Below are 63,261 nucleotides of genomic sequence, written 5' to 3'. Positions count from 1 at the left end.
ACTTTGTTCTTAGGACTGCCTTCATCATACTCCCATAGGTTTCCGTATGTTGTACTTTCATTTTTATTCAAGCCTAAGCAATTTAAAATTTTCCTTCTTGATATCTTTCTTGACCCTAATTATCATTTACCATTCTGCAGTTTAGTTCCCAAGAGCTTGTGTATATTCTGTAGCATCTATTGCTGTTGATGCCCAGCTGAACTCCATTGTGGTCAGACAGAATGCAGATTATGTTGTCAATTTCCCTTGCTTGGTGTCCTAGTATGTGGTCAGTTTTTATAGAAAGTCCCATGGGCTTCTGAGAAGGATGTGTATTATTTAGTGTTTCGTGTAATATTCTGTAGATATCCATTTGATTAATGATATTGCTGAACTCCAGAGTTTCTGTTTAGTTTTTTTTTCCTAAGCTAACCTGTCTATTGGTGAAGTGGGATATTGAAATTACCCATGATTGCTGTGTTGAAGTAAATCTGTGGTTTGCTGCTGGCCGCAGGAATATCATAAGAATTCAGCTGGTTATGGCAAAGTCACTACCTGGAGGAATCAGGGAATTCCTCCAGAGGAAGCCAAATCCCAAGGAGTTTTTGGTGTTACTTGGCTTGTTATATATCAGCTGTATTCTGTTATGAAAATCATGTGTGCCTTCATAGATTTTCCAATTGACTTTTCCCTAAGAAAGGCTAACAGTGTGGACTGATCACTCTCTGGACATACACATTCCAGGTATTTGGAGAATAGCCTCAGGAAAGGCTTTCTCTGGAATTAGATTATCTCCCTTGGCTACTTTCAAGGACTAGCAGTAATAACAGTCCACATGTAAGTCTCCTGGTTTAAGATAAATTCCCCAAGGAGACACCGCCTAGGTCAGGTGGATGTTAAGTAATAGCTTTACACAATTCAGCTCGGACCCTCCTTTCTTACAGCCTTACCAACTTTATAGACCGTTAACTCCTTACCTAACCACTTCTAGGAATATTTAGATAACCTTCTGCGCTGACAGCTATGCTCAGCCAGAACTCCAGTTCAAGCCTCCCTGTAATTATCATTAGCAGCATCCGGCCAGGTCCATCCCCAGATGGAGGAAAGTACTTTATCAGAGATACCTCTGTACTCTCTAAGAACAGACTTAAGCATCCGGGCTACCTGTTTGAGAAGGCCTGGCGGATGTGCCAATTAAGCCTTACTTCCTCCTTTCCCAAACCTTACCTCTAGTTCCAGATCTCCCTTTAACTGTCACCAGAGGCATCTAGCTGTACACAGGTTGCCTATCAACTGAGCACACTTTCCCCCACCCTGCAGAAAAATGGCAGATAGCTTGGACAGATAGGAGCTACAGAAAAAAAGAAGACAGTTTTATTTTCTCCCATTGACCTAGCAACTTATAGATTCTTAACACTTTCTACCAACCACGTTTAAGATTATAGTTGAGCACATAAGAGCCCTCTTCTTAGATATTACCTTAATTTAGCCTTTACTTAATTCATTTCCCCATTGGTCACTTCCCCTTGGGGTTGCAAGTGATAATTAATGGTTATTGCCTCCCTGTGTGATTCTTATCACCTCTCCATTTGACCCTGGAAGCCTGGGTTTGCCCTGCTAAGGGAATACTGCTTGTAAGTGTATATATGCCAGGACTTCCAGGGCACGACAGGACAGAGAAGAGAAAAGAGAATGGAAGAACTAGATGGGTAAGAACTTGAGAGGAACAAACTGAGATGGGGAAGAAGTAGATTGAAGGGCTACAAGAAGAGTACTAGAGGAATGAGATGGAAGAGGAGGAAGAGCCAGATGGGGAAGAACAAGATGAGGTAGAATAAGAGGAGAGAGGAGATGGGAGAGGAGATGATATGGGAAGGAACAAGATGGATGAGAACCTAGAAGGGATCGCAGACAAGTGTAGAGAGAAATCAGGCTAAAGATGACCTAAATATGAGAGCAGAATATAAGCTTGTAACTGACACGGAATAATAAAGTGTATGGACTAAGGAGTTTTGTGTACATAAATTCATTTCTTCTCATCAAAGATTAATTATCAGCTGGTTGTAGATTCTTCCCGAACCCTGGGAGGGGACTATCGAGGGGCTGGACCCCCATAGTCCTCGACAGTGGTTTTAGATTTCAGCATGCTTCTTTCATGAAACTGGGTACCATGTAAAATATTAATGAAATCATGAGTAAAATTCCCCAAATCTAGGGAAATAGAAGTCTAATCAGATACAAGAGGCACATAGGACATCAAACAGAGAAGGCAAGGAAAAAAAAAAAACACCTCACAGTATTGTATTACAGTCAAAATAATAAATTTACAGTGTAGTTGGTTTTTTTTTTTTTCCTACTCTTTGGAGGCCTGCCACCCAGCTGCCAAATAAATACATGCAGACTTATTATTATTTCTGAATGCCCAGCCTTAGCTTGGCTTGTTTCTAGCTAGCTTTTCTAACTTAAATTATCTCATTTCTCTTTAACTACGTTTTACCTCTGGGCTTTTTACCTCTTTTTATTCTAGATATCTTTCTTTCCCTCTTACTCCGTGGCTGGCTGTGTGGCTGGGTGACTGGCCCCTGGTGTTCCTCTCCTCCTTTTCTCGATCCTCTCTTGCTTTTTTTCAAGATTTCTTCTCCAATTTATTCTCTCTGCCTGGCAGCCCCACCTGTCCCTCTCTCCTGCCTAAGTACTGATTGTTCAGCTCTTTATTAGACCAATCAGGTATTTTAGACAGGCAAAATAACACTGTCTTATAGAGTTAAACCAATGCAACAGAAAAGAATGCAACACATCTTTGTATCATTAAGCAAATATTCCACAGCATAAACAAATGTAACACTGTGGGGACTCACAGAGGCTTCCTAGTAAGGCCTTACTCAAGGTCAGAAAGTCTGAGCTTGCTTTATCCAGAAGGGCTGCATAATGGGATGATTTGGTCAAGGGCATGGTTACCAGGTGTTTTGAAGGGTTTACACTTGTTGGTACTTTATACCTCGACCTTGAAACGGGGAAGTCTTTTGCGCCTTCCCTTGCTGATGTATAAAAAGCCCATCATGATTAAACTTGGGGGGGGGAGGGGGAGCTGGATATTGACCCAGAGCCCTCCCGAAGCTATCCTGTGTCTCTGTCTTTCTTGTTGGCTCTGTCTATATATCTATCTATTACTTCCCCATTCTTCTCTTCTCCTTCCAAGAACCCTTCAACAGGCTGGAGCTGGCCTCTGACATAACACATCTTAAACTAATATTCCATGACAGGACAGAACAAAAAAAAGTATGTAACTGAAAAACTTTGAAAGAGAAGGGCCAAGGCAATACAAAGACAGGCCCATCAAAATAACTGCTGACTTTTCAGTCTAAACTATGAAAGCAAGACCAGTGTTTTTCAAATTCTAAAAAAAAAAAAAAAAAAAAAAAAAAATTACCACCCCAGGCTAATTAATATACCAAGCAAACTTAATTGATGGAAAAGAGAAGAACTTTCCATGATATACGCAGGTTAAATGAATTCATGAGCAAAGCAGCACTACCAAGGACACTGGAAGGAATATTTCCATCTGAAGAGAGAAATAAACACACCAAAGAGACCACAGGAGGGGGAAAATCAATGATGCTCCTCATTAAATAAAAGAAAATCAAGAAACTCCCAGATACTACAAACCCAACAAAATGGCAGGGAATGTGATAGTTTAATTTCAATGTCAACTTGCTACCATTTAGATCATCTAAGTAGGATTCCTCAACTGGAGAATTGTCTTAACTAACTTAATTGATGTGGGAAGACCTATTCCAAATGTGGGAGCACCTTCTGGTAATATCCCAGATAAAAAGGGAAGGGGTAGAAGGGAAATTATTCACTTTTTGCTCATTCGGTCTTCTCTCTGGCCACCAAGCTAATTTATCTTGTTGGCTGCTGCTGATTCCTCTGCTGACTTCAGAGCCAGCATAAGCAGGCTTTCATCAATGACAGAGGACCAGTGACTCTCCAGTAACTCCCCATATCTTCAGTGCCAGGTTTGGGCTGTGAGGCACCCAGCCCTATGGTCTGAGTAACTATCAGGTTCTCAGATGTGCTTTAAGCAGTGAATACTTGCTTGACAGATAGACAAGTTGTATCCCCCCCCCCTTTGGATAAATTCTATTAACTAACAGAGTGAACCGCCAATGAATGAACATGACACAGTGTTACCAAGTTCTCTTACATAGGGCATGAATGTATTGAACTGTGCCTATACTACACAAAAGGTACAATTTCCTGCCCAAGTATGCAATCTCACTAGTAGTTTGCCTGTGATGATGTCTTTCCCAGTGTGGTTTAAGGCTCATAAGAAGATAAAGTCCTCCCTGTTTCCCTCTGTTTTTACATTTGTGGATATTTTGAGATGTTATTTAAAGTGCCAACAGTATCAATCTAATCACGTCCCATAACTTTATTACCCTCTCTCTCTCCGTGACCCCTTCCCACGTGCTTTCCCACCGTAGGCCAGCATTGCACCTTTCTCACGGCACGGATCTGCCTGGAGACGGGAGCGAGGTAACCGAAAATGCTGGTGGGCGCGGGGAACCACCACTCCCAGAATCCTCCGCGCTCCCAGTGCCCACGGTTTCCTCTTCCGGTCCGGCGGCCGAGGAAACTGTAACAGCTATGCTGGGGACGCGGCGTGGAGTTTGATTCACCTTCACCTGCGCGGAGCACCCGCTGACCCCGGGCTTCCGCCCGGAGAGCTGTCCGACATGAACGGACGGGTGGATTATTTTGTCACGGAGGAAGAGATCAACCTGACGAGAGGACCCTCGGGTAGGCGCGGGACTCGGAGGGAGGAATTGCTGAGCTGGTTGGTTGGTTTTTGGAGCCGGGTTTACCTGGCTGGAGAGCAGGCCGGCCCGACCGACCGAGCGGCGTCCGAGAACGCTATCGGGCACGAGTCCATTTTTTTTTTTTTTTCCCTAGCTAGTTAACGGACCCTGGGACTCCGCTTCACGACCCAGTCGAATTATCACAGGCGTTTATGGCCAGGAAAGGTTTCTTCCTGCTGGTAGTAATCGAAAAGTCTAGAAAAACGCCCGCTGTTTAGTCAGCCTGTCGTAGACGCCGCATCCGTTATTCAGGTCCCCCTCATCATTCCTCTTTCTACGTGGGCCCGTTCAGGTAAAAAGGAGAGCAATCAACGGTGTGGTTTTCTGGGTGCATGGCAATTTCCCTGGTGCTAGGGACCCTGTCTACATTTCTGGGAAATGAATTTACAGTTTCAGCTGGAATGCTGAAGCAGGAGGATAACTATTACAGAAGTTTCCAGACCTAGCGCCACCCCAGAATTATTTGGACTTTTTTTTTTTTTTTTTTGCTTTTACTTTTCTTTAATAAACAAATTAAAATGAAAATGCTGTTTTTCTAGTCCCATCATTAGGGATTTGGATTCAGTATGGATTAAACAATTCTTTAAGCACTTCATGTTATTCTGACAGGAAAGTTCCCTTCCCACTCAGCCCTGCGGTGCGGTCTTCCTCATTGATGCTCGTGGTTGGGCTGGCCTTTTGACATTACTACGAGTGCTACTGTCTGTCTCCCTTGATCTTTGTTGTTTTCTTTATGGCTTTAACAGTTTAGGTAAAGGGTTAGCCACTTACGGCCAAGTTTTTGATCTAACATTTGATCAGTTTTTTGTTTGTCTTGTTGGTTTTAATGTATTGGCAGAGTAATTTAATTGATGTATGCTATAGTTTCTTCTCTGTAGAATGGAGATGGTTATGAAATGCATAGTGTTTCACATATAGTGTTAGGGTGAAGCCAGTTACTCCCTGGGAAATATTTAGAACATTGTCTTAACATATGGCAAGCAGTGTTTATTTGCTACTATTGTTATCATTAGTGAATGAATGTCTAGATTGACCTTAGTAAGTTCTGCTAAATACTGAATGAGAAGAGTTGAATAAATCACTGGTTGCTGTGAATTTCTATTCTACTTAGAATACTCTGTCAACTTTTCTCATCTACAAGTTTGCAATAGCTTAATCACTACTGATAGATTATTCTGTATAAAGCACAACTTTCAGAATTAGTCATACTTTTTGTCTTCCTGCTATGAGAAAATTGAAAGTTGGTCTTTGTTGGGCCCTGGCCCCCGTTTTTTGGGGAGCTGTTGCCTTGCTTGCTGACCTTGATCAGATGTCTTCCCTATGCTAATTCCCTGCTGGTTTCCTTCCTCCTAAACAGCTTACCGAAGGTGAATGCTAGAATGTAAAACATCTGTAGTTTATTTTTGCCCTCCCAGGTTCTTCCACTGTGCTGTAAGTCTGTATTTAAGGCTTCCTCCCTCCTTCAATAAAGGGCATTTTACTGAGTCGAATGACCCTCTGTCTTGTCTCTCTTTTCAATCCTCAGCCCCTGGCTCGGACATGGTGAATGGGTAGTAACGCGGGCGTTGCTACAGGTCCTATTTATGGGAGTAACTCACTGCTAATCTTTGTGGTTTATATAGAAGCTCTGTCCTGGTTGGGTGTTTTTTTTGTTTTTTGTTTTTTTTTTTTGTCAGCTTGGCAGAAGCTAGAATTATCTGGGAAGAGAAACTTCAATTGAGAAAATACCTGGCAAGCCTGTGGGGGCATTTTCTTGATTGATGATTGATGTGGGAGGATCCAGCTCACTGTGGGCGGTGAGTGCTACCCTGAGCAGGCAGTCCTGGATTGTAAGAAAGCAGGCTGAGTAAGTCATGAGGAGCAAGCCAGTAAGCGGCACCCCTCCAGTTCCTGTCTCCGGGCTCCTGCCTTGAGTTCCTGCCCTGACTTCTCTTCATGATAGACTGTTACTTGAAAGTGTAAGATTAAATAAGTCCTTTCATTCCGTAGTTGCTTGTGTCTTGGTGTTTTGTCATAGCAGCAAAAACCTAAGATAAGCTCAGAAACTAGTTCAGAGGCTTTTCAGTATGCCCAAGTGTCTTGAATTTTCTTATTTCATACAATTCTTCTCTCAGTATCAGTGACTTTTAAGGTTAACATGGTAGAAATGGATTTTATTATATTTATTTAGTTATTTGTGTGTGGGGCTGTTGCACCCAAAGTCTGATGTCCCCAAAGACCACTAAGAAACTGATCTGAAGCAAAGAGTCTTCTCATTCACGAGTTCAAACCTGGGCCCCTCGTTGGTTCTAGCGGTGGAGTGAGAGGGACCCCACGCAGTAACAGGATAGGACTTTTATAGTGGTTAGGGTCGGGGGGGGGGTGTCTAGGGGAGTTCCAGCTCTATAGAGTTACAGGCTCAGGACTGGTGCTTACTTCAGGTTGGTGGTTCTTGGTTTGAACTGATTGGAGAGTTGGCAGCTGCAAGGAAACTGCCCTGTCTTCTAGCAGTTTATGTCATCATATCTATATCATTAGCAGGTCCACTTTCTCTGACAACTAGACATCCCATTTCTTATCTGTAGGAAACAGCTATGGTATATAATCTATCATATCCTTTAGGTTATGGCAGGAAATGTCTGGAATTCATTTTTTATGTGGCTCTTAATTGTCTGGGTCTAGGGGGCAGCACATCCTCTGATGAGTTTCCCAGGGCCTGCTGCCCCCAGTCTGACCCTTCTCTAAGATGGCTGCAACTCTGTCATCCTCTCAGGGCAAAGGGGCTTGTAGAGCTCAGAGGACAACTTTTAGGAGTCAGTTTTCCCCTGGTGGCAAGTACTTCTACCACTGAGTCATCTAACCCCCCAGCCTCAGATCTTTAAATAAAAGTCTATTTTTATGTACTTTTCATCTTTTGATACTTCTTTTTCTTAGGATCTAATTGCTTTACAAGTCCATAGGCATCAAGTTCTTTAACCTAAATAGCCTACCATGATACTACTTTTTATGATGTTCGAGGTTTTTTTTCGTGCCTTCAGGCAAGAACCTAATGTACTTTGATATAGTCTCTTTGCAGTAGTATCACAGTATTTCCAGGGTCTTCCAATGAGAGCAGATTTCTGATATTATTTTTGCTTTAAGCACTTAATTCAACATAATATCACTGTTTGAACTTTTGGACATTTAAATGGGCATTGCCTAAATTCTAAGCATTGATCTTACAGATATAAAGTTTCTAGTTTTAGTATTTCCTTCAAACATTTAGAGGTAGGGAAAGCTCCAAGAGACTATTAAATAGAGGAATAATTATATCTAGGTAACATGTTTTTACACAAAAGCAATTTAATTTCTGTGTTGTATAGTTATTTGTTTAAAAATAATGTATTTATCCATTGAGTGGCTTCTGGAATTCATAATTATTTCCAAATATTAGTCATTGTTATTAGTCAGGGTTCTCTAGAGGAATAGAATCAATAGAATGAATATGTATATTAAAAGGGAGATTTATTAGATGGTCGTACTTGATAAGGTCTGAGTAGTCCAACAGTGCTTGTTTTCCCAGTGAAGAGGTTTAAAACCTGGTAGCTACTCAGTCCATGAGGCTGGATGCCTCAGCAGATCCAATCTGGTGCTGAAGATCTGGAGGATTCCTGGGGAGCCACTGACCTTTAATCCATCCTAGAAGCCCAAAGACACTGGATTCTGATAGCAGGGAAGAAATGTAGCAGCAGCAGAGGCAACAGCAGTAGGGGAGATGGTCTCAACCAACAGGGTGATTAAACTCACCAGGGAAGTGTGAAGGGAATAAGGCTTTAAAAGGAAGCTTTTTCCCTTGGACTGCATATCTGGTTGACATTAGAAGGTACTTCCTACACTTGAAAATCACTTACTGTTCGTTCGTGGTTAATCTCCTAGTTGATTCGAGATCTAGTAAAATTGAAAACCAAGATTAACCATTATATTGATGTAAATCATAGCACTTTCTAAGAAAAAGTAATTACACATTTAGAATTGAACTTGCTAAAAACAATCATTGGATGTTTGTTGGTTCAGTAAACAAGGAAAGGTTTCAAGTTCCTGCTTGTGGAACTAGTTCCTGGTCTGTTGGCACTGCTGGTCTCAGAATCTTCATGGTGACATCATGAAGACACACAGGGAAGAAGTCAGTAATTACCACTAAAAACTGTGTAATTTTGATAGTGCTATGGGAGTCTTTCTACAGGAGAAATATGAGAAGCCTCTGATTCTACGTATACAGTTCTGTTTATAGGCAGCATTGTCTGGTTTTACTGGGTGAAGGTGTGTATGATTGATTACCTCTTTGTGCCAGAATGATGTCAGACAAGAATCTTGGATATTTGCAGTTTTGTAAGGCAAATGAACCTACTGAAAAAACAGACAAACAAATCCACAATCACGGGAAAATGACAAGAATGAAATGAGTGTCTAAGTAGTGAGAGGGAAATGGCATGTAGTGTGGTCTTTGTCCTGCGCTTACTTCCTCAGCATTGTAAGAAAGGTCTTGGCAGTCTTTGATTCAGAAGGCTGTTCTGCTTTTTGTTCTTGGGCTCATTCCTCTTGTTATTTTAATTAATTAGTCATTAAAAAAAAGATTTACAAGCCGGGCGGTGGTGGCGCATGCCTTTAATCCGAGCACTCAGGAGGCAGAGGCAGGTGGATCTTTGTGAGTTTGAAGCCAGCCTGGGCTACCAAGTGAGTTCCAGGAAAGGCGCAAAGCTACACAGAGAAACCCTGTCTCGAAGAAAAAAAAAAAGATTTACAAATGTTTTAATCTGTATGAGTGTTTTGCCTGCATTAGTATGTTCACCATGTGTGTGCCTGGTGCTCACAGAAGCCAGAAGAGGGTGATAAAACCCCAAAACTGGAATTATAGGTGGTTGTGAGCTATATGGGTGGGTTCTGGGAACTGAACCCAGGTCCTCTGCAAGAGCAGCAAATGCTCTTAACTGCTGCGCTGCTATCTCTCTAGTCCCCAGGTTCTGCCAGTTTTCTATTAGCTGGTGATCTAAAGAATTGTTAAAGGCAGTAGTCATAATACCAAATGCTTTCAAAGGTTGAACAGTACATCTTTTATCCTTTATGAACAAGTTCAGCTTGGTTGTACTTGAAAACTCACTTTTTCCTATATCAAATTTAGAGATCTTAAAGTTGTAAAGACTCATTACTCTAAGCAATATGACAAGACTAACTTATTCTTTCTACCAGAGATTGAGCACAAAGACAGTTCTACTGCAACTGAGTAATATTAGGATTCCAATATTCAGACATAAGGGATCAGTGTGTTTCAGCAAGTTACTCCCAGACTGCCGTCTTTAGAAAGGGAAGAAGAAACACTCCATTTCCCTATAGTCTTTAGAGGCCTTTCAAAGGAAGGGATAGTTAACATAATACTTTCATAAAGAATAATTAAGGAAGTATCTTTCTGGAAGTGTATTAATTACTGTATATTTTGTACTTGTATTTTATATTTTGTCCTGGCAAAATGAGTCTCTGTTTATAGTCACATAGGCTTATTTAGTTCTTATGGAACTCTTAAGTAGTAGGTATTTAATCTGCACTATCAGATTAAGACATTATCTTAGGGAAGTTAAAGACTTTCCCAAGATCTAAGGCCAGTAAGAATCAGAAGATTCTACTCTAGGTCTGTTGATCCTCTTGTACCAGGTATTTCCTCCCAACACCTAAGAAATTGCTGACCTTTCCCCTGGCTTTGATTTTGTTACGGCATGCCTTATATCCTCCAGGGATTTGATGCATGCAAAAAGACTGGAAAAATCCATTGTGGAGGAAGTTTGTAGGTTTTGACGTTGGTAGAGCTGCAGGCACATGAGGGTGAGGACCTGAAAACAGAACATTACATCAAAGTACTTAGGATTTTTCAGTCATGTGTGTCACCTAACCACTAACTGCAGTTATTGCTAACAGTTTTCTGATTTGTTCCTTCCTGCATCTCTTAAATAGACTGGAGACTAGAGTGCTATACGTTTGCTCTGTTTTCTCTGACTGTAGGAAATTTAGCCCTGTATGGAATTTACAGTACAATAGAGATATAGTGTTCACATGCAGAGGGTTAAATCTCATTGCCTATACTCATGTGATTAAGGACTGTGAGGGGTATGTATGTAGCAGGAAAGCAAATGAAGAGGGATGCATGGAAGAGCATGCCAGTCTGACCCTGTATTGTTTTTCTCATCACTATAGCAAAATATCGACAACAATGGTTTAGGGAAGGGAGGGTATATTTTGTTTTATAGTTTGAGGGCAACATCCATCATGCCAGGAAAGGCCCAAGAGCAGGAACTTGAGGTGGCTGGTAATATTCCCCCCACAGTTAGGAGGGAGAGAGAAGAATGCTGGCATTCTGCTCACTGTTTTCCTTTTCATTCAGAGTTTATCCCAGGCCATAGAGTGGCTCCACCTTCATTCAGGACAAGCCCTCCTTTCTGTTAAGGTTTCCAGGCACACTCTCACAAATATAGCCAGAAGTTTGCTTCCTAGGTGATTTTAAATACAATCAACAATAAAGATAAACCATCCCAGACTTCATACTGGAAAAGAGCTGTGGGCCCTTTTGGTAGTTTAAAGAAGATTGAACTTAGTGGCTTTATAGTAGGGACAGGTTTTAGTGCCAGGGTCGGGGGTGATAATAGCTTTAGCCATAATAACAAGAAGAAAATTAGAAAAATGTATTTCTAAGAGATCAGTGAATACATAAATCTGAATATAGGAGAACTTTAGGAGATTCAAGAGAGAAATTGCTGAGGTAAATAGAGATTGAATTGTGGAGAATATGCAGTGTAACTGTGGAATCAATTTTTCCCTTAGATTCCATCTTCCTCCTCCTCTTCAATGGTTAAGACTGAGCTTAAGAATCATTTCTGGAAGTTGTCTTTACCCAGGCTAAAAGCCGCCTTATTATCAATGTCATATATGAATTGTAGATTACCTTCCGTGTATTGCCAAAGGCCCCCCCGCCCCCCAGTAAGGAACAGGTAGAATGGTTATCTCCATTTTACAAATGAAGAAACATTGAATTCTATTGTCACATAGCTCTCTGAGGCAGAATTGGACTGTGTGGAATTAAAATCCAGACTAAATACTGTAGGTTTGGTCATTATTATTTGCTTTTTTGCTTGTATCTTGTCTCTGTACTTCACTTTGAAGCATTCTTTTTTTTTTTTTTTTTTTTTTTTTTTTAAGGAACATATATTTCACTAGGAATGGTAGTGCATGCCTTTAATTCCAACACTTGGGAGGCAAAGGCAGAGGCAGGCAAGTCTCTGTGAGTTCAAATCCTGCCTCGTCTACATTGCTAGTCAGTGTAATGTAGTGAGACCTTGTCTACACAACACAACTGTTAGAAAAAGAACATATATTTTATTTTTGTTTTCCTAGTGCTTTAGTTTGTGACACAAAGTGGTCAGTAAGTGCAATTACCAAACTGATAGATGTAGAATATTATAATGGGATACTTTTAAGAGAACTAATAATGCCACTGTCCAGCTTTCAAAGTCAAACAGTGGTCTTCACTAGATGCAGTTAAGAAACACTGAAAGGTTGGACATAAGCTGTTATTACTATAGCTAAGAAACAGCTAAGGTGTCATAAACAAGAGGAAGGAATGGCTGGAGAGCCCTGCAAAAGAGAGAAATATATAATTGTGTTTTGAGATTATGTTAAGGATCAGATCTAAGAAGAAATTCTTAAGAAAAAATGTTAAAGTAATATATGTAGGCATTATTTGGGATAAATAGAAAAGCAAGCTCTTTGGCACTAAACTATAGAAACATTTTACTAAGCAGAAAAGTAGCCAGTGATTATATTTGATTAAATGCAATATCAAAGGAAATTGAACCAGAATTGTTGCTTTCACAGGATTAGAAAAATAAAGTAAAACTGTGTTCAATATGTACCTACATTATGATTTGGAATTGCAAATACTATAATATAGAACGAGAAATCATCTCTGGTTCTAATAGTTTTGCAGTACAATAGGAGAATGCCTTAGCTTTCTACAACTATGACAAAAATTCCTGATATCAATAATTTACATGGAAGGAAGGTTCATTTTGGTTCATGGTTTCAGCCTTTGTAAGCTCTGTTGCTTTTAGTCTTATAATGAGTATATAAGAAAGTTGTTCATTTCATGGAAGCTAAGAGGCAGAGAAAGGGCATTCCCCTTCAGTGACATAACTTTATCATTAGGTTCTATCTCTCTATCACTTCTCACAAATGGCACAGTCTGGCAACTGAGCCTGTGGTACGTGAGTCCTTGGTGGAAAACACACCTAGACCATGACCGAGAGTAATGATGGACATGTGCTAAAAGTACCCCCTCCTAAGAAAAGGAATGTAAGACCTGTGAATTTTCATAAGGTATGTTCTGTTTCTTATAGATTCAGATTCAGTGGTACACTGTGGGGGTGGAGGGTACCAATAACTAGAGGTGCCTTTCACAGGTGTTTTGGAAAGAAGTTAGATAATGTTACTCTCCCCTTGTACCTCAAACTATGGTTTCATGCCCCTACATATAAAGTTTACTATGTGTTGAGTAAGAAGTAGTAGAAAAAGATTGAAAAGATATTAGTTCCACAGTTAAAGAAAAAGAGGCCATGGATTTGAGAGGTAGGGAGGTGTACATGGAAGGGTTGGAGGGAGGAGAGGAAAGTAGGGAGTGTTGTGATTATATTTTAATTTAAAACATGAAGAAAGGCAGTCGTAGTAAAATGGGTCTGGATTGTTATAGGAGGCAAAACTAAAGAGATTACATAATTTCATTGTGGAAAATAAGAGAGCCAGGGGGAAACATGGTCTAATAGATGAAATGCATAAATTCAGTACCTAGTCAGTTGTTTATTACGAAGTAAGAGGAATAATTATGTTTACCGAGATAGTTGAAAAACAAGCTTTCAGAACCATGGAAAGAGTTTATACTGCATATTTGGAAAGATAGTACCTTCAAACATCTTTGCTAGGCTGTACTTTTTTTAGCCCATCAGATGAGATACCAGGAAGATAGGATACAGAAGGACCAATTGTGTGTAATGCTTTTTAATGGTTGCATCATCTTTCTGTTCTCTGAGGTTAAAGGTTTCCTTTATTTGTCAGTGCATTCATTACTATAATTCTAAGTGATAATCCCAACAGCGAGAATAAGACCACTACCACAATTTGAGCCAAATTTGAAGCAAACTTGATTTTTTTATTGGGGTGTACCCAAGAGCTGGCGGGTGACTGCTTCCTAAGTCAGGTTGAAGAGAGCAGCCCTGAATCCATTTCTTGGGCCCCTTTTAAGGAGTAAAATCATGAGTAGTTTTACAGAAGAGAGACAATGGGGGCAATAAGGAAATACAGAAAAAGCTCACAAACAAAAACCAAACTATCATGTAGTCACCATGTGATTAGGGAAGGTTCAGGCATGGTCAGGAAGGGTAAAGGTATCACAAAAACAAGTCAAGGTCATGAGTTGGGCAAGGTCAGGTTCCAGGAAACAAAGAGCAACTTAGTAAATAGAAACTTATTTTTAACAACACAGCACAATGGCTCCTGCCTTCAAAATGGAGTCCGGCAGGTTCCTCAATAAGTAACAAACAAGAGACATTTTATATTAGGAACAGAGTTTCTCTAAAGAATGTAATTGTTGGGATTTAAAATGCCTTAATTGTTTAACCTCCTGAATTGCTCATGTGAGCCATCTATTTTCTATTCATTTATATTTATTGAGCAGCTACTGTGGAGACAAGTTTCTGTACTAGTCACAGAGAACTGAGTGTCAAAATAGAAGAATATAGTATTTAAAAATCAGAGTGAATCTTTGCATACTCTCATTTATTTAGTCTACTGTCAGTCTTGACCGTGATATCACTGTATTAATCTGTACTATCATTTTGCCCCAGATATTATCTTGCTCCTTTGGTGGAAGAAAGAATAAGAATGACTGAATGCCGATTAAGCTTAACCATGTAATAACGAGACTTGGTACAAGTTACTTCTCTTTATGTGTCTATTCCAAGTATTATTAGAACTTAATTACATACTTGAAGATTATATATTTTTACTGTTTTATATCTTTATAATGTTAATACTGCACCAGGTATTTCTAAGCACTTTACCAATATAATAATAATAATAATAATAATAATAATAAAAATGAAAATAAAATAATATTATTTAAAGTGCTTAAATAGTGCCTGCCCTTACAACTGCTCTGTCTAGAATAGACTTTAGTGGGGCAAGAGCTGCTTGCATGTAACCTTAGAAATGAGGCCTTGAACACTGGAAACAGAAAAGGGGAGTGATATTCAGGGGATCCTGGGAGGTTCCATGAGTGTGGCTTCCCAGTTGTATTTAGAAGAAGCAACCTCACAGCAGACTTACTGGTTTTCTGCCTCTTACAGTTTTTATGCCCCTTCTTTTGAAATATTCCCCAAGCCTTAGTTGTAAGGGTTGGGTTGCCGATGTATCAATAGGGGCTAGGTAGCCCGTAGTCAATTGTTTGCATTTTAACCAGTGACACCCGTTGACCTGCCAGTGTGACTGGGGAAATCTTATGGAACTCCACCCTTACCTGAAGAGCCACAGGCAATTTGATAACTGCTGAGAGAGGGAGAATTAGTCATTCCCAGGGATGAGGCTCTTGATTGGTTATTCAGTAGCGGGTGGTCAGCCCTAGAAACATTATACATGCGGACAACACTGAACAGACTCAGCAAGTTATATTTGTTAGTTTAGATGTATATGTAATAACAATGGTTAAAGAAGGGGAGGCCACATGGACTTTTGAGGCAGTGAGGTGAGGGGTACATGGGAGGAGGGAAGGGAGAAAAAGAAGGGGGAAATGATGTAATTATAGTTTAATAAAATAAAACTATTCATCTGTAAAATACCAAATAATACTTAATGTGTTTGGTAAGAAGATTAAATGAGACAGTGGGCATGTAGAATGTGTAAGCATTGCAGCTTGAATGGAAATGTATCCTGGCAGCTGGAAGCCAAGGAATACCACAAAGTCGCACCACACAACAAACCTCACACATGAGATTTATTGAGAGGGAAAAAACCAGGAGGGTGGCTGCCTTTCCTCAAGCAAGAAACAGCAGCAAACTGAACAGGATAGAGAGCTTATATAGAGCTTCTTGGGAAGGGGGTGGACATTTTCAGGGTGGAGTTTTCCAGGGTGGAGATGGTGGGATTTCATGTTCAGAGATTGGGCTTTTTGCTCTGTAGGGTGGGGCCAGCGTCCAGCAGTTAGGGCAGTTAGAATATTCTGTAGGTGGAACTTGGCAGTTAGAGGTCCTAGGGGAAGGGGCCTGGCCATTCCTGTGCAGGGTGGGGGCAGGGTCCAGCAGTTAGGAAAGTTACTCTGTGGGTGGAACCTGGGCCACTCAAGTGGCTTGAGGGGCTTACATCCCCCCCCCTTTTTTGTATTTTATTAATAAACAATCGGGTCACAGGAAAGGGGGTGATGTTATCATTAGACTACTTCCTGCTAAATCAGGGCATCGAGGTTCTTTGGGCAATCTTGATCTTCATCATCAGGATGTAACCAGGTGCTGCAAGTCTCTGACTCCATAGCTAGGGACTGGTAATCTTGTAATAGTAACTGGTTAAAAGTCTGGTTAGACATCTCTTGGATCTGTGTTGAAGAAATCTAGACAAGAATTTTATAAGGCAGGGTGCAACTAGTAGTATTAAGAAAAGAAGGAAAGGAGAGGTGAGAAGGGCAGCATCCAGTTTGATATTGGACCATCAGTGATCCACTGGCCAGAGGCATCAAGCTGTTTCTTAGGGTTTGAAGGTCTGTCTGAAGGTGTCGGATATTATCTTTTATAGGTCTGCTAAGGACAGCCTACATCTGGCCAATGTCGACAGTCATCTCTAGTTTGATCACAGAGAAAGAAGGAATAGAGGACCAGTGTTATTAGAAGTTGATTTGGGTGTCACAGGGTGTCACTATCTCCTTTTGGCAACCTGCTGGTGAGCAGTCTCCAGACCCCACTGTACAAGTGGTCTGGTTGAACCATTAAGTATAGATTTAACAATAGTATAGAGGGGAAAGAAAACTGAAACATTTTCCATCATCCTAAGTCCCTTTCTTATACTTTCAGAACTTTCACGAACTGCCTTAAATCAATTTCTTATAACTCCAGAACTTTCATGTACATGCCTTAAATAATTTTCTTATACCTCCAGAACTTTCATTTACATGACACTTTAAAATACTTAATTATACTTTCAGAACTTTCATTTACATAACACCTTCTTATACCTTTAAAACTTACTTAAGCTTTCACATTCTAAGATCTTTATAATATTTGTATGTTCCTATATGAGTACATGAAGGTACAGTATTAATACCTTATTAAACAAGTACTGTTGTTTTTTTTTTTAATTCTGTCATAAACCTTGTTTTTATGATTTTTGTTTTCAGGACTGGAATTATCATACAAGAATAGAGAAAATATGCATAGGTGATAAGCCCCAGTGAAGGAGAGATGGATAGGGGAATTATAAGGGACTGAATCAGCCTTTGACAGCCTGATATAGTGTAACCCTATAGGACAGGCTGTTGATTATAGGTGAGGGTCTCTTGAATGATAAACATCCATATGTAAGAGCTGCCCCAGATAGGTGTAGATAAGAAGAAATAGAGAAGAAGCAAGTTTAGATATAGGAGAATTTTGGATTATTTATTTATGCAGTGGCAGAAGTTGTCATCATTGAAAATTGAGAATGCCAGTTTTGGCTGTTTGAACTGTACTAAGGCTAATGAGAGGCTTTCATAAAATTAGAGTCCATGGAGGAAGAGGGGAAGGGTCACAAAGTGAACTCCGGAGTTTCTATAAGACCCAAGTGGGAGCGGGGAGACAGGAGGGACTAGGTCACAGAGGTCCAGATGGGCTTCAGGAAACTGTGGGGGCTTAGCAGGCAGCTCCTAGAGGGAGGCAGCCAGAAAACAGGGATGGTCCAATAGTTGCCCACATGGGAGGTCCTGGAGGGTGTAGCAGGCTCCAGGAGCCAGTGAGAGGACGTTTACCAAGTAGGTGAGGAGAGATGGATGGTCAGAGCAGGTGGAGGAAGAAGCAGCTGAAGAATTTGGAACCAAATATGATGGATAGCAGAAGCCAGCAGAAACAAATGGTCTGCACACATCTTAAGGCTCCAGTCAGCATCCATTGAGTCATTTTGAAATGTTAAGACATGGGTGTGGTGATATATTGTGCACCCCAATATATTATGTACCCTAATAGTGTACCCTAATAAACTTACCTGGGGATCAGAGGACAGAGCCAGCCACTAGATTAGACACAGAGGCCAGGCAGTGTTAGTACATACACCTTTAAATCCTATCATTCAGTAGGCAAAGATCCATCTGGATCTCTGTGAGTTCAAAGCCACACTGGGAACAGAGCCAGGTGTGGTGGCACGCACCTTTAATCCCAGCACTTGAGATCTCATGTCTTTGCTTGGGAAGGACACACGCCTTTAATCCCAGGAAGTGATGGCAGGAAGCAGAAAGGTATATAAGACCAGGCACTAGAGGCTTTTTAGCAGCAGTTTAACTAAGACCCATTCCAGTGAGGACTCAGGTTTTCAGTCTGAGGACACAAGATCAGCTGAGAAGTTGGCAAGATGAGATTGGCAGTGGCTTGTTCTGTTTCTCTGATCTCTCAGTTTTCACCCCAATATCTGGCTCTGGGTTTTTTTTTTTTTTTTTTTTTTTTTTTTTTTTTTTTTTTTTTTTTTTTTTTTTTTTTTATTAAGAAGACCATTTAGCGATTCGCATTTCACGTGGGCAGTACAGGCTGAAGAGAAACTACTGTTGAGTTGGTAAGTCAGAGATCCTGAACCAAGTGGTAGGTTCCATTGGTTTTTATAACTTCAAGTATAGGGGTTTTAAAGGGAGAAGTGGGGGGGCAGAAGATTCTTTCTTAGGTCAGAGATGAGAGGCTTAAGTCCCCTGAGGCTTTGGAAAGAAAGTGGGTATTGAGCCTGGGTTATGTATTTGGTGGGGTTTTGTAGTTGAATAATAAGGGCTGTGATGTTTGGCTATAGAGGGGTTTTAGGTGTCCCATACCTAGGGATCTACCCGAGAGGTTGGAAGAGAAGAGGTGTGTCAGATCGTATGGTTTGGAGGAGGAGGAGGAAGGGAATGGCTGGTGAGCCTGGGGTCAAGAGGATGGGGGGAGCAAAAGAAATAGAGGCTCCTGTAGCATGAATCTTAAAAGTTCTTATTAATAAAATCAAACCTGAGGCCAGTTATTGGGGTCCATGCTGGTTGATCAGAGAGACAGAATAAGCCACAGCTATCTCACCTCGCCGGATCCTCAGCTGGTCCTGTTTCCTCAGACTGGAAGCTTCTGTGTCCTCATCCAGAATGGGTCTCCGCTGAATTGCTGCTTGAAAGCCTGAATGCTTAACCAGCCAAAACCTTCTAGTTTCTGGTCCTCACGCCTTATATATCTTTCTGCTTTCTACCACCACTCCCTGAGATTAAAGGCTGTCTTTCTGAGATTAAAGGCGTGTGTTACCATGCTTGGCTATTTCCAATGTGGCCTTGAACTCACAGAGATCCAGAGGGATTTCTATCTCTGGAATGCTAGGATTAAAGGTGTGAGTGCCACCATTTTCTAGCCTTTGTATCTAGTGGGTGTCTGTTCTCTGACCCCAGATAAATTTATTAGAGTACACAATATTTTGGGGAACACAATACCACCACAGGCTCCCACATTGCCTAGGAGGTTCTTTTCCATCAGGAGGATGGGTACATGTTGGCACCATTAGGAAGGAATTGGTAGGGGAAATACCCCTCAAGATACCGCTAAGTGCTGGGGTTTCGTGAGCCTGGTAAGGCTGTCTTCTTACTCTAAAAATAGAAGAATGAGAAGGAGAGGTGGGTCGTCAGAACTTTGTCAGGACCAAAGAAGTGGGCCCAGTGTCCATAAGGAAGGAGATGAATTGCCCTGATACTGTGGTAACTACTTGAGGCTCCCTGTCAGAAATGGTAGTGGTCAGGCCAAGGGAGTCTGGGCCCCCCGAGTCATTCATGGCTAGACCAAGGAGGTCAGATGAAGGTTGATCTGGGCTTGATGTCCCCATGCCGCAAGGGACATGGGGGCAATAAAGACCCCAATGCCCTTCTGGATGGCACCTTGCACATGGTCTGGGTGGTTTATGAGGGTTCGGACAGGCCCAGGTCCAGTGACCCTCCTGACTACATTTGAAACAAGGATACAGAGGTTCTCGGGCTTTAGGAGACCAGGGAGCCTGGGCTTTGGACAGCTGAGAGGCCTAAGCTGTCATTAGGTGTTTTTGTTTTGGGGGCTTTTTCATCTCTCCCATGGTAAACCTTGAAGGCCACAGTGAAGACGTCTGCCTGTGGAGTCAGGGGTCCTCTCCCTAGACGTTTGAGTTTGGCCCTAGTATCAGGGAAATTCTGGGAGAAGTAGGTCATAAGGAGCTGTTTCCCATCTGGGGTCTCAAGATCCAGATTAGGATATAGCAAGAGGGCCTTTGTAAAGTGGTCTAGAAATTGAGGTAGGTAGGTAGGTTTTTGTGCTTTTCCTGGATGACTCCTTGGACTTTTTCATAATTTACCACCTTAAGGGCGGCCTTGTGGATGCTGGCCAGGAGGCAAATTATAAATTGATTCCTAGCTAGGATGCCTCCTGGGGTATTGTAATCCCATTCAGGGTCTTCATCGGGGACTGCCATAGCCTGGTCCCAGACTTGCCTATGCTCCTCTTGAAGAAGATTGTTAGCAAGAATCATATAAACAACATGGAAAGTGAGGTTGTAATACTCAGTAATATATTGAATATACAGTCCGTTTTCATAGAGCAAGGCCTTACATGATAGTGGAGTACTCTGCTTTAATGCCACATACTCAGCCCTGACTGGGTGGGCAACCTGTTGCTGAGGAGGAAGAAAGGGAAACTATAAAGAAAGAGAAGGGACTACTGGTTGAGGCTGATAAGGGAAGGTTCACTAGTGTGATAGAAAATAGTGGAGGAATTATTTGGTTTGGGCTTCATTGCTAGGAGTTGTTTCCTCCTTGGTTGGTTTATCTTAAAATGGCATCATACCACATGGTTCCTTTAAGATTACCTAAGTATGGATTTTTAACTATTAGCCCCAGTGTTACAGGTTTTTCAGACTTGTAACTTTACCCAGTATGCTTACAGATCTTTGAGGCAAGATTTATACCTTAGCAAAAGTTTTAGAGAACAAAATCAAAGTTTATGAGATGAGTAGCAATAGTCCCCACTGGGAATAGTCTGTCCCTTTATCTTGTTTTGCTTTCCTTTCTGTCACATAGCAGGTGGCTTGCATGATATGGGACAGAGATTTTGGAGGAAACCTTTTAAACAAGCATGCTTGGGTCTAGAGGAGCCATACCCTAACTGTAGAGCCAGCTTTTAATTGAAGTGGGACAGTATAAAACAATAGTCTAATGCCACTCATACCTAAATGACACCTGAATCCCAGTTAGAACTGAATCCAGTAAGCTAACAAAGAAGGCTTAAGATGGGAATTTTTGAACCCTGGACACAGACAGCAGACACTGCAGGAAGGAGCTGAGTGAGAGATGCACCAGCCAGGGAGGAGTGTGTGCGTGCTGCAGCTGGCCTGCTCCTGTGCTTTCTCCCCCTTCTGCTGGGTCTGGCCCCTAGCTCCCACTTTGCAACAAACTTGCAGATCTGTCTATGGTAACTTAAAAGACAGGGCATTTACACAGTGTGTGTGTGTGTGGGAGGGGAGAGACACTAGACAAAAACAAACAGGACTTGGAGCAGAGAAATAAGGAATGGGGAAATCTCTGTTTCCCCGATCACTCACAGTATATGTAAAGGTCCCAAATAATAATAGGATCTAAGGTGCCATTAGGTGGCCCTTTGGATTGATTATCTAAGGGGTACTGAAGCCAAATTTGATTGCAAAAGCGAGTATTTAGTATCCTTCACGTCGGGTGTCAGGTGGAGAGGCTGGAGGTTTTCTAAGAGGCATCCCAAGGGGGAATGGGAGGGTATGGAGTGCTGAGTTCCCATGGATGAGAGAGATGAGGGGAAAGGTCACTACTGCCTGTAGTCATGGGCATTCTTCCCTGGACTCAGGGAGGACCTAATGAGTGAGGACCAAGCCATTTCAGAGGGTCATCACCCAACTCAATGGGGGTCAAGTATAGCAAGCTTAGCCTGGCTAAGCCAGTGGAGAGACTAGGTGCCTGGTACCAGGGCTTCCACAGAGGTGAGAAGGCGAGAGAAAACCGAGCTCCAGGGGGCAGAGTCTTTCCAGTGGAAAGGACTGGAAAAAGGAAACTTGTGGCTCCTTTTTGTGGAGCAGAGTAGCACAGGAAGGGATGCTATAACCCAGTTAGGCCCAAGGAAACTGCTGGATTGCAGTTCCATGGGTGGAGGAGTGTGGTCAGGTGAAGAAGGCCAGCCATAGCTTTAAAGACAGCGCCTGGGGGTACCTCCACTTCCAAGAGTACTAGAGGGGCGCCAGACACTCAACAGTCACTTCCTTAGACTCAGAGAATCATTTAAACCGACCAAAGGGAAAACTTAACCTAATTGATTCTGGTGGATGGGGTGCTGAGCGATTGGTTAGACAGAAGGTGAGTCTGTTGCTAATGGACTGCAGATGAGGGATAGGGTCCCAGTGAAGCTTACACCATGAGAGGAAATGCAGGCGCTAGGAGAGCCTGAGTCATGGCACCAAATGAAAGCATTGCGGCTCGGATGGAAAGGTATCCTGGCAGCTGGAAGCTAAGGAATACCACAAAGTCACACCTCACAACAAACCTCACACAAGAGATTTATTGAGAGGGAAAAAACCAGGAGGGTGGCTGCCTTTGCTCAAGCAAGAAACAGCAGCAAACTTAACAGGATAGAAAGCTTATATAGAGCTTCTTGGGAAGGGGGTGGACCTTTTCAGGGTGGAGTTTTCCAGGGTGGAGATTGGTGGGATTTCATGTTCAGAGATTGGGCTTTTTACTCCGCAGGGTGGGGTCAGGGTCCAGCAGTTAGGGCAGTTAGAGTGTTCTGTGGGTGGATCCTGGTGGGTAGAGGTCCTCAGGGGAAGGGTCTGGCCACTGGAGTGGCTTGAGGGGCTTACAGAATGTATACCATATTATTTAGTACATATTAAGTATTCAATCAATATAAGCTACTGCTATTGCTATTGCTCTTAATGGTAAACTGGGTCCAGACCTAGAGTCAAGAAGGCATGTCTTATTTAGCTTTCCAAGACTCTTCAATTGGACACATTTTATCTCCCTGCCACTCCTATACTGTTAGCATTCTTTTTTAAGAGTCTGTTTTATTCTATGTGTATGAATGTTTGCCTGCATGTGTGTCTGTCCGCCACATGGATGCTTGATGCCCCTGGAGGCCAGAGGAGGGCATTGGATCCCCTGAAGTAAAGTTACAGATGGGTATGAGCTCCTGTATGCTGCTGGGAACTGAACCCAGCTCCTCTGCGAGGATAGCAAGTGATCTTAACCAGTGAGCCATTTGTCATTTTTAGATTTTTTTTTATTAAAATGACATATATGTCATTTTATATTTTTATATTTTTGTGTTTTTAGACTGCTCATATAAGATAATTAAAGACTTATTTTAATTTTGCCATTAAAGAAAACCAGTTAAGTTGCATTCTTATTCCTTTTCTCTTTGCCTATAACTTATTTGGGACCTCAGGTACTGAGACTGAATTACTTATACTCTTTGGCTTCGGAGGATACTGGCAAAGAACGTCCCTTTCTGGTTTTAGTCTTTCAATGTAATGGCACAGTGTATCCTCTCCTAGGTATCCACTGCAGTGTATCTTTACACATCCTTAAATATGTGTGCCTTTTTGTAAATAGGTAATACAATTTTGTATGTGTGTGTGTTCTTATTTATCTAAATAACACTTCAGAATTTTATTCATGTTACTGTACATAATTATTAAATGATTCTAATTTTTAACTTTTAATCTACTCTCTAACCTAGATAACTCTCACTTCCACACTAGTACATTGTGGGTTGCAATGAATATATTCTTGTATTATTTTTTGTAGGTGGGATAATCACATTTGCCCTACTTGGGGTGTTTTTGAAATTTAAAAGTGAATCTTAACAATACTAGGGCAGTAGATGTATACCAAAATTCCCAACAAACCAGAGTATATGCCCACTCTGCTTACAAAATATTTTCTTGGTTGCTGCTGATAGTTAGCTGATATATACTAAATAACTTAACTATTCTATCCCCTCTAGTTGTTCTCAGCTAATAACCTGTTCTAGTTGGTTGGTACATTTGCTGGATAATTACTACAGATTTAAGTATTACTCTTGCTAAAAAAAAAAAATCTATCTTTTATCTTTTGTGAGTGTTTTGCATGAATGTATGTATGTATGCATGCCACATGCAAGCCTGGTACCTTCAGCGGTCAGAAGAGGGCTTCTGGAACTGGAGTTGTAGATGGTTATGAGCCACTGTGTGGTTTCTGGGAATCAAACCCAGGTCTCTGGAAAAGCAACCAGTCCAGTCCTCTTAACCACTGAGCATGAACTAGTTTTGAAGAGGATTCTTAGGAAATAAATTACAAGTGAATTTGAACTATGAACTAGTTTTGAAGAGGATTCTTAGGAAATAAATTACAAGTGAATTTGAGTTCTAATCAAGTCTTTTATATGTATAGATTGGTAACTTTTTTTTTTTTTTCTCGAGACAGGGTTTCTCTGTGTAGCTTTGCGCCTTTTCCTGGAACTCACTCTGTAGCCCAGGCTGGCCTCGAACTCACAGAAGTCCGCCTGCCTCTGCCTCCCAAGTGCTGGGATTAAAGGCGTGCGCCACCACCGCCTGGCGATGGGTAACTTTTTAATCCCTATGTTTTCTCAGTTTTAAAAGAATTTTCATGTCTACATCATCCTCCTTGCCCCACCAGACTCTTACTTGGAAATTTAACAGTCACTAGTTTATTGACAGAAACTGATAGTGCCTTTCTCCAGTGTAACAGTTACTATGTGTTACAAAGAAATTTTTCAGATTTTGTTACTGGAGTCTAACAATTATCTTTGAAGAAGAGAGGGTAGAATTTGTAATCCTTATTTTCTAGAAAAGAAAGCAAATGAGATTTAAACTGATTTGTTGCCATCCACATCTGGTAAATTTTGGAGTTGAACTTGAAACTAATTCTTCTGACTTATGCATTATTTAAAGGGACAGGGAAAAGGATACATTTGTTTGTGGTTCAAGTCAGAACTGAACAGTTTAGTACAGTTTAGCTTTCCATCTTCCTTAGGCCATAATATAGTGGCTGACCACTAGTAAATGGTCAGTGATTTTTATTGAACAAATTGGACTAGGAATTATGTAAATATATATAGGGCTAAGATTTTTATCTGTTTGTTTATTGGTAGAGCTGTGCATTGCCCAGCATGCTAGGCAAATGCTCTCTCTATCACTGCGCTGTATCTCCAGCCTCCAGTGTGAGCTATAATGTCATTGCTCACTGCTGTGGTAACTGTCATTCACTCCTGCCCAAGTTTTAAGGTATAGATGAGTTCATTTTTGTAAATATGGTTGAAGAAAGGTCTTTAGTTAATCTAAGAGTTCTCATTTTAAGTGATTTGGTTCACTTAAACAGAAATAACAATGTGTTAAATAAATGTACCACTATAATATGGTACTGGGGAGGGGGCGGGGAGTGAATAATAGATCTTAGTAAGGTTTCTTTTACTGCTTTTTAGATGCTGTTTTGTAGCTTTAAATAACCTGGAACAAAGTCCGTTTGGCAAATCACTGTGTTTCATTTGTCCACTTAACACTTGTTCCTCATTTCCAAGATCTTCAAAGATGGTAACTGTTTGGTGAGAGACTCACACCATAGTGGAAACATTGAATTTCACTGGAAGCCTTTCCTCTGGTTTGTTTCAGCACTGAGAGAAACTGATTGGCCCCAGCCCCTTGCTCAAACCTGTCATTATTTCTAAGTCTTTATGAAGCCTTTCATGATCTGGTTTATGCTACCTTACCAGCCCCTCCCCACTTAACCTACAGTCATGAATTTAAATTAAGAGAATTATGTAAAAAATGAATAAGTAGTTTAGAGTTCCTGTTTTTTCTACCCTACCCTCCAGGGGTATGAAAACAGTCTTCTAGAAGTAGTTCTTTCTGTTGTGTGTATCATAAATCCTCAAACAAATGCAAACAAACAAAAACCCACAAAACTATCTGGTGGCAGAGTCTCCATGTACAAGATATGCTATTTAAATCATAAACTTCCTGATGTTTCTTCTTTGGTTATATTTCTCATTAAATTGTGGATTGATTTGATAGTGCTGTGTTAGTTCTTTGAGTCTTAGCTTCATTCTACCCATGGAAAGGACTTTAGAGAAAGCCTACATCTATCTCTTTAGTGATATGGTCTCTACTGAGATCATTAGGAGACTGATAACTGGCTTTCCCTTCCCATTGCACTAACATATTTTTGTTTTTTAAATTGTTTCCAACTGTCTTCCTTCTCTTTGTACCGTGTCCCTGAATTATGACTGTAGTTACATAAAGAAGATAGGTTCCTTTTTCTCTCTTATTTCTTTTTCTATTCTCTCTTACCCTTTCTCCCTTTTTCCCCTTTTTTCTTTTGTATATAAGTTTTAAAAGTTTCCTCAAAGAAATCAAATAATTTTTGTAGATTAAAATCCTTGTCACAGCTTAGTGGTTGGTTTGTGAAAATTAAATTTTAGTTAGTTAAACAGCTAACTTGTTTGCTTACCATATTTTATTATAGTAAGAAACTTAGCTATACTGTATTAACAGATTGGAAAATATACCATATATTATTTTGGGCAGACACAGTCTTGTACAGCAGATCTCTAGAATCTTTCTTCTGTAACTGAAATATTTTACTCTTATAAACTAATTAAACTCAGAGAAAGAATAGAATAGTGGTTACCAGGGACTAGGAGCAAGGAGGTACGCAACTACCAATCAGTAAGGAGTTATTTTTTCTTCAGTGAGTAAACTTGGCTATGTGCAGGTATGTGATCAGTTGTACTCGAAGTAGAAAGAAAAGAGTGAATTTGGTGATTTGATTCTCCTGTAAAGCAGGAGTTCTGAGGTTTCCTGTGCTGTGGATATTACTCTATGTAAATAAAACACTGATGGCCAGTGACCAGGCAGGAAATATAGGCGGGACAAAGAGAGAGGAGAATTGGGGAAACAGGAAGAAGGAGGGAGAGACACTGCAGCCACCGCCAGGAGAAGTAGCATGTGAAGATGCTGGGAAGCCCCCAGCCACGTGGCAAGGTATAGATTTATAAAAATGGGTTAATTTAAGATAAAAGAACAGTTAGCAAGAAGCCTGCCACGGCCATACAGTTTATAAGTGATGTAAGCGTCTGAGTGATTATTTTATATGTGGATTGTGGGACTGCGGGGCTTGGGGAACCTGGAGAGAAGCCCTCCGGCAACATTCCTGCTAACAACCATATCACTACTCTCCTATCCCAGTACAAAATAGAAAAAGAGAAACTACCAAGACTGCATCTTCCAAAACACTAGCATGTACAGGTGTTCTCAAATCTTGACAGAAGAAACACGTGAAGGAGAGGCTTCAGTTAGCAACCCTTTTCTCACTAAATTGATAACATTTTATTTGATAATTAGTTAAAAAACAAAGCTTTTTGTGAGCACAGCTAACCCTCTTACACTAATATAAGAATACCAGGATTTGGGTCATCTGAATGTCACCAACAGGATCAATATTAAGTCTGAGCAGACGCACTTATATCTTACAGGACTCACCATTATTATTTTCCCACGTTATGTATAGCTCAGTATATTGGACCAGTCATTTTGATCACTGTGTATGTAATTTCAGTACTGCCTGGTTCAGATTAGCAATCTAGGTACTTTGGCCTTTGTTGGTAATGACTTGCTGACTTTGCTAATGACTGTGTTAACTCCCAACCTTACAGTCTGAATTGCCAACCTCTCCTCCCCTCTAGACCATTTTTCTCTCCTTTCTTCTCCTCTAATCTTTCTTTCTTCTTCACCCCCTCTCCTTCACTCCTCCATGATTTTCTCAGGGCTGGGCTTCAACATCGTCGGTGGGACAGATCAACAGTATGTCTCCAACGACAGTGGCATCTACGTCAGCCGCATCAAAGAGGATGGGGCTGCGGCCCGGGATGGGCGGCTCCAGGAGGGTGATAAGATCCTCTCGGTGAGATATGGCTTCGGCTCCCTTTGCTATATTTTGCTCCCTTGACCTCCTTCGACCCCTTACTTGGGAAGATTTCTATCTGCCTGTTTGGAAATGAATTACCTAGATTGTATTATTGAATGGGAAGAACATTGATGAGTCTTCCAACTTTACCATTCGTCTTAGAGGATAGTATTCTTGCTTGACAGATAAGGCAAATTTAACATAGAATGTGAAAAAGCAAGTAGAGATGAAGGATTGGTTTGGAGGAAGGAGATTTAAACCCACAGTTTTAATTTTTGTCTTGTTAGCTTTATCACCTCTTTTTTGTTGATTAAAACACTTATTTGTGCCTTTTTTTGGGATGCTGTCAGCCTTTACTAATGGTCTTAATTTCAAAAAGGGAGGTAAGGATTATTTTCTTCCTTCAATTCAGGGCCCTTCCTTTCTTAGTATTAAAATGAAAAATTGAAATAGAGTTTGGATATCTGCCAATTGTGCTCCCATTTCATCCTGTTAATGTCTCTTACTGTATAGTAATCATGAATCTTATTTTCTTATATACTCAAAGACAGTATTTAGATTTCCTTTTAACTTTCCATATCTTAGTACAGTGCTCAACATAGGCTTAACATGAGCAAATCAGAAAATTCATGCAAACTTAGAAAGGTTGACTAATAAATACAGTCATATGGGCTCACAGAACCTTAGCCTTTTAAAACCATTTATTTTTTGAAGTATGTGTATGTGTATGTGTGTGTGTAGGGGGATATGTGCACGTGAGTGCTGGTGCCCATGGGAGCAAGAGGTATTGGATCCTCCTGGAGCAAGAGTTACAGGCAATTGTGAGCTGTTCCATGTGGTTGCTGGGAACCGGACTCAGGTCCTCAGAAAGAATAGTACATGCTTTTAACTGCTGAGCCATCTTTCCAGCCCCGGACTCTTAGTCTTAGACTAAATTGAATACTCCTAAAGTAAATCAGAGTCCAGGCAGAATAAAACTTTTAAAACTCCTATTTGTGGCTGTCTCTTTTATTTCTGTTCTACTCACTGACTACAGTGTTGTTATTATGTTACCAGTTGTGGTAGTTAGGGAAGGTTAGATCATGCTATAGATTTTTTTTTTCTTTCTTTCTTTTTTTTTTTTTCCCAGGGCTGAGGACCGAACCCAGGGCCTTGTGCTTGCTAGGCAAGCTCTCTACCACTGGGCTAAATCCCCAACCCCTAGATTTTTTAAAATTAATATTTTGGGCTGCTATTGCTTAGTTTATTTGTATGGAAATAATACACATAATGGGTATAAAGAATGGGAAAATACTGAGAGAGTGAACTGTTATCGAGGATTTCCTGGGAGATAGACTAGCTGCAAAGGGCTATTCTCAAATTAAGAGACATTTGAAGTAGCATGGAACTTCTCATGGCAGAAGTGCCCCATTTCCATATGTGCTGTGCATCATGGCTCATGGTCTAAAGAAGAGGAAGTTATTTCCTACTTTGTCTTATGAACTGAATAGGGCAAAAGGGCCGAACTGGTAAAAGGCTGAAGTAAATAAAGTGTAGACCAAGACAAGATTTGATTAAGATTTAATTATTATGTTGGAGACTCGATTTAGAACTTCCATAAAACAAGAATAGCCTTTTAAAAGATTTTCTTATAGTTTTGAATTTTTGTCTTTTGAATTGCCTGTCATAGAGTTCAGTTGATTAGTGGTAAAAGTCATATGTGTGAAGTTTCCTGGTCTTCTTAGGTATCAGCTTATTGGATACCTCTCTGCCATCTAATTCATTTGGTAGCAGTATATAAAGGCAGGAAGAATGTATACCTTTTTTCACTTGACATCTGCATATTTGAGAGATCTGGTTCAGTTTTGAATGTCTCCTTAGAAAGACACACAGCCAGGCATGGCAGCACACACCTGTAGTCCTCTAATACTCAGGAGGCAGAAGCAGGAACATGTTGAGTTCAATTATGAATTACTTACTTAGCAAGATCCTGTCTCAAAAAAAGAGATACACATAAATCAGGACAAGTAGTTATGAAAGGTTTATAAAATAATTTAGGAAGCTTAAGAATATGTCCAATATATAATTACCATGGATGGCATTATTTTAGTCCAGCTCACTGAGTGCCATGTTTCAGCCCACTAATTAGACCACAATATAGGGACAGTGATAACTGCTTTTGTTATGAAAACAATAATGAAGAATTTAGGAGTAGGTATTTTGTCATCCTCAGAAGAAAGACGTTGTAAAAATACAAATCAACTTTGCAATAGGACAGAAAAGAAAAATTGTGGGTGAGTTGTTAAAGGTACAATGTATAATTAGTATTTCGACACAGAAATCACAATCTCTCCAAACACTAGCACTATGAGTGAAGAGAGACTTGCAAAGTATAGGGTTCAATATAGAGCTTAAAAAGAGAGCCATGTTCTTTGGAAAGCTTTGCTTAAAGGTAAATTACCTAAAAAAGAATTATGAACAGTTTCAAAGCACAAAATGACAACTTTCAATGTAATCATGTCTAATATAGTGGGTATAATCATTATGCTCATTTTGCAGCTAAGAAAACTGAGGTTGATGAAGTCAGGTGGTTTACACGGTACATAACTAGTGTTGGGGAAATAAACCTTTTATCTATCTGATTTTGGATCCTTTGCTAAAACTAATACTAATAGTAACATTAACACTATATTGTAAATGAAAAAGTAAGATTAATTACTCTAAAAAGGAAGTTACATAGTGAATAAATAGTAGATGATAGGATGGCTTTGTAAAAGAACTGAAATTAATCTTTCTATGAAGGATCGAATTAATGGTATAACCCACTTTTAATCTCAGCACTCAGGAGGCACTGGCAGGCTAATCTCTGAGTTCAAGACCGGCTTGGTCTACAGAGCAAATTCCAGGACAGCCAGGGCTGCACAGAGAAACCCTGTTTCAAAAAAAAGGAAGAAAGAAAAGGAAAAAAAAAAAATCAAACAGAAAAAACAGCCGAACAAGCAAACAAAAAAGATGCAAGTAGTGGCTGTTGCTTAGCCAAGCCATGACCGCCTCTTTCGTCTTTAAAGTGAACCTTGTCGGCTGTTACTTTGAAAAGTTCCATCTGTTTAACTTGCTTCATCTCTAGTGCCTTAAGTTTTCATTTCTTATTGCCTGTGATGTATCTGTAAAATGTAGCTAAATGACTGGTTAGCTTATTTTGTTCAGTTAGTTATTTTGCAGTTTTAGGGACTGGGTGCAGGGCCTTGCACATGCTAGTTTGTGTTCTGCTATATCTCTTCAGCCCATTCAGTTTATTTCTAATTGGTTTTCCTATTTGTGTGGAATACTTTCTGTGTTGTAAAATGTGCTCTGTGCTTTTCTAACATTTCCTAAATTATCAGACTAAAACTCTGTTCCTTTTTTTAGCACACAGGCACACATAGAGAATGTAGATAATGAAGAGAGTCATTAAGTATGAATTTCCTATGAGTTATTACACTCTTAATTTACTCTTCTCATCCTCCCTAAATATGCTCCATATGTTGTCTTGATCAAGTTCTGGAATGGAAAAACTGTATGATATATTGTGCAGTTTCTTCTTTTCTCATAAGAAGTGGAATTTAATTTTCTTTTTTAAGATTTATTTATTTATTATGTATACAGTGTTCTACCTGCAGGCCAGAAGAGGGCACCAGATCTCATTACAGATGGTTGTGAGCCACTATGTGGTTGCTGGGAAATGAACTGAGGACCTCTAGAAAATCAGTCAGTGCTCTTAACCTCTGAGCCATTTCTCCAGCCTCGGAATTTAATTTTCTATGGCCACTGCATATGATTTATACCAAAAGATAATAAAAATTTAACTAAGCAATGTAAACACTTTTAAAAATACAATCATTTACACTCTGAATGAAACAGAAGCAGGGGTTCATAATGAATCTGAAGAACTAGACATGCTTCACCCATTGTTTGTTTTGTGTGTGTTGGTAAGAATGGTTTGATACTGGAAGCGGGGAGGATTTTTTTTTTTATGGTAAAGAAATGGTAGAAGTTTCTCATTTCTCCTGTGTGCCTGAATGAAGGGAGGGAAGCTAGTAAAGAACAGTCATTCCTCTGTGTACACTTTATATCTTTATGAAGTTCATGGCAATGTAGCTGGTTCTTATATACCACAGATCTGAGTGTTCCATTTTGACCAGCCCCCTATAAAAGTCCTAGTGGTGGCAGAGATTGGGCCATTAGTCAGCTGCATTTCGTATTGTTGATGAAGGAGTTTGTTAATCATATATGGAAGGAAGTTAGTGAGAGATTAAACAGATGTGCTGGAGAACTTTTCACACTAGTGTAGTAAGTCAAGAGCACATGTTTTCCTTACTTAGCAGTTTCATTTGTATGTTTTGAACAGTACAATAGTTACTAACAGAATTGTATTGTAGGAAAGTGGATTGTGAGATAACATTTAAGGTAGGAATGGGGAGAAACTGTGGAAAGTAAATCAGAAAAAAGTCACTATAATTAAGTGTCCGTAACCTAAATTGGCAGCCTTAGGAGAGAAAATAGTATAAAGTCATGGTGTTTGACTGCAAGACAGATACTACATGTGCCAATTAACTGACTACAGAGTGTTTAAAAATTATACATCTAAATGAAGGGGTAGGAGTGTCATTAAGAGAGAAGTTAGGATATTCTGCTTTTGTGGACAGTTATATAGACTTTGAATATACTGAATTGGATTCTACTTAGATAATCCAGATTATCTAAGTATCAGCATCCAGTTGGACATTGGTAAATCCCAAAGTAGAGTTATTTTGGTGAATATGGTGGAAATGGTGAAAGATGACCATGTGAGAAAAACAGAAAGAAAAATAGTTAACAATCAAGAATTTATACCTACCTTGAGAGAGAAAGAGAGAGGGAGAGACAGAGACACGACAGAGAGACAGAGAATGGCACAGTAATCAAGGAAAAAAACCAGAGAGCTAAGTATTCATCATCTAACATAGGAGATGATTACAAAAGGAGGTGGTCTACAAGTTGTGAGAAAGTGGTAAGAGTTGTGTATTTGAAGTCCCATCTGACCTTCAGGAGAGATTGTTGTTTCACTTTATATATGAAGGGAATAAATATTTAATGGATGTGGAGGAAGTACACACAGTACATGTACACAGTTTTGTTTGTTTGTTTTTATTGTGCATGGTGTTTTGCCTGTGTGTATGGATATGTGTGTATCACGTGTGTGCCGGGTGCCTGCAGAGGCCAAATGAAGGCATCAAATCCCCTGGAACTGGAGATACAGATGGTTGTAAGCTGCCATGGTGCTGGGAATGGAACCCAGGTTGTCTGGAAGAACAGCCAGTGCTCTTGGCCAAAGAGTCATCTCTCTAGCCCTGCAAATGGTTTTTTCAACAATTTTTTTGCAGGGGAAGAAAAAGAAGAGAGGAAGGGTTCAGCTATGTACATCCATTGCTTTCTTTATAGAGGATAGTGGCTTCAGTTGAGAAGGAGCAGCAAAAGATAAAATGAGAAGAGAGCGACTGAGTTTTGTAAAGACAGAGTAAATGGGTTATTCTTGATAAATATAATAGACTTAATTAGAGATGAGGGAAAAGGAACATCAAGGGAATATCAGAATTTGAGGGAGAAGATAAAAGGGAAAGAGTGAGCTGCCTTTAGTATTCTCACAAAGGATAAAGCAAAGGAATCTGCTGAAGGGAATCAGGGTCAGGATAATGGAGAAGATGTGTAACAGATATTGATGAGTATTTATTAATGAGTTTGCTTGATGAATAGAATGGTCTTAAAGATAAGCTGTAGCAGCTAACTTGGATCTGTGTACAGAATGTGACCATGCTTTTCTGTGGGAATACTCAACTGAATGATGGCAAGGAACATAGATGCAGTGTATTCCCAGGACTGGATGTCAGGTAACCAGGACAAGAGACTCTAATAATTTATGAGGTGCTTTGTTGAATTTACAGCCAAAATCCTACATGGGCAAATGCATGTAAAATATGAAGAGGTTAAAAGCACTGATAACAATAAAGAGGAAATCTAATGGAGGAATAAAAGTATGAAGAGCAGAAATTGTGGCCAGGTTTTAGGGTTGGATATTTGTCTAGTATGTCTAATGTTAATGTCTGAGTTTGTCTCAATTGGTAACTAAAGAAATTATAATTATTGAAAATATTCAGTCTTTAAAATAAAAGTGTTGGTAGCTTCACTTATCAAAGATACTAGCAAGACTTAAGAGTAGAAGGAACACTATAAATCTGTTACAGAAGGAAGACATTGGGTTTTGATGGGGCTAGTGGTTCACGATGACACTGAGATGGACTTCTGTGGGGTGATCAGACGCTTCTCTATGTCTTCTCACTAATGCTGTCAAGCCCGCCTCTGACTCCTCTTTCTTCTGTTGACTACTCTGTCTCACCTACTGTGAGTGGGACATTTCCCCAGCTGCTGTGTTTCTCAAACTCCATATCCACTTCTCAATAAGGGGATTTGGTCGGGACCATTTACATAAGCTCCCCCACTGGACTTTTCCTGGGCTTCCAACAAATGCGAACAGTACACAGGCTTGATGTGTCTCAGTACCCTCTTGACCAACGCACTCTTGTCTAAAACCTAACCTAAGACTGTGATGAGAATGCTGAGACGAGCAGACATGTAAATAGCTTCAGCTTCAGCTAAGGGGCAGTTAGCAGGTCAGGGTGGGAAAATGGGAACAGTCAAAGAACAGTGAAATGCAAGGGAACTTCTTCATTCCAGTATTTAAAATCTCTAGCCCTAGCTTCTACACTCAGGATCTCTGTGTCAATTACTTCATCTAGAAAAGTTAGTATAAAAATGCAGTCTAGCTCATAGGGTAACTGTAGGAATTAAATTTGATAGTGTATGTAAAGTACAGAATCTACTAAATCCACTAAATATTCTTACTGCTAGTGCTGTTAATAGTGACAGTGACATGTATAAAAAATAATGCAATCTTGCACAAAGTGGCATGTGTTGAGTTACTGAGTGCAGTATTGATACCACTTGTGCTTCCTAATACCAAAAAGTACTAGTGCTTTACATTTGTCACCTCTGTGTAGTAGGAATGACCTACATCAAGTCATCTTAAAGGTGCGTAGCATCATATAAATAGATATTTAGTAAATGTGAGGACAGGAATATACATGGAACCAATGGAAATTGTTCACAATAAGATAAGCTCACTAGAATGGGCTAGTGTAGATTTACACAATATGGAAATAAATTTGGGGACATAGAATTAGGTTTCCAGGGCTGAAGCTAGAAATGCTGAGGATTAGGAATATAAAGGATAAGGGGATAACCTAGAAGATTCCTGACATTAGCTATATAGAAACAGACAAATATCCACAGGTGCTATGCAGATACAGTAACAGAAACCCATACATCCAAACAAGATAAGCACAGAAGCTCAGAAGGAAGAGAAAGGAATCTATTTAAATCTGGGTTCATTTCAGATGGTTCATGGATCCCAAGTTGTAGGAAAACCTAACTTTGAAAATGAAGAAACTTCCTCATGAGTGCTAAGTAACTTAGCCCATACTCCTAGCCCTTGGGATTTGCCTTGAAAGAGTTTGGTTTCATTTTTAATAAAGGGATGGTTGCCTGCATGAAAGTAAATTGTTCACTTATGAGACTTAGTCCCTTGCCTTTCTTAGCTCTCTTTCTTGCTGTTTTTGAAAGGTAAATGGCCGAGACTTAAAGAACCTGCTACACCAGGATGCTGTAGACCTCTTTCGTAATGCGGGATATGCTGTGTCCCTGAGAGTACAGCATAGGGTAGGTATCACTTCCAGCCAGATGTGGGACAGTAGGCTTTCTCACTGCACTTGTGAATAAACTTGTGGATGTAATCTTCAAAGTCTGCTTTATTTTTTTCTTTTGCTATTACTGCATTGTAGGGTTTGTCTAGCATACACAGGAGTCCTTTGGCATTTCTGTTTATCAGTAAAAGAAGTGTATAACACTATACTTAGAACCCAGGTCCTACCTTCAGTGTAATTTTTTTAAAAAAAGGTAAAGTTTAGTCAAATGAAAAATGGAAAGAAAATAGAATCACTTCACTTTTTTTTTTTTTTTTAAAGAAAGCACTATTTGTGTACCTTTGAAAACTCTTATTTATGACTACAAAGATGGTTATGTTTTCTGTCTCCTGTTATAAGGCTTCTTCTATGACCACATTGGCTAAGACCTGAGTGCAACTTGAAGGGCAACTCTTAAGAAAAAGGAAGTGGAATTGAGACTCTTTACATCTGCTTCTTTTTTCTTTCTTTCTTGTTTTTTTTTTTTTTTTTTTAAGACAGTGTCTCTCTATGTAGCCCTGGCTCTTCTGGAACTCACTCTGTAGATCAGGTTGGCCTTGAGCTCAGAGATCTGCCTGCTCTGCCTCCTGAGTGCTGGGATTAAAGGCATGCACCACCATTGATAATTTGGATGATAGGAAGGAGGTCCGAGTTCCTCTTACAGCACCAAGGATTTCTGAGTTCATCTATAGCCCAAGTTCACTGTGCCTATGATTCTTTCTTAACTTGGTCTGTTCTTTGCTAAGAGGCCAAGTGAGGATTCAAAGGCTGAAGAAAATTAAAAGGAGCTAGTAAAAAACTGGAGAAACAGAAGCTAACTTGAACTACATGGTGAGACTCTTGTCTGAAAACAAAAACTAAAGAAAAGAAAAATAAGAAAGGCAAAATATAAAGCTATCCAAGAAAGCAACCAGAGTTGCAAACAGAATGTGAGTGTGACAGCATTGCAAACTTAGGCATGGGGGACAAGACTCCATCTTAGGAGCAAGAGGATGACTTGGAAGCTGTATGGTGTTTCTAAATAATGTCATTGCAACTGTGTTGACACTGTCTGGATCTGCTCTTACTGTATTCTAATGACTGATAGTCTTTGTAAGTAAATATTTCCAAAAAGAAGTCTTCTTTCTCTCCCTTTGCTGCTCAGCAATATCCAGACTTCCTGAAGGATCATAGGTTTCATCTCATCCCTTCATTTTTTCTGATAGGAAACATATATAGCAAGATAGAGGCATTATAGAAACAGAAATGATTTACTTTACCCCGTGAGGTCCCATTAAGTCAGTACCAAGCAAAGTTAAATGCTTCCCTATCAGAACTATTTTTCCCAGAGTATCTGTGAAAGTGATGCATCAGCTAGGACAAGACCTCCTTCTGCTAGGTTGTGTGGGGTTTATAGCTTTGGATGGTGTAGATTACACCTCCAGGTAATTGTCAACTTGGATATTTTAGTTGTGGCATATGCAGTAGTCAGATTTAATATTTCTCCTTCTCTTTCAGTTACCAGTGCAGAATGGACCTATAGTACATCGAGGTGAAGGAGAACCAAGTGGGATTCCTGTAGCCATGGTGCTGCTACCAGTGTTTGCCCTCACCATGGTTGCAGTTTGGGCCTTTGTGAGATACCGAAAACAGCTTTGAAATGCTTGCGGTCTTCCAGTGTGTCCAATGAACTATTTCTCTCACTCACCTTCCCTGCCAGTCTCCTATATCCTTTATCCTCTACATAGCCAACACATGATTTAAAGTGACTGATTACCACTCAAAACCTTGCTGTTCAAACTCGCCAAGACTTCAAATTCTAATGGGAGAGTAAAGGTATTATTTGAAGAAAAGCTTGTGGGGGGGAGGGAGAAGCCTTGCTAAGAACAAATGAGAAGTTACATATTTTACTAGAACTGCCAATAAAAATTCAGCTATCACCCAAAGAGGAAAAGCTCAGTCTTCCTGTCACCATGGATGACACCTTTTTCTTAGCTGGCATGTTTGAAGGCTAGCTGTGCTACATGGAAGGAGGAGCTGATCTTTACTTTTTTTCTTTTCCTTTTAATGCTTTTCCTTGTGAAGTGTTTGTGGCCTTTAATTTGTAACTCTATACCTAGATGCCTATATTGGACACAGGCGAATGAAGTTTTTTTTTTTTAAACTTACTTCAAAAAATAAATATATACAGTAGTACACATATGCATATATGATAACATAACACTGATGCCTTATAAGAGGTGAGAAAACCATACTAGTTCCTGGGTTTCTAATGAACAATTTTTTGGGACTAGGGGGTCATCATATTCCTTCATATATAATCAAGACTCATATTAACAGTGAGTTCTGGATTGTAAAGAGAACCTCCTTGCACACTTGTCTGTAAGTCATTGTCCACAAATTACAAACATACACAGTGCTAAGGGATGACTGTCAATGAAGCACGTCAGGAGCTCTTTGCAGAGCGTGTATAGTGGAGATGGGAAAATGATCTTTAAAAGAGAAAGCTCAATCATTAGGGAAATAATAACAGAAACAATGGATTGGAAACTGTAGAACAAGTGTCACACGGTAGCTATGGTGATGTGGTGAATTGTACTAGAACAGCTCTGCTCAAGTCAATCTGTTCAAAGACTTGGAGGTATAAAGACAAGTTCTACCAATCTCTGAACCAGCCTAGTTGGTATTTAGCAGTGCTGTTAAAGGGTCAAGTGGGATAGATGTGGGCAGCAGTAGGGCCCAATGAACCAGAAGGGCCAAAAGTTGTCTTGATAGACGACTGAAAAAAAGATCATGCCTCAAGGTGGCACTTGAACCCTCAAGGCTGCTTCACAGTTTTCAGTTTCTAGTATCAGGCAAAACCTTAGGAACTGCCTTTCTGGTAGAATAGACCTAAAACCAGCCTGCTTCTGATTAAGATAAGAAGGCCTGAATTGATGTGGTTTTTGGTTTTGTTTACCCACCCCCTACCCCCCCCCCAAAAAAAAAAACCAAAAACCTCTAAACACTAGCTTTGATTTTAATAAGTTAATGGACCATTTTTCAGAGAAGGGGAAAGAATAAGGTTTGTTTGTTTGATAGAGGGGTCAAGGAAATTTGTTGATTGTTTCCAAGGAAAGCCTGAGACTAGAGTGTGGATGACTAGATGCCAGGGAACAGCAGGGATATTGGTGAGGTGGGAGCCATCCTGTTCATGTAGTGTCTGAGTTGGTTTTAGAGTGCCGAGGATAGTTGAACCAAGCCTAGTTTTTTTTAACAAAATAATTTTTATCTTCTAAATATATTGGCCAGACTGTTATTTTGACAGAAGATTATGAGTTTTCCTGACAATCTAGCAATTACTTAACAAGTGTTGGTTGCACATTAGTTTTGTCAAGACACCTGTACAAAGAAGGGAAATAAATGCACAGACTTCATCTGAAAGGACATTGTGATTACAGTTAGGAAGAGAACAGTTAAAATGGAATTAGCCATGTAAGTGTAAGTTGTTTATGTTGTAGACAACAATAGAAAATAGCTCCTGCGAATTGAGCGTTCCATAGAGGAAGGGACAGGTTAAAGATCTTTAGGTGCTAATCATCTAGTAAGAGCATTCATAAATAGGTGAAAAAAGTCTATCAGGTCGAATAATAAATGAAACCAGTATGGAAAGAAATGTTACCATGCAAGATAGAGCACAGTGTGGTTGACACTGTTGACAGATGATCAACAGCTATTTTAAGGAATTCAGAAAAGGAAAACTGTTGTGTGGTGGCATCAGAGTAGAATGGAAAGTCTTAAAAAGTCTGATGAGACTTTGCCTCTGGGTAAACTGTTGATACAGGGAGAGATTTGCTTTTAACAGTCTTCACATAACTAAGCCATTCAGTACTTTTTGAAATTGATTTAGTAATAGGAGTTATTCTAAGTCCCACAGAAAATGCAAAAACATATTGTAGTTCTTGCTGCAACCAGCACCACTGTGGAGGCCCAGTGTCTGTACCCTCCTTGTGTTCGATGGCATCTAAAGCGGCTTCTGCCATGGGCCTATTTACCTCTAGTATTCACTTCAGGGCTTGGAATTTATTGTTGAAAGACGGTCACACTTACAAATTGAAACAAATGGCAAGGAGGATAGAAAGCTGTTGTGTTGATATATGTAAATACAAAACATCTTCGGTGGGAATTTTACTTCGGTTGATAGGAATTCTGATACACTTGGGTCTCTTTGGGAAATAAACAGCACTTGACCAAAACATTTAAGATTTAGGCAAATACTTTAGTATTTCACTTTTGGTTGTATGTAAACTAAAATTAGCATAGATGGGATGTTAAGAATCCATTATAGATTGTAAAAAATTTATGTTTATCATAGACTGACTCTGATATTCCTATTACCTTATAGACTATATATGATGCTTCTACCACATAAATTATAATGTTTAAAGTTTTGAATATTGATTATAGGTATACTTAAAGTATTTTTCTTGTATTTATCAATGTGTTTTTATATGTAATTCTAATAGATATTATTTGCTTCAGTCGTTTCTGTTTCTGTTTCCTGCAGTTTTCTGTATGAATGATTTCATGTAATTAATTGGACCATCTAGTCACAGGCAACAGATAAAAATAGTATTTGTAATTACAGTCTATGCCAGGGCTGTACTAAATTGACTGGTGACACTATATATAACCTTGAGATCCAAGTATTGTTATAAAGAGACTGAGAATGAGAGAATAAATTGTTTTCCAAGATTGTATAGGTGGTAATATAGAATCATGATTTAAACTCAGGACTTTGGGTGACAGTATTAGTAATATTCCCATTGCTAACAGTTCTCAAAGCAAGGTCTCTGGACAAAAGCATCAGTTTTCCCTGCAAATTTTTGGGCATCATCCCATACTTACGGAGTGAGACAAGCATGGCAACCAGCAATTCTGTCCTTTTAGGTAACTGACTAATGCTGAAGTTTGAGATTCACCCCTGTCTAGTTAGAATCACTTGGACAGCTAGCTGGTCAACCCACATTAAATAAGGACCTTTGGGACTAGGACTTGGACAATAAAATATGTTTCACGAGGTATCTAAAATGTGCAGCCTCTATTGGAAATGTTCCATGGCATTAAATTATCAGATCACTTGCAGATGAGGCTCTAGCCAGAATCAAGAACTTGGCTAAGTTCAGAGCCCAGCTCTCTGAGAGGTAGAGTAAGAAGTGGAACATTGTTTTCCTCCTGTGTGCTCAGGACAGACTGATCAACCTCTGGTAACATGTGTAGCCATATAAGAACCAAATCATAGGATTGTGACTCTAATAGACTCTTGGATAAAATTTGTATTAGAAGTGAGAAAAGTTAGTGGTGTTGTTTTTGTCTCAAATTTGTTTTGAATGTCACCACTACAAGAATACATACAAAAACTGTATTTTAAAATCTCATTTTACTTCCATCTTTTCCCAATGGGCTTTCAATAAAGACCAGAAGAACTGATAGACAGCTAAAGAGGATTGTAGGTATCAAGATTTGAATGGGAGATCACATTGAACAATCTGATAAGCCCAATCACGTGTTGTTTTAATTTCAGTAGTTTAAAATTAGATATAGGCTGTTTGTGGTATTTTTTATTGTGCAAATAAGCAATTAAAATGCATTTAGAGGCCAAGCATGGTGGTACATGTCTTCAATCCCAGCATTTAGGAGGTAGAGGCAGAGGCAGGCAGATCCCTGTGAGTGGAGGTCAGCTCTGTGTGTGTGTGTGTGTGTGTGTGTGTGTGTGTGTGTTTCAATAAAGATTTTATTCTACCCACTTTTAGTGGAAAGTATATTTGATAAAGATTTTTTTCTCCATCTAGCAGATAACCATCAACACCAGTATAGCAATATAAAGATAAAATTTAGTCACTAAATTGAGATAGCCCAGCATCTGAGAGTGGGTGACCTTGATGTTAATGTATCTTTCCAACATCACTGAGAAGTACACATTTTGAGTTCTTAAGCTCTCTACCTCTCACAGTAGTTTAAGGGTTGGCTGTTAAACCAGGCTAAGCCTTTTTTTGCTATTCTTTTTAACTGCAAATCTTTTTTTTGAGATTAGTTCTCACAGCCTACACTGCAATTATGATTAAGGGGTGTGGGGGAGAGACAGTATTTTAAAGAATTCTGCCCAATGGGAACCAGATTGTGAACTGCCATTGACTCTTGTGTTGGTATCTATATATAGAATACAAAGCACGTGCCTGTTTACCTGATGTACTTGATATTATAGAAATCGACAGAAGAGTGCTCTATTGGTATAAGGAATTTAGCTCCAGTAAACACTAATACCTGTAACTATAACTTCCCTCATTGTTATATTCTATTTTAACAGAGGAGAAAGGGAAGGGAAGAGGACTGATGTAGGTTTTCAAATGCTATTTTGTTATTAATCAGCAGATTGATTTACCAAAGAGCTGTGTAAATATATTGACTAGTCACAGGAAAATGGGATGGTCCTTTTCATAGTTGGTAGGTTTGCAAATGAAGACACAGATTAAATCCTGTTTTTGTTTTACTTCTGTGTCTCCAATACTAATTTGAATGAATTTGTTATTACTGAATACTTGTATACCTTCCAGGCCATTTAGTTCCTGGAAAATTATCTTCCTTAAATGCTGTATGTTGTTTCCTTTCTGCTCTGATTCTTATGTCCCCCTTGCATCCCTGAATGTAAACAGCAGCTGTTTCACAGGTTAGATGCCTAAGAGCTACTTGGTAAACAAGTAGACATAAAACCACATTAACTAAGAAGTATCACCACAAAGCCAGTGTTGATGCTGATTTCAACCTCACTGTTTGATACCAGTGCATCCAGATTTGCCCGTTGAACTATGACATTCAATAAAGACCTGTTGAACTTGTTTGAATATCTACAGTCTTGGATTTTTTTTCTTTTGGAAAATATTAATAACTATTTCCTTAGTTTTCTGTCACTTTAAACCAGCAATGCTGATGGGACAATGGGAAGAGAAAGAAACCTAAATTTGAAGCTTACTTTTGGCAGAACAGGTAAACATCAGGACTCAGTACTGCTAATAGAGGTGCTCACCAGTGTTGTAGGTATTATCCGAAGTCCTGTTGTTATGTCCATTTTATGATGAGATGAGCAAGGCATAAAGAGGTTAAGAAACTTGCCTAGTTTCCTGCCAAGTAACTTAACAGTTACTAAATGTCAGCTAGGATTTAAAGGCAGGCAGTCTGGCTTCAGAACATTATATGGCTGAACACTACTTTCCAGGTGCTAGATGCTATCTTTTGCTGCCCATTCTCAACATCAGATTCTCAAAACTACAAGGCAGTACAAATAGTCCCATCTTTATAGATAAAATAACTTGATGTTTAAAGAAGATAACTTGTTCCAGTTGTGTAGCTGTTTAGTTACCAGATCTAGCAGTTTACTTAAAACCAGTAAGGACTCCTGTAGTCTTGAACTACTTCAAAAAATGAAAGCACATATTTAATTTGATCCAATCATGCTGTTACATTTTTCCATTGTGGGCCATAATATGAACTTAAGTGTACTAAGGTAAATGCTTTCTAGGCAAAGTAGCAGCACCATTCTGTCTTTAAATTCAGTGTTTGAGAGCAATTGCCAACATTTACTCAACCTCTTCTATTACTCAAACCTAAGATGGGAGGCAGAAACGGGTTTTTGCCATAGTTTAATAAGGACTTAATAGATGTGAAAATTAAGCTTTATCCCATGAGTTTGTATAGAGCTGAGTTTGATTTTTTTATAAAGGCAGTTTATATTGTTGATCGTTGATGTCATAGAGTTTAGACATAGCTCATTTGGTGGTCTGTAGTATATAGGATGACTTGTGAAAGACAAGGTATGTCGGTTATCAGTTACATACTGAACCATTGCAAAAAAATGAGTGGCTTACTGCAACAATGGGTCAGTAATTCTTTGAAAAGTGAAAATTCTGTCTAGTGATTATTTCTTCTGCTGCTAACATTGGCTGTAGTCACCACTGGCTGAACATAACTGCACCTAGATGAGTACTACTGCACAGAGATGGGTGGTCCAAGATGGTTTTTCTTCTATGCCTGGCAGTGCTGACTGTTGACTGGAGTGCCTTGGTTATTCTCCATGTGGCCTCTCATCTTCTGGTTGAGCAGATTAAGCTTTTACACAGCATTGAGGGTGGGATCTTCAGAAGAGCATTTCAAGAAGGGCAAATCCCAATGCAAAAGTATTTGTCAAACCTAGACTTTTGTCCCACTTGTTAGTATCTTTTAAAAAATGTTTGGTATTTTTTAAATTATTTATCTTTATATCTTCAGATGTTACCAGATCTCCTGGCATTTTACAAACATTTGGTCACATCAAATTAGTGAACGAAATGTTCGTTTCCCCAAATCTTTATTTCCCTGCCACGGTCTGCAGCTGGCTCAACATGAGAATTTAAATACAGCACCACTTTGATTTTGTCCAACAAGGCCTCCACAGTGTGTCAGACAGACTTGGCTTAAATAGGACTCAAGAGGAGTGAGATACATGTCAGCAAAGAGAATCCATTAGACATCAAATGATTTCGATTCAATACTCTGTGTTGTGGGGGATAATCTTCCATTCCAACTGTCCTGAGCAGCAGGCAAGACCCTCCTCCAGTTTCTGTTGAAGCTGAGGATAGTGGTCATCTCATCACTCAACTGAAGTCTTCCAGGATGGAGTATGGAACGAACAGCAGCAAAACAACAACAACAACAAAACCAAACCACATCACCACCACCAAAAAACATCACCAGACCGAAGTCTTCTAACAAAGGGTTTTAAAGCTTGTTTAAAAAAAAAAAAAATGTAGTGAACCATGGAGGCACAGCCAAGAGAATCTTATTATGTATTAACCTATCTCCCAGTGCTATGGAAGATTAACCATCACTCCCCTCCCCCCCCCCCCCCCCCCGTTAGCCCCTTTCTTTCTGACATAGTTGTTAGCCTAAAAAGGAAGGAGCTTCTCCTGTGGGACAGCTTGGGAGTCGACACCAGAAGCATTTCAGCATCAGAGCCAGAGGCAGATGGAAAGGTTTTCTCTGCCTCAGCCTGCAAAATGGCAGAGTGGGTGTTCTGCCAAGTTACTGTACTTTCTACCTTAGTTGCTGTTCCCATTAGATGGCCTGTTCCTTTTTCATCTCCATGTTCTTTGAGCCATCCAGCACACAAGCAGGTCGTAAAGTTGCTTAGCCAATGGAAAACAGGAATTCATTAACTATAGGCAATCGCACATTAATAGTACTAACATAAAGGTTCGGTTATAACTGATGAGCCACGATTTAAGAAGTCTTCATTAACCTGGTGAATTACCCACGCTACTTGTGCATTAGTTTCAAAATAACACCCCTGCCCTTTAGCTGAATTTATTTGTCAAGCCAGAAGACACTAGTCAAGATCCAAAATATGTGAATTACAGGTTTTCCAAATCTAAAATGCAATTGTCCCCGGCGTCTGCAGCATCCCGGAACCAAAGCTCAGCGGCCTCTGACTTCCGGGGAGAGGGGGGGAGCGGGAGTGTGTTAGGACGAATCGATTACTTTGGACTGGCGGAGGCCTACGAGGCGAGAACCCGGCACCCGAAGCCAGTGCTGAGTCCACAACTTCGCTTGGGAGACGGCCGAGGCCGCCGGGTTCTAGGCGGTCGCGCTGGGGCCGCTCCGAAGGGGCTAAGCCGACTGCAGCTTCAGCCATGGTTGCGCCCGCCGTGTTGCGCGCTCTGCGCAAGAACAAGACCCTTCGCTACGGAGTCCCCATGTTGGTGAGTGGCTGCAGCCCGAGCGGGGCGGGGCCTCCGGGAGGGGCGGGGCCACCTCTGCCTGGCGTGTGTGCTGTCTGCAGGATTCCTGTGGCAGGGGCCTGTGCTAGGAAGGGACTGCTAGAGGTGTGAGCTGTTAGATTTTCCCCAGTCCACACTCAGAAGTGTACCCCGCGTCCCCCCCCGCCCCCTTTCCCTTCATGAACGTGCGTGTTGTCACTATTCCCGTTTTACAGTAACCTTTCCTGGGGTTAAAGGTTGAGGTTGGCAGAAGACCAATCAGAGCTGGCGCTCCAATAATTATGTCCATTTGTTGTTTTATCATTGACAAGTTAATTTGCTTTAGCACCCTCCGATATCATATCAAAGAAAATAAATACAAAGTTTAAAAAAAATAGTTTCATTACTTTGGTACGGCAATTGGTACAGGTGAAGTTCCAGCCTTTGTATTTGAGCAGTACTAAAGGAGACTTCAGAAATGTAGTAGGTTTTTTAGTCATCTTTGGTGTGTTTTGATTTTATTTTCATCTTTAGGAAACTCTGCAGTCTGCTTTAAGAGTTTCAGAATTAGCATTAGTTTTTATAAAATGACAACAATTCTTGTATACAAGGCATGTGTAAAATTTGTTTTCTGGAAGTTCCTCTGCTGTTCAGAAGCACTGATTTTAGCCACTGACTTGCAATCACACATCTGTCACTATGGGAACCAATATGATTTTCTTCCTTTTCAAAAACATAAAAGTCAAGAACTTCGTGAAAGACAACAAACGAAACCAAACCAAACAAAACCCCCTAAGGGTGAGGCTTTCTGTGTAGACTTAGTTTCCTGCTCTATTTTCAGAGTTAATCAGCAAGGAGATGCCTTCACAGTCAATTTTTAAATGGTCAAATCAAGTGTTAGGAAGACACACTCTGGAGCTATTTAGACAAAACTTTTAAACCTAATTTGTTTTCTAGTCAGCTGCCCTTCCACTAGTAAAACAAAGAGCACTTTCTATGCCCACCCAATCTGACAGAACCTCCTTTGAGTTCTGAGACTTTCTTTTCTGTTTTATCACACCATAGTCAAGTGTGCCCTGGCAAATTAAGGAAGCCTCCAGCCATGTAACAAAAGCAACTTCTTCAGATGAAGTATTCGTTATCATCTTTTACCTGATAGGTGTTTAACCGGCCATTCCTTTCTGTTTGTTACACACAGACACCACACACACACACACACACACACACACACACACACACACACACACTCTTCTAGCGTGTGTATGTGAAATAGCATTATTTTTATTTAAAAATTATGTGTGTTTTGAGAATTTCATAGATGAGCACTGTATTAACATCATTTCTACCCCTCCCTTCCCCCTCCAACTTCTCCTGTGATCCTCTCCTCCATCTCAAATTCATGACTTCCTTATTGTTGTTACATGTTGTATGTATATGTATAAAGACAGCCTGATGAGTCTGTTTAGTAATGGTCTTATGTAATCCAAAATAGCATTCTTTTCTTAAAAGTAGATAAGAATATTTTATATGCATAATTGTTAAACATAAGCTTTTTATTATGGCTGCTGTTTATCTCAAAATCATGGGAGTTAAGAAGAGAAAGAGCCCTAGAACCTTAGGAGTGGCTCTCTAGACTTCGAAAGAGGAGACAGTGGGAGAGAGCATGCTTGGAGAGGAGAAAGCATCCGGTTGGGACAGTCCCTCTAACTGAGGTACTGATCTAGTTAACATGGAGACTGTAAAGCTAATGCTGTTTTTTCATTTGTTTTGTTTTTCTTTTTACACTCCCACCCCTCCCCCAGCGTTTGAACACCTATCACAGATGCTCTCCCCATTTGTTGTCTTTTGAGTTTTAGGATTTTTTTTTTTCCATTTTTTGGTGAGACGTTTTAAAGTTATAACTGTGATGTTTTGTTGCTTTTCTCAACCTCAGATTTTAAATTTATATCTCATGTATTTATACTTTTTATATTTTATTATTTAATCAGTGATATAGGGGTCAAGCCTTTTCCCCCAAATGGCTAAGCTTTTGCTTCTCTGGCCTGAGAATTATAGCCGGTTCAGTTTCTGGTAAAATAGCAGTGACAGTTTGAAATCTCTCTTAAGGGTTTCTGCAGTGAGAAATGTGGCGCACACTGCAAGACTCCTTTATCACTCGATAAGAAAATAAAAGGCAATGTTTTCCAAATGTTCAACTTTGCAAAAATCATAAAGTTGAAATAAATTCTCCACAGACAAAGCCAGCATTTTATTCCTAGGTTTACCCTATGTAGTTAATAGTATTAAAAGAAAAACTTGAGCAGCATTGGCTGCTCCTCAAAGGTCCTGAATTCAATTCCCAGCAATCACATGGTGGCTCACAACCGTCTACAGTGAGATCTGGTGCCCTCTTCTGGCCTGCAGGCAGAACTCTGTATACATAATAAGTGAACGAATAAATAAATCCCTAAAAAAAAAAGAAAAGAAAAACTTGAGGGGTGAGAGAGGTGGGTCCCAATTAAGAGCCCTTGCTGCTCTTTCAGAGGACCAGAGCTTTCCCAGCACCCATACCAGGCTGCTCATGATTGCCTGAAACTCCAACTCTAGGGTATCTGATGCCCACTTCTGACCTCCACAGGTACCCACATGTACCTGCCCATACATAGACACATGTACACATATGCATTCATACATACACAAATGATAAATAAATCGTAAAAGGAAAAAATTTAGGCAAACAATTTTACTGATTTTGCATAAGCAAAGAAAGCTTATGAGACAACTGAACCAAGCTCATGGGAACTCACGATCTCTGGACTTGACAGCTGTGGAGCCTGCATGGGACCAAACTAGGCCCTCTGCATGTGGAAGGCAGTTGTATAGCTTGGTCTGTTTGAGGGGCTCCTAGCAGTGGAATGAGGATCTATCCCTGGTGCATGAGCTGGCTTTTTGGAGACCATTCCCTGTGGTGGGATGCCTTGCTCAGCCTTGATGCCGGGGGGAGGGGCTTGGTCCTGCCCCAACTGAATGTACCAGGCTTTGTTGACTCCCCATGGGAGGCCTTATCCTTTTGGAGGAGGGATGGGGGGTGGCTACTCAGGGGGAAGAGGAGGGATGGGAGGGGGAACTGTGGTTGGTATGTGTAATATAAATAAAAAGTATTTTTTAAAAAAGGCTCATGAATCAAGTCTCACTTGCACTCAGAACCTGAAGAGGTTCAGAGTTCTGTCCTGCTGAGTTCTTTCTTTTATAGTCAAAGAAACTACAAAAATAAGTTAATCGGCTAGAGTGAGACATTTGCAGTTTTTTTGACTTGGTCTGATCAATTAGTTGACCAGTCAAGTTTTCTGTTTGTTCACCTTCTAAGGTTATATAAATTCTGTAAAGGAATTTAGGTACAGAGACAGTTTCACTCCAAACTTAATACTTTGCAGTAGCCTATCACTTAGTTGGGTGTGCTTTTATTTCCTCTTGAATTTGGAAACAAGAGGATCAGAAGTTCAAGGTGACCCTCAGGTACATAGCAAGTTCAACCCCATTTTGGCAAATAAGACCCTGTGTCTTAGTTGGTGTTCTATTGCTGTGAAGAGACACCATGACCACAGCACCTCTTATAAAGGAAAACATTTAATTGTGGCTGGCTTACAGTTTCAGAGGTTTAGTCCATTGTCATCATGGTGAGGAGCACAGTGGCATGCAGGCAGACATGGTCCTGGAGAAATAGCCTAGAGTCCTACACCCAGATCTGCAGGCAGCAGGAAAAGAGAGCTTGGGCTTCTGACGCCTTGAAGACCACCCCCAGTGACACACTTTCTCCATCAAGACCGCACCTCCTAATCCTTCTAAGTAGTGCCACTCTCTGATGGCTAAGCATTCAAATATATGAGCGTATGGGGACCATTCTTATTCAGTTTGAGACCACACCATGTCTCAAAAACCAGCAAACCAGAAAAGTCAGACACATGTGTGATGATTTATAGCCATCAGTAATGATCTATTAGAATTTTTCCAGGATAGTATAGTAGCCTTCCTTGCTGAGGTTTCATTTACTGTGTCTCAGTTGTCATGAAAAAGAAAAGAAAAGAAAAATAAAAACATGGGAAGTTCCAGATATAAATAATTCATAAGCTTTAAATGGCATTTATTACAATATATTGTCACTGTTGTACTTTATTATTAGTTATTGTGTTAATCTTATTGTTCCCGTTTTGAAAATTAAGCTTTAATAATAGGTATATATGTATAGGAAAATACATAGTGTATTTAGGGTTCAATATTTGTCCAGGTGTCCCTCGAATGCCTTTGAAGGTAACCCCACCACATCTACTTTTAAGTGATGAGCAATAATTTCCTGGAGAAGTACTCTAGGTTTTTTTATAGTCTGTCCTAGACTCTGTTTAACTGAATGAGCTAGTCTGAGGCCATCCTCCTTTTTCCTATAGCTGTCCTTTTTCTTGGTTTCAGTTGTTGGTTGTTGGAGGTTCCTTTGGTCTTCGGGAATTTTCACAAATCCGATATGATGCTGTGACAATTAAGGTAAGAATTATAATTGGTTTTTGACTTGTGTCCAAGTGTATGTTTTTTGGTTTAGAAGAATTATGTGCTCAGTTCATTTAGCAATATTAATCTGTCTTGTCTTGAAAACCTAATAGATGATCTTTGCACCCTCTCTTGTTTAAAATATCACTAATGAGCCATGAAAGTGAATCACATAAAGCATTTGTTAACAGTTCTTTGTATTCACTAGGGAATTTGTAATATTATTGTTTCTCCCCCCAGATATTCTCAGATGTAGTTGTTTTTAGGATTCATAAGGAACTAAAGAACATGGATCAACAATTCTTATTTCATTTTATTTCTCTAATTATAAATTCACTATTTTATTTTAATGCCAGGGATGTTATAAATGTATTGTCATTTCTCATTAGTTACTGATACTAAAATAAAGTAAAATAAAATATTTTTATTATAAATGAAGATAGTTATCTTTTATAGTGTATGCATTGTGGTAGGATTATAGTGGGTCCTCTGTTTTACAGGTGTGGTATACTATCTTGCACACAGTCATTGTGGTCATTCCAGAACAGAACTAAGATTCTCATCCTCTGTAATTACACATCCACTGTCAAATTTATGCCATATGTTACATAAGAACTATGGTTCATTAATTGAGAAATGTGTTATAATTTGGGGAGAAGGAACATATACCTGATATTTGAAGATTTTTCTAAGTAATATATAATGTATCATCATATGCCAATACAAACATTGTTCACTTTGGTAATGGACCCTCCATTGCTGCATTACACCAAGTAATATGACTAAGTGTGCATTTTAAATACACACACTTGTGAGTAAGGCAGTCTGACTTGCCGATCGTGCTTTGTTACAAGATAGTACTAGCTTAATATTTAATGTAAATACTGTGACCCTATTTTTAAGGTAGGATAATCATAATAGCAGTTCCTATATGATCCAGATATCACTGGAAAAGAAAGCTAAATAATTCTGTTACATTAATGACAGATGAAAAGGACACAGACAGCTGGATTAGGGAGTTAAATAACCCCTACCCTAGTTAAACAGCATACTGCACAATATGCAAAAAGAAATTGCAATTGGGTATATTGGATACAGGGATGGGGACACATAAGAAGACTGAATTTCACATGTCTAGGATGAGACAAGCAAGTACTTACAAATCAACCCTAAATTGGTTCATCTTCAAACACCAATTCTTAACCTCAAACAGTAAATATTTAATTAGCTTGTGCATACCACACTAACTTATTATACTTGGACTGATCTACAAAACTCACAAAAATTCCATTTTTCTAATTCCAAAGGTGCAACCAAATATAGCCTAGAGGTGAAAAAAAGGGGAAGTTCTGGTAGCAGCTGTGTTGTCCAGCAGGAACACAGTTGATCCAGTTCAGTCTTCGCAGGGGTCATGCTTTCTACTCTGTTATACACAGTGATAGCTCCAGCTAGGGGTGGAACTCAGTGGTAGAGCACTTGCCTAACACGCAGCAAGCCCCAGGCTTGACCTGCAGCACAGTGAGAGAGAGGGAGAGGGAGAGAGGGAAACAGAATCATGGAAGCAAGACATGTTTTCCTTAACTCTTAGGTACTCTAATGTGGGGGGGGGGATGGAGTTTCTAATTGTCATTTGGATTCTTTGAAGATTTTAAGGGAAAAAATGCAGTGGTGGGCGGTGGGGGGGGGGAGAAACATAAAACAAAAAGGTTGATGTTTTATAAAATGCCTCCCACCTCAGTTTTCTTTCTGCTTTCTACCTGGAACTTTAAGATCCATAGAGTATACTATTACTATGCCTAAGTTCAAGGGTTGTAAGAGCTGCATATTACGTTAAACTATAGTTAACTGCATGTGGCTGTTAAGAGCTTTTGAGGGTACTGTTAAACTATGTGTAAGTTCATGGCCTGTATGAGCTGCATCTATGCCTAACTCTTTTTGTATCTATACCCACTCCTGGATTCTACTGTCTTATCTTCTAATCACTAACTCTGTCTTTGGTTTCATTGATTTTTTTTTTTTTTTTACTAGACCTGTCCCTTAACTTTACGATTTGGTACATATTTTCACTTCTGAACTGTTTATTTAATTCTTTATTATGTCTGTCAATACTCTAGAGAAATTTTCCATAATGTCATATTTTATCCCCTTTTTCTAAACACTTCATGAATTATAATTATTTAAAAGGCCCATCTCCTATAAGGATATAATTATCTTATTTTCTCTTCAGTTTTTTTTTTTTTTTAGATTTATTTATTTATTATGTATACAGTATTCTGCCTGCATGTGTCCCTGCAGGCCAGAAGAGGGCACCAGATCTCATTACAGGTGATTGTGAGCCACCGTGTGGTTGCTGGAAATTGAACTCAGGACCTTTGGAAGAGCAGTCGGTGCTCTTAACCACTGAACCATCTCTCCAGCCCTTTTCTTCAGTTTTGACTGTATGATTGATTATGTCTTTGAATATGCCTTACAATTATTTTCAGTTAGATATTGATTATTGTTTTTAAGTAACCGTAGATGTTCTAGATGGCATTGCTTTCCTTCAGAAACAATTTGTCCTTTTTTTTTTAATCTAGGTGGGTAGAGTGGAGTGCAGTCCCCTTAAACTTGGGTGTGAGCCAGGTCCTGGCTTGTTTGGAGTTGGACTTAGCCTTAGCGCATCTCTGCTTCTTCCTTATTCTTAAGACCTGACCCCACCTGGCTTTCAGTCAGGACTCCAGGAAACTCAGTCTGGTGTTCAGAGATTTTCAGCTTAGCTGTGAACTCTTGTCTATGGAGTCTAGAACATAGTAATTTCTTTCAAGGACATAGATGTCTGCCACATGTCATTTGCTTTCTGCTTTTGTTACTATAGCCCTGTGTGGTTATTTTTCTAACCTCCAGTAGCAGCATCTGCCTGGTGTCCAGCCTTGGTTCCTCTTGTTTTTAAATTAACATGTATACTGTACAGAGTAGTAAGCTTCATCTTGGCATTTCCATTCATGTATGCAATATGCTTTGATAATGTTGGCTCCTCCAGTACCCTTTCTTATCCCCCTTCTCCCTCTTCCCTTTTTCAATACACATTTCCAATAATCGTTTTACTTTCTGTCCTTATTTTTTCCACAATTTTTCATATATGAAAGCAACATGTGATACCTGGCTGTGACACCAACTAACTAACCCTTGATTGTGATTCTGTACTTGTTCCAGGCTTGGTAAGTGTAGCCAAGGGAGAAAATGGGTTTCAACTCCAATTCTCAGCTCGTAGGAAACCCTCTTACTATAGTGGGATTTTCTCTGTTGAACCCTACACTGAAAATTTAATTGCATTTTAAGTTGATTTTATTTTATTTTTTCTTGTTTTGCAAATTAGTTTGACATTAAATGGACACCATTAAATTTACTTTATATAGAAAATAGAAGCACAAGATGGTAGCTTATGGAAATGTTAGACAATGGGATAGTGTTTGCTGATAAGGCAGAAATGGAATGTGACCAATAGCACTGATAGGCTTCTGGAACCCCAGGCACACATGTGTTGGGATTTTTCGATCTGCTTGTCATAATATACCCTTTTTGATTTGTCTCATTTGTCTCTATGCATCATTCTAATGGGATCATGGGATTATCCTGACTCATCACTTTATTCATAGGCTCTGTTAAGTCATGCATACTCAAATAGTCCATTGACTTTATTTCACCAGTCCCACCTTCCTTTGTGACATGTAGGTAGCAGGTATGAGCTCCAGTGGGCCACTGTGGAACCCTAAATATCCCATAGCTTACTCTTTATTCAGTCTGTGGAGGGGGCTCTTTTGTTTTTCAAGTATATTATATAATAGCATTTTAAATATTTCCATGCTTCAAAATTTACATGGCTGGTGAATAATGCTGCCCCTGGAGGCAGAAGGCCAGTGCTCGACATGTTTCTTTCACGAGTTATCCAAGCTCCTGTGCCTGCTTCCCTTACATGTAATAATGAAGAAGAAATTTATGCTCGTCTTACAGGTTTTGTGAGCGTTAAACTAGATGGTGTATGTCAAATGCCTGGCGCACAGGTGTATAAATCAGTGGATGTTAGCTAGAGTTGTGTTCTAGTTACCACAGTGGACAGTAGAGATTTTGACGTATGCTTTAAATTGGCTGAACTGTCCCAGCCATCTTTCCTATGACTTTGTTTGTTTGAGACAGGGTTTCGCTATGTCCCTGTCTGGCTTAGGACTCACCATGTAGACCAGGCTGGCCTCAAACTCACAGAGATCCCCCTTTTTCTTCCTCCTCAGTGCTGGGATTAAAGTCACTCCTATGACTTTTGAAAGTAAAAAAATGAAAAAAAAATTTAAAGTGAAAAATGAATGTAAAAGAATTAAATAATGTATGTCTTTTTTCTTTTCTATAGGTTGATCCTGAATTAGAAAAAAAACTGAAAGCGAATAAAATAACTTTAGAATCAGAATATGAGGTATAGTATGTTAATATTTTACATTTTATAACAGTTTCACTAGTCATGACTGGTTCTCTTTCTCGAGATAATCAGTAGTGAATAAAAAATAACTTTAATCTCAATGTGTGGTAAATGGTCTGCACTTTGCTTCTCTTATCCATTGTGACCCACACCAGCCTTTCAGCTGTTGCTGTGCAGGAGCAGCTCCTCCTTTCACCTGTTGCTGCGCTGGAGCAGCTCCTCCTTTCAGCTGTTGCTGTGCAGGAGCAGCTCCTCCTTTCACCTGTTGCTGCGCTGGAGCAGCTCCTGCTTTCAGCTGTTGCTGTGCTGGAGCAGCTCCTCCTTTCACCTGTTGCTGCGCTGGAGCAGCTCCTCCTTTCAGCTGTTGCTGCGCTGGAGCAGCTCCTCCTTTCACCTGTTGCTGCGCTGGAGCAGCTCCTCCTCTCAGCTGTTGCTGTGCAGGAGCAGCTCCTCCTTTCACCTGTTGCTGCACTGGAGCAGCTCCTGCTTTCAGCTGTTACTGCGCTGGAGCAGCTCCTCCTTTCACCTGTTCCTGCGCTGGAGCAGCTCCTCCTTTCAGCTGTTGCTGCGCTGGAGCAGCTCCTCCTTTCACCTGTTGCTGCGCTGGAGCAGCTCCTCCTCTCAGCTGTTGCTGTGCTGGAGCAGCTCCTTCTCTCAGCTGTTGCTGCGCTGGAGCAGCTCCTCCTTTCAGCTGTTGCTGTGCAGGAGCAGCTCCTCCTTTCACCTGTTGCTGCACTGGAGCAGCTCCTGCTTTCAGCTGTTACTGCGCTGGAGCAGCTCCTCCTTTCACCTGTTGCTGCGCTGGAGCAGCTCCTCCTTTCACCTGTTGCTGCGCTGGAGCAGCTCCTTCTCTCAGCTGTTGCTGTGCAGGAGCAGCTCCTCCTTTCACCTGTTGCAGTGCTGGAGCAGCTCCTCCTTTACTCTTGTCTTCCCAGCCTCTTCCCATTCATTGTGCTCTCAGAAACAGAGTGGAGACTCCTTCTGTCACTAATAGTTTGTCAGTATGGGGAAAGATAGATATGAGGTCTCTCCATAAGCAAGCCAGGGAAGTTCTAACCCTCAGAAAGCTTGGTTTGGAGGTGGTTTATTGGCTGACCTTGTCCTGGAGCCTGTTGAGTTTTCCCTTCCTGCTCAGCACTTATTGATGCCTCAACCAAAGCCACTGGGTGTCAGCACTAATGTGTTTAACTTCCTGGTTCTGTAGAAAATAAAGGACGCCACTTTTGAAGACTGGAAGAATATTCGAGGCCCAAGGCCCTGGGAAGATCCTGAACTCCTCCAAGGACGAAACCCAGAAGCTCTTAAGCCTAAGGCAGCCTGACTGTGCTCAGTTTTTCAATAAAATGATCTCAACTGGGCCTGTACTCCACTAGGAAGATTCCAGATCTGTGCAAACCTGGATGTGAGTAATGTGATGGCTGAAAATTTTGATTAAAAAGTCAAATATAAATCTATAAAGACTTTCCAATCAGTCTACTTGCAAATGAAAGTAGCAGTGTTGAACACACACACACACACAGAGAGAGTAAAAATATGACTACTGTTATCATAACGTGCCACACATCCTCTTTTTCTATCAGCCACTAGTGCATCTGCCTCGTTTTGGTTTTTGTTGAAAATCATTGGCTTGAATCCAAATTTTCCCAATAAAATTGTGACTTTATGTTAAACCTATAAATAAATGATCATAATCTAGTAATGGTCTTTTCTTTTATTCCTAATACTTTATAAACCAGCCTCTGAAACCCTGGAACCCATTAAGGAAATTATATAATTGACCTAATTCGTGTGCAGTGCATGATGGTAAGAAGATGTGACACACTGGTTGAGGTTATCAGGTGCCTGTGTTGTGCCTCAGCACAGCCTGGGAGTCAGTTCCAGTTTGTTAGATCTGCTGCGGTCAGATCCCTAAGGAAAGTGTTAGGGAGGGAAAGCAGGATTTGTTCTTAATACCAACAGCTCGTTTTCTCTTTTTACCACTGCTTAGGCAGTCTCAGTCCTCCACCCTATGTAATTTTCATGCTGAATTCTAAATACCTGAAGTTTAAGCTGTAATAGTCCTGCTGTCGCTGCTCCTCCAAGTGATAAGAATACCCCACTTTTCCCTCAATCAAAACTTCAGTTCATTTCAACAGGTTACTTTTAGTAATCTTATAATGTTCTTTAGTGGATAATGACAAACTGATTTCAAAGTTAGTGTCTTAGTTACTTTTCTATTGCTGTGATTAAACGCTGTGACTAAAAGCAACTTGGAAAAGAAAGGATTTATTTCGCTTACACTTCCAGGCAGTAGTCCATCATTGAGGGGACTTAAGGCAGGAGCTGATGCAGAGGTCATGGAGGAACACACTTTACTGGCTTACTCCCCATGGCTTGCTCAGCTTCCTTTCTTATATACCCCATGACTGCTTGGGTAGCACCAAGCACAGTGGGATAGGTTCTCCCACATCAATCACTATTCAAGAAAAGGACTTGCAGACTTTCCTACAGGTCAATTATTATAGAGGCATTCTCTTGATTATGATTTCTTCTTCCCAGATGACCCTATCTTGTGTCTAGTTGATATGAAAACCAACCATAAGAATCCACACCTTGTCAACTTGACATACAAATACAGCACTTATCAAGCTATAACCTCTCTTGTTCTTTCCATGGTGCCATGCTAATATTAATATGACAATGTAAAACATTCCAACTTTTCAAAATCTAAATCTATAAAAATGTTCAGTCTCTTTAAAATATCCAGTGCTGTGGGATGGTCTTATGAGCTAGCCAGGCACATACATCCACATAAAGCCTAAAAAAAGCTTAAAAAAGAGGGCTTCTAGACCCACAAAAACAGGAGCCTAGAAGAGCTTCCTAGTTCAAGTCTCTCATTATGGGACTCTGTACAGAACTGCGTCCCCTGGCCAGGGTGGGCTTCAGCTAAACATGGCAGGCCCCCTTGTTCTCTTCATGGGCCACAGTACAGAGAGGCTTCTCCCAGCTGTTGCCTGCTGGCTTAAGCTGCTAATGCAAGCTCCAGCAGCACACTATGTGGCAGAGTTAGCTTTTGCTCATGTAGATAAAAAGGGTTAAGAAACACAAAAACAGATTTAGACAGAAAGGCCTCTAAATAGGTCATGATGTGTTTAAAAGATATGCTTAGGCTTGAGAGAGAAAGAATATATATTTATGTATATAGAATATATATATATATCCTTAAATTAAAATGTAGATTTAAAATAATAAAGTCCTTAGAAAGGTGAATAAAGTAACATAAAGAAAATGAGCCACATGAGGATGGAAAAATGCACAGAAATAGATCTGTCTAAATCTATTTTTGTGTTTCTTAACCCTTTTTATCTACATGAGCAAAAGCTAAATCTGCCACATAGTGTGCTGCTGGATTATGTATATTATTAAGTTGTCTTTAAATTTTTGACTGCTATGAGACATTTGATTATGGAAGCTGCTGGATTAAACCAACCTATATATTTTAAAAATATCTTCACTCTAAAATTTAAGTTAAAAGATATGCCACTTTGGGGGAGAGGTTATGTTTTTGTTTCCACAGAAAATGAGAGGCTATGGATTCATTCAATGTTAAAGATGATCAGGTTTGATCAACCAAGACTCCCTGAATGGTCTCCGATGATAGCGATGGTCCAGATGATCCAATATCCACAACAGCTTTAAGACTACTGACTGAGATGGACCAACCACACAAAATACCCTAGGACTTGATCCCCATAAAATTACCAGTGCTCAACTATCAACAGGAAGTAGTCTAGAAAACTATGCCCAAATTCCCCAAATATTGTTCATAAATGCTTATTTTCATTTAAGAGATGTTGGTTATAAACTGTTATTGGTCATAATCAATGTCTTTCTAAAAGAAGAAAGGGGGATATGATATAGAAATGATGGAGAAAGGGGTAGATTATTGAATCTACTTTAATCTAAAAAACAACTGTTAATCTCAAAATATTTTACATTGGTATGGATTTAGGTTTATTGATACAAATTGAAAGTTAATTTTGTTATACTATATGTTTCTGTTCTTTTTGGGGTATTATGTTTATACAATTCATTTGAAATTATAATGTATAATTAAGAAATTAATAGTCATCTGTAATAATCAAACTTATAATCATATTAATTAGGTTTTCTAGATATACAAAGATATATTTCAGATAGATAAGCAATTTTCAAAAACCTAAAAAATATGGCATTTAAAATGTTTTAAGAACTTAGACTTTTCTGGACAATGAGAACTTAGACTTTTCTGGACAGTGGACTCCTGGCAGCACCAATATGGCAAAAACTAGCCATTTGGGCAAGAAACTGCTCTTGCCTGGACTGCTTGACAATATGTTGTATAAACTGGACATGCAGGACTTATAGGAAAATGACCACTGAATTTTGCCAAAACACAGCAAGATGGTCCTTCAGATTCCTGCTTCACAGAAGAAACTACAAGACATTCTTTAGGACACAGAGGAAAATGACTGATGAACTTTGCCAAAATAGGTGGGACGGTTCTTCAAATTTCCTGCTTCACTGAGAAGTCTGCCAGATACTCTAGGCCTATAGGGTGAAGATGGATGCCCCAATGTTACAAAAGAACTTTGGGTGACTGTCCAGTCAGCCAGATTTTTCTGTCATTTCTAGAGTTTTGGAAATTGCTTGCAATGCACTTCCTATTTACTCAGATAACACTATATTCTTCTGGGGTCTTTGATGGAATTAAAGACTAGATAGTTATAATTGTAGTTTTCCTTGGTTATGATAAAAGGTAAATTAGGTATGAAACTTTAGACTCACAAATATAGATGGTAGAATATTTTCTTTAATTTTGCCAAATAGAAATAGACTAGATATTGTAACTCTAATTCTTGCTTGATAACTTTTTTATATATAATTTTACTATGTTAAAATGAAAACCTTCCTTTTTGATTAGACAGAAAAGGAGAAGTACTGTGGGATGGTCTTTCTATATGCTGTGAATATGTGTTGCTCCCATTGGTTAATAAATAAAGCTGCTTTGGTCTATGGTAAGGCAGGATAAGAACCTGGTAGGAAATCCAAGCAAAGATACAGGGAGAAGAAAGGTGAGGTCAGGGGAGATGCTGTGAGCTGCCAGGGGAGATGCTGTGAGCTGCCAGGGGAGCAAGATATAATAGAACACAGGTAAAAACCACGAGACACGTGATGATATCTAGATTAATAGAAATGGGTTAACTTACGATGTAATAGCTAGCAATAAGCTTGAACCATAGACCAAACAGTTTGTAATTAACATTGAGCCTCTGAATGATTATTTTATAAAAAACGGCTGCTGTCTGGGCAGGACCAAGAAACTTCAGTCTACAATCCAGTCAGTCTCTTTCAAAGTTGAAAGCCTCTTTAAAATTCCAAAGTTTCTCTAAACTATCCAAAGTCTCCCTAACTTCCCTCTGAGAGGCAAGAACCAGGGCATGCACAGTCACAATCAAACAAAATCAAGCCCAAATTCAACAGTGTAAAAAGTTTGGTGCTTGGCATCTGGGACCCTTCATGATCCTCCAGATTATAAGGGTTTGGACTGCTTCCTTCACTTCTTGGGAAGCACCACCTACAAGCACATGCAGTTTGTCTTCTAGGCTCAGACCATTCTATCTACAGCTGCTGTTCCCAGTCCTTGTCTCTTGGTACTGGTATCTCTAAAACGCTGGCGTCTCCTACTACAGCTGTGCGATGTTTTCATCAGTAGCTTGTTCTGGGCTCCCTTCAAGGACTTTGACACTGCCACATGGTACCAAGCGTCAGCGTCTCTCCATGACCTGTTTGATTGTGGGCCTTCTACTGCAACTGAGTCTCCATCTTCACTAATGGCCTCTCTCTTCAGGGACTTCCGCCCTGTCAAACAATGCCAAGTCTCAGCTCTGCTTCATAGCCCCTTATGTCTTCAAGACCAGTACAACCTGGGTGACTATTGCACTAGTTGCCAGCATGAGATGAAGCCTCAGCTCCTTCTGGACTATGGTTTCTGTGTGCTGGCTCAGAGGAAACATTTTTCAGAAGATTTTGCCTTAATGATTATGGTAGCTTGAATGTAATTGGCCCCCATAATGTCATAGGGAGTGGCACTATTAGAAGATGTGCCTTTGTTGGAGTGGGTATGCCTTGTTAGAGGAAATGTGTCACTCTAGGGGCAGGCTTGAGGTTTCCCATGCTCAGGATACCACCCAGTGTCTCAGCTGACATCCTCTTGCCTGCAAGATGTAGGACTCTCAGCTCCTTCTCCAGCATCATGTCTGCCTGCATGCTGCCATACTCCCTGCCATGATGATAATGGACTGAACCTCTGAACTGTAAACAACCCACCTCAATTAAATATTTTCCTTTATAAGAGTTGCCTTTATAAGAGTTTGTCACAGTAATGCCCCATTTCTGGTACCAATTTCTATCTTAGTTACTTTTCTATTGCTGTGATAAAACACCACAACCAAAAGCAACTTGAGGAAGAATCGGTTTATTTTGATTACACTTCTAGGCAATGGCCATCATTGAGGGAAGTCAAGGCAGGAACTGATTTAGAGGCCATGGAGAGGTTCTGCTTATTGGCTTGCTGGCTCAGTGAAAAACTATCAAGAAAAAGAGAGACAGAGACAAAAAATTTCAACATCTTCCTTTGCATGTGTTCACACAGGAATGCACATTTGTACACACACACACATGCATATACCACAAATATGCACACACACAATAAGTAAAAAAGGGGAGATATGGCAATTTGTCAAATAGAATATATATATATATATATTTTCCCCTGGAGCCAAGGACCGAACCCAGGGCCTTCAAGCACTCTACCACTGAGCTAAATCCCCAACCCTAGAAAATATATATTAAAAACAAATTACAAAAACAAAAAAGTTATGGATTTGAAAAGTGAGAAAAAAAATGAAAATTTTTTTTTTCTAGAAACACAACACTTGTCAATATTGCTCTTCCCGCTCTTTACTACAACACTGATTTCCAAGCTATAAATGAGTGGAAAGCCTTTTCCTTGTTTTTGTCAAGATGCTGGTAGGGAATATATTAAAGACATTGATACCTTTTGCCTTTGAGAGCACACAGGCCTATTTCAATTTATGATGCAGCCATTGATTGTGTTCTACATTGTCTTTTGAGCTCTCTATCCCCCAAATAGGGTTTTTTTTTTTACAACACCATTCAGTTCCACATAATAGCCACAGATTCCCCTGCTCTCCCCCCCGCCCCCTCCCCCTCCCCCTAGCCCACCCCCCATTCCCACCTCCTCCAGATCAAGGTCTCCCCCGAGGACCAGGATTGACCTGATAGTTTTAACACAAAGTATCAATATAAAACTTACCAGGATTTCATAGGGAAGAGACTGGGACAGTTTACACAGCGCTATACTGTCTACTCAAGAAATGCTCTTAACCAAATTTCTCCATAAAATCCCTTCTGTTCTGGACCACTCACTGTACTCTGTTCGCATCTCATCTTAGTTGAACTCTTGATGGATCCTATCTTTTCTGTTTCTGGATCTTCATTTGCTTATAAACAGCACTCCCCCAACTCTCCTCTTATACCAGAGTTCACTAATATATAGAGACATTAGCCTTTTTCTTGGCTCCTATAAACTAGCACACCCAAAGCCCAGATCTGGAATCAAGCTTGTTTCTACTCTGTAACATAGTGAGGAACATGCTATTCTACAAGTTGAATGCAAATAGGAATAACTGTTTTGGGGAAATTGAACTACTTCTTTGGCCTCTTCATGTAGAAGCAGGAGTAGTAATGTGACAATACCAATGTCATGAGTTTGCAATGAGTTTAATTATGTAAAGCTGTTAGAACAATGGCCAACACAGAGAAAACAGCTGATAGCCAGTAGTTATTATTAATACAAACAGGGAAAGCTTATTAGTACCAATAGTTCCTATCAAAGTATGTGGTCAGGTAGTGGTTTAATAACACTGTTTAGTAGACTGTTCCACAAGTAGCAGTTCCATATGGAATTCCATGGGAGTCAGGCAAACTAGTGGGCTTCAATTGGACTCTCGAATCTGTCATTTATAAACTATAACCTTACACAAATTATACATAACCCTTATGAATCTGGGTTACTTCATTTATGGGTAGGAATTTTGTATTGGTATATGCTAGTTAATCTAGGAGTGAGATGTATGAAGAGGCCAGAAATAAAGAATAAGTAACAAAGAAGTGCTTGTTATGGATTAGTACAAGAAAGATGATCTGCTCACAAGTTCTTAATAGGCATCACTTTAAGTAATGTGGTGTTTTTTCTTCTAACTCTTTGAGTTTGCTTTCTGCCTTTTGAATCTTAAACAATGTTTACACTGTTGGAAGTCCAGTTGGAATGTAGAAAGTGAGTGTTTTGGAAATTGACCGGATGACATTCATTTGCTGTCCATTAGATTGTAAGCAGAGACCAGATTCTGAAATGATACTTTTAATCTGTGGCACTTCCAATGGAGGTCATGATCTGGTAAGCTTTGAAAAGTTATAACTTTTACCACCAGAGGAAGCACTAAGACCATGCAACACTACTGACTTCTGATGGTAAAATTACTTGGTAAATTACAGGTTTTGACATGGTGTAGGGTCCCAGAGGGTCTCAAATCAAGAATTTAACTTTGTCTTTCTGCACTGTCTTTTTAGACACACTGAGTCCAGAAACTCATAA

At 39.9% G+C, this 63,261-nt stretch overlaps 2 protein-coding genes and 1 pseudogene across 2 annotated transcripts; 2 read left to right on the top strand and 1 right to left on the bottom strand.

The window, feature by feature from the left end:
• The first annotated feature begins 4,472 nt into the window (after positions 1–4,472).
• Positions 4,473–42,712, top strand: Synj2bp (synaptojanin 2 binding protein). Its single transcript, XM_042260858.2, has 4 exons — positions 4,473–4,782; positions 27,920–28,056; positions 35,734–35,829; positions 37,350–42,712. The coding sequence occupies exons 1-4, from the start codon at positions 4,719–4,721 to the stop codon at positions 37,488–37,490; spliced, it is 438 nt and encodes a 145-aa protein (XP_042116792.1). The 5' UTR covers positions 4,473–4,718; the 3' UTR covers positions 37,491–42,712.
• On the bottom strand, positions 38,134–38,252 carry LOC121822616 (small nucleolar RNA SNORA40; annotated as a pseudogene).
• A 2,658-nt stretch (positions 42,713–45,370) lies between the features above and the next one.
• On the top strand, positions 45,371–56,258 carry Cox16 (cytochrome c oxidase assembly factor COX16). Its single transcript, XM_006973083.4, has 4 exons — positions 45,371–45,601; positions 50,042–50,113; positions 54,498–54,560; positions 55,768–56,258. Exons 1-4 carry the CDS (start codon positions 45,533–45,535, stop codon positions 55,882–55,884), a joined length of 321 nt encoding a protein of 106 aa, XP_006973145.1. The 5' UTR covers positions 45,371–45,532; the 3' UTR covers positions 55,885–56,258.
• The last annotated feature ends 7,003 nt before the right edge of the window (positions 56,259–63,261 follow it).

The sequence above is a fragment of the Peromyscus maniculatus genome, chromosome 14 (genome assembly GCF_049852395.1).
Source record: "Peromyscus maniculatus bairdii isolate BWxNUB_F1_BW_parent chromosome 14, HU_Pman_BW_mat_3.1, whole genome shotgun sequence".
Classification (NCBI taxonomy): Eukaryota; Metazoa; Chordata; class Mammalia; order Rodentia; family Cricetidae; genus Peromyscus; species Peromyscus maniculatus.
Note: the sequence above shows the minus strand (reverse complement) of the source record. Positions and strands in the feature narration are given on the sequence as shown.

Bases quoted from the DNA above. Each gene is read 5' to 3' on its own strand.
- Synj2bp (XM_042260858.2), top strand. From the start codon at position 4,719: ATGAACGGACGGGTGGATTATTTTGTCACGGAGGAAGAGATCAACCTG. The intron at 28,057-35,733 runs GTGAGATATGGC...TGTTTTTGAAAG, and splicing joins AGGGTGATAAGATCCTCTCG to GTAAATGGCCGAGACTTAAA. The intron at 35,830-37,349 runs GTAGGTATCACT...CTTCTCTTTCAG, and splicing joins CCCTGAGAGTACAGCATAGG to TTACCAGTGCAGAATGGACC.
- Cox16 (XM_006973083.4), top strand. From the start codon at position 45,533: ATGGTTGCGCCCGCCGTGTTGCGCGCTCTGCGCAAGAACAAGACCCTT. The intron at 45,602-50,041 runs GTGAGTGGCTGC...TCTTGGTTTCAG, and splicing joins GCTACGGAGTCCCCATGTTG to TTGTTGGTTGTTGGAGGTTC. The intron at 50,114-54,497 runs GTAAGAATTATA...TCTTTTCTATAG, and splicing joins ATGATGCTGTGACAATTAAG to GTTGATCCTGAATTAGAAAA.